We start from the raw sequence: 70,174 nt of genomic DNA on the forward strand, positions 1-70,174 counted from the left end.
TAATTGTTTTCCTTGAATTGATTGTCTTTTCAATTACTTGATCAATAATTTATTTGTTATATTTATTTTAAATCCGGCACTCGGGAGAGGGGATTTTGAATAGGACCAATAGAAATTACACTGCTAATTGTTTATATAACTCGGGAGAGTATATAGCATTAATGGAGCCTTAGGAAGAACATCGTTTTTCACATATCACTAAGACTAAATTTTTAATAGGGATATTGGAATTGAATCTTAGTTGATACACATTTTTTGTTGCTCGGGAGAGGGAAATAATATAATTAAGTATTCTTGGCTATTAATTGAATGGAATTCATGAAGATAAATTAATTAGGATTAGTTGTTGTCAAAACCAAGTGAAATCTGAACCTCTAGACCATTTATTCTCTCATTGATATTTCTCTGAAAATTTTGTGTGTTCTACTAAAAATCCATTGCTTATTTTTATTTTATTGCAAACTTTCTGATCATTGATTTTTTAAATAAAGTTAGGACTATTTTAATTATAAGCACTGAATATTTTCACTTTACTCCTCGTGGAAACGATACTCTACTTATCACTTTATTAAAAATTGACACCGTGCACTTGCGGGCACAAAATATCGCAACAAGTTTTTGGCGCCGTTGCCGGGGAGTAAAATTTTGAATTTATTTTAGTCTTGTTACCAATTAGTCTAGATTTTAATTTAGAGTTTTTTTTATTTTATTTTTAAATTACTAATTGATCTCGTTTTGTTCTTCATTGCAGTTTATGCGATGATCTCAAAGTGCGAATTCTCTACTTTTTGATCCAGAGATCGAACGAACTGCACGTGCTTTGAGAAGAGCTAGAAGAGAAGAACAACAAAATATGGCTGAAGAAAATCAAGCTCCCTTGGTGACAATAAGAGATCACTTCCGGCCGACGATCCAGGCTCACTATTCTGGAATCGCTCGAGGGACAATAAATGCAAACAACTTTGAACTGAAGCCGGCGTTAATCAACATGGTTCAACAGAACCAGTTTAATGGGAGTGCAACTGGTGATCCTCATCTACACCTGCGGACTTTCTTGGAGATAACCGACACGGTAAAAATGAATGGTGTGTCTGAGGATATTATACGTTTATGCTTGTTTCCTTTTTCTCTCAGGGATCAGGCGCGGAGCTGGCTCCAATCACTGCCACTAGGAAGCATCACTACTTGGGAAGAGATGACAGCCAAGTTCCTGGAGAAATATTTTCCACCTGTCAAGTACACCATACTGAAGAAAGAAATCAGCACTTTCAGGCAGATGGATTCTGAACAGCTCTATGAAGCGTGGGAAAGGTACAAAGATTTACTTAAACGTTGTTCTAACCACAATTTTGCAAATTGGGAGTGACCGCTTATTTCGGTATTAAAAATAATTACTGGAAAGCGTATCAGGTCAAGTTATAGTAAGTGGACAAAGAGTCCAAGTATCGATCCCACAGTGACTGTTGTCAATTCTCAAGAATTAATTATTTAGCTTAATCTAGACAAAAATAATAAATAGGAGGCAATATGTTACGCCTTAAACGCATATAAATCTCGAATTATGAGATTAATGTTTTTAATGCATTAACAAGTCTTATTTCTCTATGTTTTGATGATTAACAAAACTAGGTTAAAATGTTACTAATATTTACATTGAGCTTATTACAGAGTTAAAATTTTCAAGATGAATTAATACTAAATTCATACTCAAGATCAGAAACAAAATTCGAAGAAGTTTACTGCTACGGGATCGGAAGCTCCGATTGGAGATCGGAACCTCCGATCATGATCAGAAGCATCTTCGAAAGCTAAGGGTAGATCGGAAGCTTCGATCTTGGTTCGGAAGCTCCGATCTATTTCAGGGATTTTTATATTAGTCAGAATGAGGAACGGAAGCTACGAAGAACAGGTTCGGAAGCTTCGATCTTGGTTCGGAAGGTCCGATCATTTTCTATGTAATATTATATTGTTCGGAAGCAGATCGGAGGCAACGAAGTGAAGCAGATCGGAAGCACCGAACGGGATCGGACGTTCCGATCCTGAACGGTCGCCTGATAATCTTGTCCGGAAGACTTTTGCCCGACACCATATTTATTGCGCCGATCGGAAGCTCCGAAGTGGATCGGACGTTCCGATCCAGTACACCCGCGTGTCTCAGAATTCAAATTTCGGAAGCTCCGATGCAGGGATCGGAAGTTCCGATCGATGCCAAAATCTCAGCTATAAAAGGAGGCATTCCGAGGCCATTCAATCCATCCCAACATCTTCAAGTCTCTCAATCCTCTCAAGCATCATTCAAGCCATTTGTTGAGCAATTTGTAGCCCCTTTTGAGTGTTCAAAATATATTCACATATCGATTTGTATTCGGGGTTGTAATATCGAGGGTTGTTAGTTTGTGAGTTGGTTGCTCGGTTTTGTAAACACTTGTGTGTGAAGCCAAGTGTATTTTACGAGTGTTGAGGCTATCCTTGGAGCCCTTAAGGCCAAGAGTGTTGAGTTGTATCGGCGCGGTGATCGTGTCAAGTTGTAAGGCTATCTTTGGAGCCATCAAGGCCAAGACGTTCGAAGTGCTAGTGGATCCTTGGTTAATCGACTTAACCAAGAAGGGGAGACGTAGACGATTTATCGTCGAACTTCCATAAACATCTCTTATCCCTTTTACTGCTTTATTTACATTACGCATTTATTTACCGCACTTATTATTTGATTGCTTAAGTCTTCCGCTTGCGTACTTTCATAATCGCTTTAAATTGCTAAAGTTGCCAATAGAACCTAAATCCCCCCCCCCCCCCCCCCATTAGGTTCTAACACAATAAATTAAATAAAAATTTAATTATTAAAATAATAAGAAATAAAATAGTTGAAAGATAAATTTAATTAAATTGAGACAACCAAGACACACGAAGATACCGAACAATTTATGCAAACAAGTGGCAAATCTAAGATCCAGATTTAATCTTAAATCACGGCGAATTATCCTATCTTGTTTAACAGTCTATTTCTAGAACATGTTAAACCTATTCAAGTTATGACAGATTAATTTTCATAATTCTAATCAAACATGAATGCATTCAATATTTGTGATAATTCAGTTTTCACCTAAAACCGCATACTGAAACCGAATACTATTTCTAGTCGGTTTAACCATATGTCAATTATTGGAGTGATCAAAATCAATTCCTAACCTTTCGACTCGGAATTAATTAACAAGCAAGTAAATAATTGATCAGGTTATTCACAAGACAGAATTTAAATCCAATAATCAATAAATTGAAGAAAGATCTAAAAATCTCAAATCAAAATCCACATATTCAACATAAAATTATTCGGCTCAATCTCGCCGTCTTGGTTGAAGAAAAACTAATCAATAAACAAAAATATAATTCAAACAAAAGTTTAATAATCAAAAGAACAAGGGAAGAAAAACTCGAATGGAGCGTTCTTCAATCTCCAAGCCTCCTAGCCGCCGTCTATCTGATGCGATTCGAACCTCCCTCATCTGATATTTTATCTCTTATTTATATTTCTTTGAAAGCCCATAAAATAAAGCCCGAAAAGTTAAGAATTTTAATTTCCGAAATTTTATTTTTCTGATTCTGCGTCATGCACGGACCCTGGATAAGGGTCCGTGCCCACCTCCGGGTGCCCTCTGCCTCAAATTATTTTTTTCCTCGCGACATGTCCGGACCCTGTGCCACCTCCGTGCATAGGTCCGTGCATATATGTGTCAGCGCGCAGTTTTCTTGAAAGAACATATCTTTAGTTCTAGCCGTCGGATCGAGCCGAAATTAGGACAGCAGCTTTAAAGTATCTTGAAATTAATTTTGAATGGTGGAGATCGGATTTAGTTCTATCTATTATTAAAAATGAATTTCTGACCATAGTTGCTCCGTAATTCATGCTTGTGGCTCTTCTCTTGCTCCAAAAATCATGATTTCTTAAATATTTCTACAAAAATCAACCAAGAGAGTGAAATGCGCACGCATACAATAAATAATGAATAAAAATTATAAAACAATATGAATGCATGAAAAATCAACATAAAAATAACACAAAATAATGCACACAAAATGCACATCAACTCCCCCATACTTAAATCTTGCTCGCCCTCGAGCAAGACAAACAATGCAACAATAACACAACAAAAATAAAAAAAAATAAAGTAGGAAAAATTCATAAGAATTTGCCTCAGAGAAGTCACATGCCAAATTAAAAACCACAAACGCCCTGAACTCTTCACGATACACCTTCGGTTTAACGTGAACATGTGTGTGTGTAATGTTATTCCAGTTACATGCAACTTAAAAAGAATCCGTTTTAAGACTGCTTAGCGACCTATGACATATCAGTGCAAGTTTCTCAATCAAGTGTCTCTTCCTCCCAACAACCTCTAGCACAAACACACCTCCCTTGAGAATAATTACGCACCATCGGATTTTGAACCCGACATTTTTAAGCCCCAATAATTACCCGCAAACTTAGCTATAACTTTGATAGGATTAGAATTTCAATCCTGTATGAACCCAGATTCCATTTTAAGATAATAATATGTTAAACATGATTAAGGGTTCGTGATTAACCAATTCCGGGGTTTTATCGGACTTCAGAATCAAGAATTGGATTTTCATTTTTCTGAGCCAGTTTGGATGGTCCGAAGAGAACTTCGAACGGCCCGAACTCAGCAACTCGGGGGCTCCGAAGATGGCTTGTTGACTTAGGAGTTAAGGCAAGTTCGGAAGATCCGAACTAAGGATCGGACGACCCGAACTCCCTCATGCCATGCAAGCAGGATTACTCAGCCATAGATTTTGACAAGTGTCGGACGAAGAGAAGTTCGGAGGCTCTGAACCCGACGTGGCATGCATGCATGCATTGAGCTGGAATGGACGATCCGAACCCCAGTTCGGAGGGCCCAAACTCGACCAAAAATTTTCCTATAAATAGGACTCATTCGATTTCAATTTGAATTACAAATTTCCGAGTTTCCTTCTCCAGTTATATAGTGTGAGTTATACACTTGAGAGCCCTATCGGTTATAATCGAGGTTCTGGAATAACCAAGGTGTGGTTATAGTCATCCGGGACCAGCGACTCCAAAGGGCTATCTACGGACGAAGGTATGGTCCGAGAATATATTTATGTTTTGGGAGTACTTATTTTCTTAGTTAAGGCTTATAGAACTTTTGTAGTGATACGGTGAACTTTTGAATATAGGCTTGGAACCTAGGATCTACTATACTTGAACTAGCCTAGAGGTACATACACATTGACTAAGATTGCCAGCAAGTATACATGTTTATATGTTGCATTTATTTGGCATTATTATATGGCATGATATATGATTTACCGTTTTCCATATTCATATGTCATGTGCATATACGCGTTGAGCCTATACCTTGTTATACATGATTATAGAGCCGCTCAGCTCTATACTGGATAGTCTGTCACTGAGAGTACCGCGACGGCGGGGACATGTATGTCTGACTACTCTGGTGTACTAGACAAGTGTGGTTGCACCCAGAGGTTGATCCGTGCGGTGGCAGCACTCATGTGGTGCCGGTACTGAGCATGACTTTTCAGATGACCTTTTACCAGTCATCATGTTGCATGCATTATATACATATGTTTACTCATGTTTATGTACTGGGCGTTAGCGCTCACGTCCTAGTTGTTATCTTGAACACCCTATTTCACGGGGTAGGTCGCAGGAAGAACGGAGCTGGTAGTTCAAGGCAGGACTAGGGAGCAGGAGCCTTGAGGAATTAATTATACAGCAGGATTCGATATAGCTATATAATGTTTACTTTTAAGTTTTTCGATATGGTTGTATCATTACAGTATTAAGCCTGGATTTATTTTACTAAGCTGATATGTAATTTATGGATTATGTTTCCGCACGTTTTACTCTGTTAAGTATTTTGCTGTATTAAGTTTAATGCATGCTATTAGTTGTCAGTTAGTAGGTGATTCCATGCAGGGTCACTACATTTTTGGTATCAGAGCCAGACATATATTTTGGGATTAGTACTTGGGATTTAGTTTAGTCTTGAGTAATTCTTGCGCATTTGGGATTTTAATGTGCAATTCTTTTCAGGATATGGCTGACGAGAGTCACGGTAGTGTTGGCCAGGGAGGTGGTCATTATCGTCATCATCGCCATCGTGATGATCATTATCGTCCTCATGAGGGTAGACGTCGCTACTCTATCAATAAATTCATGCAAGTAGGACCGAAACCCTTGGTGGGAGGCGAGAATCCTGAACAGGCAAGAGGTTGGATGTCTAAACTCGAGAGTGCATTTCGAGCTTTCGATTGTACTGAGGAGCAAAAACTGAAAGTTCTAGAATTCGTTCTAGAGGATCGAGCACGCTTATGGTGGGATGCCAAAGCTACTCAAGCACTACGGAGAAAGGACAGGTGACTTGGGGAGATTTCTATCTGCAGTTTCAGAAACTGTATTTTCCTCCAGCAGTTCGACAGGCACGATCTATGGAGTTGCTGACTCTGAGGCAAGGATCAATGACTATTGATCAATATCATCAACGATTTCTTGATCTGCTACCCTTTAGTCATCATATCAATGACAGTGATGCATCCAAGTATGATATCTTTCTGCAAGGCCTGAATCAAGATATCTACTCACAAGTTGTCGTATGTGATAATCCGACATCTTATAAGACTTTGGTGAACCGTTGCCGTCAAGTGGAGAACAGCAATAGGCGGGCACTGTTGATGATGCCAGAACAGCCTAGTGGATCTCTTGGGCCTAGGGCTCAATCTGTTGTGCAATCTGGACCTATGTCTTCTTCTACTCCTGCTACTTCGTTAGGTTCTCGTGGCTCACGAGGTACATTCCGCTTTGGGAAGAAGAAGAAGAAGAAGGAGGAGGAGTTTTGCAGTCATTGTGTGAAAGAGTGGGTGCCCGATTAGCCAACTTGTGGCTAAGGGCTTTTGTGACTCTATGTGTAAACAATCTTTGTTTAATATAATTTACACTTTTATATTGGCATTTACTTTATCTTTTATCATATTATTATGTTGTGACGTACTATACGATGTTTAGATAAAGACCTTGAATATACTAGAGTGCATGTAAGATGTGATAGTAGAATTGAATGACTATCATGAAACACATCTTATAATCACTGTATATTCTAAACAGTTCCTATTCAATTGAGCCGTTCGCTAATAAGGATAAGGATCGCTTGAGATTGAGACTAGCATTTGCGATGCCTAGTACCACATTTCATTGGTATAGAACATAGAGATGTTCGAAGCATGCAAATGGATATTCATATGATGGATGATCGAACTACCCTATTCGGACTTTCCAAGTGGTTATCATTAATTGAGTGGATTAGTCCGCGGTTTTCGTTGTACACCATTAGTCCTTACTACTTGAAACATCATGGAGACTCTATATGCTAGTACTATACTTTGACTCGTTTACCGACTCTATGAGAGTCATCAGGTGTCGAGATTGGGTACAGTTACGACACATATAGGAGTCAATGCTTTGTTGTCAAGGATTCACCACACGCTTGCGAGTGTGGATATCCTATGTGATCTGAGGAGATATTAGTGTGACAAATCTTTGGCTAGAGTACATGATGTGCTTTAGGTTACTTGGTTTCCTAGTAGCAAATGCGATGTCACTATTTGATCTTCAAGATGTATTGCATAGTTATCGAATCTCAAACGACTCTCGATGTACCAATGGTTGTTGATTCGATCGGGATATATGGATGAAAGGACCGTACTGTACGCTAACCAAAACCTACTGGTTCTTGCAGGCACTATCAGTGATACCTAGGGAATCATGGGGCGATTTTGCTAAGCGCTCTTACCATGATTCGAAGGGCAAGTCGAAAATCGTTGTTCCGAGTCACAAGGAGTTGTGAGCCCACGGCTAGCTGTATCCCTGAACCATTGAGGGTCACACAAGTAATGGATTTCTAATCCCCATTGAGATAGTTGAATTTAAAGAGTTAAATTTGGCGAAAGAGAAGTTGGACTTTTTATAATAAAACAAAGGGAGTAAGGTTTCCTAAAATGACATAGGGATGGGCATTTTTGGAAATCACTGAATTCAGATTCAGAAAAATTATCTTGACTTTAAAAGGTGCAGAAATGGTTTCTGTGCAAATTGGTGAAATCAGTTTATCAATCGGAGTCATGATGAATTTTATATTAATTTTTATAATAACAGGCTTGGCTTGTTGGGCTTAAGTTATGACTAATGGGCCCTAAGGTGTAGTGTCCTATTAGACATATAAGTTAGTCCAGTATAGAATTATATATAGGAGTTGATGGGATTTTTGAAAAATACACACATCTACAGTTTTCGAAAATCCTAGATTAATTCTAAGGAGAATTTTCGAACTCTGTCTCCCTTTTGTGAGAGAATTCAGTCTGTGATTTTTTGAAAATTACATTCTGAATTGACAAATCAAATCTGTAAATCTCTTCGATAAACATCTGATTGATTTCTAGTGCAATCTATCAGAGGGTTTCAGTTTTCTATTCGTGGACCTAATTCAGGAGTTGATCGAGAGAGTCATCGGTTCCTGGGATTTACAACAAGAGCAGATTTAATCTGTTGAAGTCCAAAGTTCAAGCCATAGCTTGAAGAGGTAAAATTATAATTGTTATTATTATTTTACTTGTTTAATTTTAATCGTAAAGATTTGATGCCCATGATCTGGAATCGTTCCAGATCAAAAAAAAAAAATTTAAACTTCCGCTGCTTCGGGTATCAGATCTGACTGATCTGAAAACGTGTTCCAACAGTGGTATCAAAGTCAGGTTGTTCTCAGATCAAACGATTAAAATTTATCGATTGTACAAAATTTTGGCCTCGGTTTTTGGAAAACAAAACAAAATTTTTTAAAATTAAATTTTATGGGCAACACGGGCAGCGATCGTCGCTGCCGAGGGAAGCGATCGCAGCTGCCCAGGCCCCACGTGGGGGCGGAGCTGCCCGGGAACATCCCGGGCATCCCGAAAAATTAAAAATTGATTTTATAAGAATTTTAAATTTTTGAAATTTTATTTTTTGGTCCGATCGAAAATTATTTTGATTAGTCCACGAGGCATCGGGTAAAATTGTTTGAGCCCAAAATTTTTAAATTTGATTTTTGGATAAATTTGAATTTTTGGAAAATTTATAAGTTTTATTAGTTAAATTAGATTTTATAAAATTAATGATTTTGGTACAATTGATAATAAGATATGATCTTATGAAGATATAAGATAAAATTTGATTTTATCTTTTTAATTATGTTGTCATTGCATGTTATCCAATGATTTAATTATTGAATTAATTATTGGATAAAAGGATGATCGATTGTCATGACCAATTTTTTAGGTGTATGTTAGGTTTTTTACATTTGGTTTTTATTATTGTAGTTGGGTTTTATTAATGGGCTTGGTTTATATCCCAAATTGATTTATCATTTGTAATAAAAGTGGGCCTGGTTTATGGCCCGTTTCCACCCTTAAATATGTATCCCCTACTTGTCATCGAAATTTATTGTAAATTTATTAGGCTTAGTGGGAGATAAAGATTTGAAGATAATGGTGGGCCCAGCAGACAATAAAGACCGAAAAAATATAAATTGGAAGCTCAATGTAATAGGATTGCATTGCATACTTGCATATCACCTAGGATTGGACTTAGACTCATGATTGGCAACCACGGGTCGATTAGATCTAGGCATCGATCATCCTTTATATAATATTCGATATTATTGTTGTATGCATGTTAGACTAAATTGCATGAATCCCGCAAGCATACAAATTTTAAATGATGAGACAATTTTCAAAATTAAAATCCCTCATTTTAAATATGATTTAAACTTGATATCAAGATTAACAAAAGGAAATTTAAATATTGTTTAAATGTTCCTACCTTTCATCAACGATCAATGTATGAGATGCTACCCGCGGGCATGGTCCGGCTCATATTATTGGGGGGGGCCGTTCGTCGAAAAGCTGTACATTGGATCGACACACATTGTAAGTTGGGTGGAACTCCCATGGGATTGGCTCATATTATTGGGGATCCACATGGCGACCGTCCATCACAACTTAATATTGATGGGTCATCTTGACATGTCACAATAAACAACGTCATATTATTGGGCCCTTATTGGACATGAGGTAAAAAAACATGGGGGTTGCTTTGGAAGCAATTGGGCTCTACCTTTTGAAAATTATGGTTGGCTGATATTATTCGGGACTATGATTTGTCAATTGGACTCCATGTTCCCACTAAGGAAACCAGTTTCTCGTTTTCACTAGAGGGTAGTGAAATCAGTAAAATAGTGGGAGTGTGATTCATAAAATTAATCTCGCCTTATTTTATGTCTTAGTAAATTAATTAAGCAATCACTGATTATTATCTGTTTCTTTTCAGTATTTCATTATGATGAATTCGCGCAATCCACTATACTCTATTCTCGAACAAAACAAACTGACTGGCGCAAACTATACGGAATGGTTCCGTAAGTTAAAGATTGTTCTAAGTTCGGAAAAGGCTTTCTACGTGTTAGAAAAGTCTCCTCCGAAGGAAGCCCCGGCTGAAGTGAGTCCGGAAGAGTTGGCTAAACTTGATAAATGGAGGGACCATGATATCAAGGCCAAAAGCTACATGCAGGCTTCGATTTTTGATGAACTTCAGAGGCGATTTGAGGATGCAGTGAATGCTGCTGACATTCACAAGGCCCTCAAGGAACTTTTTGGAGCTCAGTCGAGATCCGAGAGGTATGCGACTGTCAAAGAGCTCATGACATGCCGCATGCGAGATGGGACTTCGGTCCGTAAGCATGGGGTACACATGATTGGGCTCATTGAAAAGTTGGTAACACTCGATCTGACATTGGAGCACGAACTGAATGCGGACTTATTACTTCTCTCTCTTCCTTCGTCGTTTGACGGTTTGGTGATGAACTTCAATATGAACAAGATAGAGGCCACCCTTGAAGAGATGGTCAATATGCTTCTCACATATGAGGCCACATTAAAGAAGGATAAATCGGTACTCTTGGTAGGCTCCTCTTCTAACTCTAAGAAGGGACCAATGCAAAGGGTAAGAAACGTTCTGCCCCACCCAAGAAAACTGGACCCAAGAAGAAGAACAAGACAAAGGCTTCAAACGTGAACAAATATGAAGATGTTTGCCATCACTGCAAGAAACCCGGTCATTAAAAACGTAACTGCAAAGAATATCTCGAGCAGTTGCGAACTGCAAAGGGTATGTTTTATATTGAAATAAATGTTTCACTTAATACTACTTTTTGGGTATTGGATACCGGATGTAGATCTCACATTTGCAATGATTTGCAGGTGATGACAAGAAGTCGTAAGCTTAGGATGGGTGAGACCCAGTTGAGGCTCAGAAATGGTTCTAGAGTTGAAGCCAAAGTTGTGGGAGACGTTTATTTAGTTTTGCAGAACAATTTTAAGTTATTTTTTAGAGATGTTTTATTTGTGCCAGATTTGGTTAAAAACATTATTTCTGTTTCTATGCTTGATAGAGATGGTTTTTCTTGCAATTTTGTGAATGAGATTTGCAATATTTACAAGAATGTATGTTTGATTGGATGTGGACAACTTAAAAACAATCTATATAACTTAAAATTAAAATACGTACCAATTAATTATGTTGATAAACCGGCAACAACAATTAAAAGGAAAAACGATAGTCAAAACCCGGCAAATCTTTGGCATGCTAGGTTAGGTCATATTTCCTCAAGGAGGATGAACAAGCTAGTGGGAGAGGGCATGTTTGATATGTCTGATATTAACTCTCTACCAACTTGTGAGTCCTTCCTAAAAGGAAAAATGACTAAATCTCCTTTCAAAGAAAAACCTGAGCGTAGTCAAAATCTGTTGGATTTGATCCATACAGATGTTTGCGGCCCATTTAGTATTGGTACTAAATTTGGTCACACCTAATTCATTACCTTTACTGATGATTATTCTAGGTACGAGTATTTATATTTGATGAAATATAAGTCTGAATCATTTGAAAAGTTCAAAGAATTCAAGGCTGAAGTAGAAAACAAACTAGGTAAGAGTATTAAAGCACTTTGATCGGATCGAGGTGGAGAATACTTAAGTACCGAGTTTTTGGGCTATCTAAAAGAGAATGGGATTCTCTCTCAGTGGACTCCTCCTATGACACCTCAACTAAATGGCGTTTCGGAGCATCGCAATCGAAATTTGTTGGACATGGTTCGATCTATGATGAGCTTCACTGAGCTCCGACCTTCGTTTTGGGGCTATGCACTTGAAACGACGGTATTGTTGTTAAACAATGTCCACACTAAAGCAGTGAACAAAACTCCATATGAATTATGGAATGGCAAAGCTCCTAAGTATTCGTACTTAATAATTTGGGGATGTCCTGCTTACGTGAAGCAGACAGTGGGAGATAAGTTGGATAGTCGATCCACCTTATGTTATTTTGTAAGGTATCCGAATAATTCAATCGGATATTATTTCTATCATCCTACTGAAACAAAAGTGTTTGTTTTGAGGAATGCCACCTTCATGGAGAAGGAGTTCTTACTTGATAAGAGAGGCAAGATGATGGAACTCGAAGAAATACGAGAAGAACCCGAGATACAAAATAACGATCCCAAACCTCTGGAACCAATAAATGACACGCCACATCCTAGAACATCCGAGAGGACTTCTAGACCTCCTATTCGATATGGTCTGCTTCTTGAAGGGGATCAAAGTGAACCCGACATTGGATGTGATCCAAAAAACTTCAAGGAAGAAATTTCTGATGCTGATTCGAACTTATGGCTTGAAGCTATGCAGTCGGAAATAGACTCGATGCATACAAACCAAGTTTGGTCTTTAGTAGATCCTCCCGATGGAATTGTTCCTATAGGATGTAAATGGATCTACAAGAGAAAACTTGGGCCTGATGGTAAGGTACTGACCTACAAGGCACGATTGGTAGCAAAAGGTTATACTCAAAGACAAGGTGTTGACTATGATGAAACTTTTTCACCAGTCGCAATGTTCAAGTCCATAAGAATCCTTATTGCCATAGCAGCTTGGTATGACTATGAGATATGGCAAATGGATGTGAAGACTGCATTCCTTAATGGAAACATTAAGGAAGAAATCGATATGATGCAGCCCGAGGGATTCACATCCATGGGAAGCGAGCATAAGGTATGCAAGCTTCAGAGATCAATTTATGGTCTCAAACAGGCATCAAGAAGTTGGAACCAAAAATTTGATGAAACAATAAAGGACTTTGGTTTCATCAAGAACCCGGAGGAACCGTGCGTATACAAGAAAGTGGTTAAGGATGCTGTGACATTCTTAGTACTTTACGTTGATGACATCCTACTCATTGGGAATAATGTAGGGATGTTGCAGTCAACAAAGATATGGTTGTCAGGTAGATTCTCGATGAAGGACTTGGGTAAGGCGTCCTATATTCTAGGAATACAGATCTATAGAGATAGATCTAAGAGAATGATAGGACTCACTCAAGCAACCTACATCGAAACCATATTGAAAAGGTTTTCTATGGATGAGTCCAAGAGAGGACATCTACCTATGTGCCATGGAGTTTCTCTATCCAAGTCTATGTCTCCCAAGACTGACGAAGAGATAGAGAAAATGACACACATACCATATGCGTCAGCCATAGGGAGTATCATGTATGGGATGATATCTACCAGACCGGATGTGGCCTATGCTCTGAGTGTCACGAGCAGATATCAAGCCAACCCCGGTCAAATGCATTGGAAAGCTGTTAAGGATATTCTTAAGTACTTAAGAAGGACTAAGAATGTATTCATGGTTTATGAGGGAAGAGAATTGAAATTGGAAGGCTATAACGACTCTAGCTTCCAAAGCAACGTGGATGACTCAAAATCAACCTCTGGATTTGTATTCATGCTCAATGGCGGTGCTGTCTCTTGGAAGAGTTCCAAGCAGGACACCACAGCGGATTCCACCACTGAGGCAGAATACATTGCAGCATCAGCTGCTGCTAAAGAGGCCGTTTGGATGAGGAATTTCTTCCAAGAGTTGGGCGTAATTCCTGAAGTTGTTGGTCCAGTACCGGTGTACTGTGACAACACTGGTGTCGTTGCTCAGGCAAAGGAACCAAGGTCTCATCAAAGATCCAAACACATACTGAGGAAATACCACATCATCCGGGATATCGTGGAAAGAGAAGACATCACTATCGAGAGAGTGGCCTCTGCAGACAATATCGCTGATCCACTTACTAAGCCCTTGCCAGGACCATTATTTGACAAACATCGCGAAGCAATGGGACTACGTATTATGACTAGTTGGCTTTAGGGCAAGTGGGAGATTGAAAGAGTGGGTGCCCGGTTAGCCAACTTGTGGCTAAGGGCTTTTGTGACTCTATGTGTAAACAATCTTTGTTTAATATAATTTACACTTTTATATTGGCATTTACTTTATCTTTTATCATATTATTATGTTGTGACGTATTATACGATGTTTAGATAAAAACCTTGAATATACTAGAGTGCATGTAAGATGTGATAGTAGAATTGAATGACTATCATGAAACACATCTTATAATCACGGTATATTCTAAACAGTTCCTAGTCAATTGAGCCGTCCGCTAATAAGGATAAGGATCGCTCGAGATTGAGACTAGAATTTGCGATGCCTAGTACCACGTTTCATTGGTATAGAACATAGAGATGTTCGAAGCATGCAAATGGATATTCATATGATGGATGATCGAACTACCCTATTCGGACTTTCCAAGTGGTTATCATTAATTGAGTGGATTAGTCCGCGGTTTTCGTTGTACACCATTAGTCCTTATTACTTGAAACATCATGGAGACTCTATATGCTAGTACTGTACTTTGACTCGTTTACCGAATCTATGAGGGTCATCAGGCGTCGAGATTGGGTACAGTTACGACACATATAGGATTCAATGCTTTGTTGTCAAGGATTCACCACACGCTTGCGAGTGTGGATATCCTATGCAATCTGAGGAGATATTAGTGTGACAAATCTCTGGCCAGAGTACATGATGTGCTTTAGGTTACTTGGTTTCCTAGTAGCACATGCGATGTCACTATTTGATCTTCAAGATGTATTGCATAGTTATCGAATCTCGAACGACTCTCGATGTACCAATGGTTGTTGATTCGATCGGGATATATGGATGAAAGGTCCGTACTGTACGCTAACCAAAACCTACGTGTTCTTGCAGGCACTATCAGTGATACCTAGGGAATCATGGGGCGATGTTGCTAGGCGCTCTTACCATGATTCGATGGGCAAGTCGGAAATCTTTGTTCCGAGTCACAAGGAGTTGTGAGCCCACGGCTAGCTGTATCCTTGAACCATTGAGGGTCACACAAGTAATGGATTTCTAATCCCCGTTGAGATAGTTAAATTTAAAGAGTTAAATTTGGCGAAAGAGAAGTTGGACTTCTTATAATAAAACAAAGGGAGTAAGGTTTCCTAAAATGACATAGGGATGAGCATTTTTGGAAATCACTGAATTCAGATTCAGAAAAATTATCTTGACTTTAAAAGGTACATAAATGGTTTCTATGCACATTGGTGAAATCAGTTTATCAATCGGAGTCATGATGAATTTTATATTAATTTCTATAATAACAGGCTTGGCTTGTTGGGCTTAAGTTATGACTAATAGGCCCTAAGATGTTAGTGTCCTATTAGACATATAAGTTAGTCCAGTACAGAAATTATATATAGGAGTTGATGGGATTTTCAAAAAATACACACATCTACAGTTTTCAAAAATCCTAAATTAATTCTAAGGAGAATTTTCGAACTCTGTCTCCCTTTTGTGAGAGAATTCAGTCTGTGATTTTTTTAAAATTACATTCTGAATTGACAGATCAAATATGTAAATCTCTTCGATAAACATCTGATTGATTTCTAGTGCAATCAATCAGAGGGTTTCAGTTTTCTATTCGTGGACCTAATTCAGGAGTTGATCGAGCGAGTCATCGGTTCCTGAGATTTACAACAAGAGCAGATTTAATCTGTTGGAGTCCATAGTTCAAGCCATATCTTGAAGAGGTAAAATTATAATTGTTATTATTATTTTACTTGTTTAATTTTAATCGTAAGGATTTGATGCCCATGATCTGGAATCGTTCCAGATCAGAAAAAAAAATTTTTAAACTTCCGCTGCTCCGGGTATCAGATCTGACTGATTTGAAAACGTGTTCTAACAATGTGGTGGGAAGCATCCTACAGCTTCATTTAGGAAAGCTACTGGTGCTTGTTATATTTATGGTGAGCAGGGACATCTGCGAAGAGATTGTCCTCAGCGTATGGGTTCTGCTAGTGGATCGGGATCACAGGTTGGATCTCAGGCTTCTAATTTTCCACGTCAGCAGCCAGCACCACAGAGTTCTTCTGGTTACCGTCCACAAACTCAAGGGCAGGTGTTTGCTCTGTCTCAGGAGCAGGCTACTGAGAGAAGCGATATCATGTTGGTAGGTACCTTTTTGTTATGTGGTATTCCTGCACTTGTTTTAATTGATACTGGAGCATCGCATTCCTTTATTTCTAGCCGTTTTGTTAAGAGACATAGATTACCTTATGTATCATTAGATATGGATTTAGTTGTATCTACTCTGCTGGAGCAGGAGGTAGTGACTAAGCGTCTAGTGATGGGTTGCCTTCTAGAGTTTGAGGGTCACGTGTTGTCTGCTAATCTGATGATTCTAGCGATGGAAGATTTTGATTGTATGTTGGGAATACATATGCTGACTTTGTATCACGCTACTGTGGATTGTTATCAGCGTCTGGTACAGTTTCATCTGGATGAGGGTGATAGCTGGTACTTTTATGGAGAGGGTGCGCGACCTCCGATGCCACTTGTTTCGACTTTGAAGGCATGTCATGTCTTAGAGTCAGGTGGGGAGGGCTACCTTATATATGGAGTTGATATGTCCACGAGTAGTCCGGGTATCGATCAGTTACCGGTTGTCAGCAAGTTTCCTGATGTATTCCCTGATGAGATTCCTGGTTTTCCTCCGGTTCGAGAGGTTGAATTTGGTATTGATCAAGTACCAGGAACGACGCCTATATCCCAAGAACCTTATCGTCTAGCACCGTCAGAGATGAGGGAATTGAAACATCAGTTGCAAGATCTGCTTGATAAGGGATATATTCGTCCGAGTGTTTCTCCATGGGGAGCACCTGTTTTATTTGTCAAGAAGATGGATGGATCGATGCGATTATGTATTAACTACAGGCAGTTGAATCGTGTCACCATCAAGAATAAGTATTCTTTGCCGCGGATTGATGATCTGTTCGATCAATTACAGGGTACTTCTGTCTACTCTAAGATAGATCTGAGATCTGGATACCACCAGATGCGGGTACGAGACTCAGATATTTCTACGACTGCTTTTAATACCAGATACGGGCATTATGAATTTCTGGTTATGCCATTTGGTTTGACGAATGCACCGGCAGTCTTTATGAATCAGATGAATCAGGTATTTCGAGAATATCTGGATAGATTTTTCATCGTCTTCATTGATGATATTCTTGTCTATTCTCATGACAAGGATGAGAGCATGCACAACATCTGAGAATTGTTTTACAAATGTTACGAGATAAGCAGCTGTATGCGAAATTGAGCAAGTATGAATTCTGGCTTGATCGGGTAGTGTTTCTCGGTCATGTGATTTCCAGTGAAGGAATATCTGTTGATCCAAGTAGATAGAGGCAGTGCTGAACTGGTCTCGTCCGAAGACGGTTGCTGAAATTCGAAGTTTCTTGGGTCTAGCGGGTTATTACCGTCGGTTCATCGAGAATTTTGCACAGTTGGCCAGGCCTTTGACATAGCTTACACGAAAAGATGTTGCTTTCATTTGGTCCTCGGATTGTGAGGAGTCATTTCACGAGCTGTGTAGATATCTTACTACTGCACCTGTGTTAGCTCTACCTTCTGGATCGAGAGGTTATGTTGTCTATACTGATGCCTCTGGTCAGGGGTTAGGATGTGTTCTGACACAGCATGGACATGTTATTGCCTATGCTTCTCGACAATTGAAGATGCATGAGAATAATTATCCAGTGCATGATCTCAAGTTAGCCGCCATTGTATTTGCGCTCAAGATTTGGAGACATTATCTTTATGGCGAGAAATTTGAGATATTCACGGATCACAAGAGTCTGAAATATTTATTCACTCAGGCGGAGTTGAATATGCGACAGAGACGCTGGATGGATCTCTTGAAGGATTATGACTGTGAAATCAAATATCATCCAGGTTCCGCTAATCTTACTGCTGATGCCTTGAGTCGGCAGGTGAGACTTTCTGCACTTCAGACTAGTGAAATATCTCATTTGGTTCAAGAGTGCTGTTCATTGAGTTTTACACTCAAGCACAAGAAAGGAAGAAATGGAATTCGTTTGTATACTATATTATCTGAGCCAGCATTGTATTCTCGGATAAAAAATGCTCAGATATCTGATGTTAAGACTCAGCGTTTGGCACGTCTAGCCAGTGGGGGTAATACATCTGGATTCCATTTTCAGACAGATGGTTTATTGTGCTTATCGAATCGAGTGGTTGTACCTGATGTTACGGAGCTCAGGAATGATATTCTATCTCAAGCTCACAGGAGTCGATTGTCTGTTCATTCTGGAAGCATGAAAATGTATAAGGACTTGCGAACCAGATTCTGGTGGAAAGGGATGAAGCGGAGTGTATATCAGTTTGTTTCAAGATGTTTGGTTTGTCAACAGGTCAAGGCTGAACACCAACGACCAGGTGGATTACTGCAGAATCTTGAGATTCCCGAATGGAAGTGGGAGCATGTGACTATGGATTTTGTCACCCACTTACCTATGACTTCACGTCAGTGCGATGCTATCTGGGTCGTTGTTGACCATTTGACGAAATCAGCACACTTTATTCCTTACAACCGGGAGTATTCTTATGATCGCATGGCACACTTATATATCCAGGAGATAGTGCGATTACATGGGATTTCAGTGAGCATAGTTAGTGATAGAGACCCACGATTTACCTCACGTTTTTGGGGTAGTTTTCAGCAGGCGTTGGGTACCACTCTGAGTTTGAGCACTGCATATCATCCGGAGACTGATGGGCAGTCAGAGCGGACGATTCGTACATTGGAAGATATGCTACGTTCTTCTGTCATGGACTTTGGATTATCTTGGCAGGATCAATTACCTTTGATCGAATTTGCCTACAATAACAGTTATCATCGTAGTATTGATATGGAACCTTTCGAGGCATTGTATGGTCGACGGTGTCGTACTCCGTTATTTTGGGATGAAGTCGGGGAACGACAAGTTGAGGGTCCTGAATTGGTGTAGCAGATTGTAGACAAGGTAGATCTGATCAAGCGGAGGATCAAAGCTGCTCAAGATCGGCAAGCCAGTTACGCTAATATTCACCGCAGGCCACTTCAGTTTGAGCCTGGTGAATATGTGTTCCTACGAGTGTCACCTTTTAGGAAGGTGATGAGGTTCGGTGTAAAAGGCAAGTTGTCACCTCGTTTCATTGGGTCTTTCCAGATACTGGAGAAAATTGGAGATGTTGCATATCGTTTGGCGTTACCGCCATCTCTTTCCAGTATACATAATGTTTTTCATGTGTCGTTACTTCGACAGTACATAGCTGATGAATCTCATATTATCCAGCATACTGATATTCAGCTAGAACCAAATCTATCTTTTGTTGAACGACCACTCCGTATCCTAGACAGGAAGGAGAAAATTCTTCAAAACAAGACTATACCACTTGTGATGGTACAGTGGCAGCGCCGAGGCATTGAAGAAGCAACTTGGGAAACCGAGATCTATATACGGGCTGAATATCCTGAGTTTTTTGCTTTGTACTTTTGATTACCATGTAAAAATGTAATTACAGTTGTTGTAATAAAACATGGTTTGATGTTTCATATTGTTATATTGATTTGTCTTTAGATTTTATTTCGCGGACGAAATATCTAAATGTGGGGAGAATGTAGTAACCCAGATTCCATTTTAAGATAATAATATGTTAAACATGATTAAAGATTGGTGATTAACCAATTCCGAGGTTTTATCGGACTTCAGAATCAAGAATTGGATTTTTATTTTTCTGAGCCAGCTCGGATGGTCCGAAGAGAACTTTGGACGGCCCAAACTCAGCAACTTGGGGGCTCCAAAGATGGCTTGTTGACTTTGGAGTTAAGGCAAGTTTGGACGATCCGAACTAAGGATCGGACGGCCCGAACTCCCTCATGCCATGCAAGCAGGATTACTCAGCCATGGATTTTGACAAGTGTCGGACGAAGAGAATTTTGGACGATCCGAACCTGAGTTCGGAGGCTCCGAACCCGACGTGGCTTGTATGCATGCATTGAGCTTGAACGGACGATCCGAACCCCAGTTTGGAGGGCCCGAACTCGACCAGAAATTTTCCTATAAATAGGACTCATTCGATTTCAATTTGAATTACAAATTTCCGAGTTTCCTTCTCCAGTTATATAGTGTGAGTTATATACTTGAGGGCCCTATCGGTTATAATCGAGGTTCTGGAATAACCAAGGTGTGGTTATAGTCATCCGGGACCAGCGACTCCAAAGGGCTATCTACGGACGAAGGTATGGTCCGGAAATCTATTTAAGTTTTGGGAGTACTTATTAGCTTAGTTAAGGCTTATAGAACTTGTGTAGTGATACGGTGAACTTTTGAATATATGCTTGGAACCTAGGATCTACTATACTTGAACTAGCCTAGAGGTACGTACACATTGACTGAGATTACCAGCGAGTATACATGTTTATATGTTGCATTTATTTGGCATTATTATATGGCATGATATATGATTTACCGTTTTCCATATTCATATGTCATGTGCATATACACGTTGAGCCTATACCTTGTTATACCTGATTATAGAGCTGCTCAGCTCTATACTGGATAGTCTGTCACTGAGAGTACCACGACGGCGGGGACATGTATGTCTGACTACTCTGGTGTACTAGACGAGTGTGGTTGTACCCAGAGGTTGATCCGTGCGGTGGCAGCACTCATATGGTGCCGGTACTGAGCATGACTTTTCAGATGACCTTTTACCAGTCATCATGTTGCATGCATTATATACATATGTTTACTCATGTTTATGTACTGGGCGTTAGCGCTCACGTCCTAGTTGTTATCTTGGACACCCTATTCCACGGGGTAGGTCGCAGGAAGAACGAAGCTGGTAGTTCAAGGCAGGACTAGGGAGCAGGAGCCTTGAGGAGTTAATTATACAGCAGGATTCGATATAGCTGTATAATGTTTACTTTTAAGTTTTTCGATATGGTTGTATCACTACAGTATTAAGCCTGGATTTATTTTACTAAGCTGATATGTAATTTATGGATTATGTTTCCGCACGTTTTACTCTGTTAAGTATTTTGCTGTATTAAGTTTAATGCATGCTATTAGTTGCCAGTTAGTAGGTGATTCCATGCAGGGTCACTATAAATCCCCTCGTCTATAGCCCAGATGGAGCTACAATCCCATGAAACCCGCAAACTTAGCTATGGAAAAGTGATTAGGATTTCAGTCACTATCCAAGCCCGGATGGAATTGTTATTAAAAATTCATGCTATTTTTAAGAGAACACCCCCATTTTATCCGCAGACTTAGACATAGAGTAGATAATTAGGATTTCAATTCCTAGTCCACAACCCGGATGGAGGTAATTTTTTCATAAAGTTTGCCAATTTTAATTTTTCAAAAATTTAGGTGCGCTCAAGATCATAAGTGCAATGCTATACAATCATTGAAACTCAAAGAACACTATCAAGATCAACAAACACTTATTGTCGTGCAATGATAAAACAAACACAACATCATAAATTATATCGCTACAATTCACCGGTCTAACATAAGTGCTTAAAAGAATATTCACGGTTCAACCTACGGTTTTTCATGTCAAGTTAAGGGCAAAAACAAAAAATTTTCACAAAAATCATGACTTCATATCATCATTGGCTCTCATTCATTATCCTACTTAATACACAAGCACACAACTACGAAAACGTTACGAATGCAACACAAACACGACAAACAACCACAAAAACGACAAAGATGCAAACAGACATGAAACAAGACAGATGCAACACAACACAAAACATTAAAATAAACTAGATTATCCCCCCATACTTATCCAAAGAATTGCCCTCAATGCTTTAGAAACAATTAACAATATGCAAAAATGAACAAACAGATAATGAAAACAAAAATAACACTCCCCTGGTCATAAAAATCCTCTTCATCTTCCTCGGCAACATCTTTTGGGGTGACAGCAGTAAACTAGGTGTAGCGGGTGCAACCTATTGGACATGTAAAAGATACGGATAAGGCTTAGGAGCAGCAAAAATTAATAGAAATTGCATAAAAATAAATAAACAAAAAAGAGGGAAAGAAAACACTGGGTTGTCTCCCAATCAGCGCTAAAGTTATAGTCTATAGCCCGACTATGCAGTAGCAACCATCAAAGAGCGGCTGCCACCCATAGTAAGAATCATATGATTCTACGTATGGGTCTTGATTGTGTACGCCCTCAAGCTTGACGTGATATTGGCTTTTTGAGTTCGTCGGTCCAACAACACTCGGCATGGACTGATTATTTTGGAAGGAGACTCCGAATCTACGCTGAAGCTCATAGAGAATGTAATACTGTGGAGTTGGCGTCAATGGAAAGAACGGATCTTCTAATGGTGTGCATGAAAAGACCATTGACGAGGACAAATCTTTCGTCTTGTATATTTCTTCCTCCTCCACTGTAACTTTCGGCTCTTTGTCACATTCAAATTTTTCAAACAAAATTTCTTCTTGATCTGGCTCAATTACGGTTGCAGGATCACACTCCCATGCAAATTGATCAACACAAATTGCTTCATTCTCTTGATTGATATCAGGAACTGACTGCATCAGAAGCTTCACTTGTTCATCCAAGAAACTCAAAGAATGAGTTTATGAAAATTTTTGGTTGATCACTGACTATCTATTAACAATGTCCTGCAACTGATTTAGAAATTCTTCAGAATACTCCATTCTCCACGTTATGCTCACGTGGTTGATTTGAAAATTTTGGGTAGTGGGGTGTTGGAGGATATTGGTGACTCCAACCCTGCAGTGAAGAATCTCAATGCCAATGGTAGTCGAAATCTGTCATATCATTTAACAAGTTCATCACACTATCGTAATCTCTTTGAAATAAGTGACTGCCAGTTGACAAAGCTCCACAATCCACCCAACTTCTTGTTGGCTCATCCAAACCACCATAGAAAATCTGAATTAGAGTGTAGTTCAAAAAATCATGGTATCGAAATTTGTTTGCCAAATAATTGAATCTCCTCGAAGCAACATAGAATGGCTCCGAGTATTGCTGTCCAAAACTTGTGAATACCCGTTGATTATCCATCTCCAAGCACCTCACAAGTAAGAAAAATTAAAATTAATAATAAAAAATAAAACAAATGCAAGAAAAAAAATGTATAGTCTCAAACAAATAATATATCCTAATATTAACTGAACAGTCCCCGGCAACGGCGCCAAAAACTTGACCGCTTATTTCGGTATTAAAAATAATTACTGGCAAGCGTACCAGATCAAGTTATAGTAAGTGGACAAAGAGTCCAAGTATCGATCCCACAGGGACTGTTGTCAATTCTCAAGAATTAATTATTTAGCTTAATCTAGACAAAAATAATAATTAGGAGGCAATAAATTAAATAAAAATTTAATTACTAAAAATAATAAAAAATAAAATAGATGAAAGATAAATTTAATTAAATTGAGACAACCAAGACACACGAAGATACCGAACAATTTATGCAAACAAGTGGCAAATCTAAGATCCAGATTTAATCTTAAATCACAGCGAATTATCCTATCTTGTTTAACAGTCTATTTCTAGAACATGTTAAACCTATTCAAGTTATGACGGATTAATTTTCATAATTCTAATCAAACATGAATGCATTCAATATTTTTGATAATTCAGTTTTCACCTAAAACCGCATACTGAAACCGAATACTATTTCTAGTCGGTTTAACCATATGTCAATTATTGGAGAGATCAAAATCAATTCCTAACCTTTCGACTCGGAATTAATTAACAAGCAAGTAAATAATTGATCAGGTTATTCACAAGACTGAATTTAAATCCAATAATCAATAAATTGAAGAAAGATCTAAAAATCTCAAATCAAAATCCACATATTCAACATAAAATTGTTCGGCCCAATCTCGCCGTCTTGGTTGAAGAAAAACTAATCAATAAACAAAAAATATAATTCAAACAAAAGTTTAATAATCAAAAGAACAAGGGAAGAAAAACTCGAATGGAGCGTTCTTCAATATCCAAGCCTCCTAGCCGCCGTCTATCTGATGCGATTCGAACCCCCCTCATCTGATATTTTATCTCTTATTTATATGTCTTTGAAAGCCCATAAAATAAAGCTCGAAAAGTTAAGAATTTTAATTTCCGAAATTTTATTTTTCTGATTCTGCGTCATGCACGGACCCTGGATAAGGGTCCGTGCCCACCTCCGGGTGCCCTCTGCCTCAAATTATTTTTTTCCTCGCGACATGTCCGGACCCCGTGCCACCTCCGTGCATGGGTCCGTGCATATATATGTGCCAGCGCGCAGTTTTCTTGAAAAAATCATATCTTGAGTTCTAGCCGTCGGATCGAGCCGACATTTGGACAACAGCTTTAAAACATCTTGAAATTGATTTTGAACGATGAGATCGGATTTTGTTCTATCTATCATTCAAAATGAAATTTTGACCATAGTTGCTCTGTAATTCATGTTTGTGGCTCTTCTCTTGCTCCAAAAATCATGATTTCTTCAATATTTCTACAAAAATCATCCAAGAGAGTGAAATGCACATGCATACAGTAAATAATGAATAAAAATTATAAAACAATATGAATGCATGCAAAATAAACATAAAAATAACACAAAATAATGCACACAAAATGTACTTATCAGGGAGCAAATCGAGTTGTTCTATAATGGGCTGAATGAGCCCACAAGGATGTCTGTAAACTCTGCTTCTGGAGGTACCATATTTGCTAAAGACCCTGTACATGCCTATGATATGTTGAAACAGATGACGATCAACAGTTTTCAGTGGCCATCTGAGCGTATGGGAGTCAAGAATCCTGTTGGAGTGTATGCAGTGGATCCTCTCACATATATTACTGACCAATTATCTGCACTGACTACACAAGTGGCCGCGTTGAATAAAGTGAATGTTGCAGAATCAGCAGGTGTGCCGGTTGCTATGGACGAATCTCATAATCCTGAACAAGTGCATTACATGAATCAAAGAGGTTATGGAGGCTACAAAGGTAATCCTATTCCAAATACTTATCACCCAGGTTTGAAGAATCATGAAAATTTTTCTTATGCTAACAATAATAATGTGTTGAATACTCCGGGGTTCACTACAAATAAGGGCGAGGGTAAGCCTTATTTGGAGGATGTTGTTAGTACCTTTGTGCAGGAATCTGGTAAAAGGATGGCAAGAACTGAAAATCATCTTGACAGCTTGGAGACTCATGTGGCCAATATGGGCGCTGTGCTACAATCTAGGAAACTAGTATTGGGCAGCTGGCGAATGCTTTGAAAGATAATAACCGCGGTCAGTTCCCAAGTAATACTGAGGTGAATCCCATAGAAAACTGCAAAGCCAAAGAGTTAAGGAATGGAAAAGAAGTTGGAGTCCAAGAACCTGCAGCTGAAGTAGAGAAGGAGAAGATGGTTGATGAGAACACTGTTGAGAAAAAAGAGTGAACTTGAAGAGAAACCGATGTATAAACCACCACTTCCATATCCGCAGAGGTTCAAGAAGAAGGCCTTGGATGAGCAGTTCTCCAAGTTCGTGGAGATTTTCAAGAAAATTCATATCAACATCCCCTTTGCTGATGCTTTGGAGCAAATGCCTAACTATGAAAAGTTCATCAAGGAGGTGATGTCCAAGAAAAAGAGGCTGCTAGAGAACGAGGTGGTGAATCTAACTGAAGAGTGCAGTGCGGTGCTTCAAAAAAAATGCCACAAAAGCTGAAAGATCCAGAGAGTTTTACTATTTCTTGTTCTATTAGTGGTTCTCATTTTACTACTGTACTATGTGATTTAGGGGTCATTATTAATTTAATGTCATTGTCTATTTATAGGGCTTTGGAGTTGGGAGAGATGAAATCGACCATGATCTCATTGCAGTTGGCGGATAGGAGCATTACATATCCACTGGGTATTGTTGAAGATGTTCTAGTCAAAGTGGACAAATTTATATTTTCGGTGGATTTTGTGATCTTGGACATAGAAGCGAATCATGGTGCTCCACTGATTTTTAGAAGACCGTTTTTGGCTACTGCTGATGCCAAAATAGATGTCAATAACGGCGAATTGTCGATGGGTGTGGACGGCGACAGAGTAATTTTTGACATATTTATGAAGACATCTAATCCACCCATCGAGGAATTGTGCTTGATTGAGCCGGTTGTGAAGTTGGAGGGTTGTCATAGAGATGATATTGCGGTTGAATCATCAAAGGAGCAAGCGCCAAATTTAAAAAAGAAGAAAAAGAAACCAAAGATCAAGCGGGTTGTAGAATATATTTGGAGGGTGAAGGAAAAGGGAACGACCTCCAACAAAGTGGAACAGGGCTAGAATGAGCATATAGTCGGGCTATGGACTATAAACTAAGAGCTTCTTGGGAGGCAATCCAAGCTAGTATTTTTATTTGCTTTATTTTATTTTATTTTTTTAGTTGTTTTTTTTCTTATTTATCTTTTGTGCATGATGAGACTAGACATCAATAATAAATTTGAGTTGTGTAGGTAGAAAAGTGAAGCAATGAAGAGTTTCGATGTTACCCCTGCATGAAAAGCTTAGAGTGATTAAGATGGTGCCGAGTACTAAAGCTTGGTACCCAAGGTACGTGTTCTTGTTTTAATTTAATCTTGTACATTGAGGACAATGCACAGTTTAAGTTTGGGGGGAGGGGTGTTTAAAAAATTCTAAAAATTTTGAAAATTTTTCATGAGTTAGTTTGAGTTGAATAAATGATGTGTACTTGTGTTGACATATGATGAAAATTATTTTTTGTGCTGAAAAGTTCATGTTAGCGATATTTAATCGTGAGTTCTCACTTACATGCACAAATGCCATGATTTTCGATACTCATAGTAATTAGAGAAAAAATATGTGGATTTGTGATGTGGATTAGAGGATTTGATTCTTAGCTCTTGTGATTTTTACTTAAAACTGAGGTAGATTTTTAAGAGCACGGAAGTGATTTAGGCATTTTTGAATTCGTTGAGATTTTTTAGTCATTATTCATTTGTTATTCATATAAATCATGAAAAATTCAAAACAAATTGAGTAGCTAAAAAGTACAAAGAAAAGTAATGGCGGAGAAAATAAGGTGAGGGGAGGACTTGAAAAGAAAAAAAAATGGATTGCAATTCTAGTCCAAATACAAGGCATAAAGATGGAGATGTATGGAGTAGAAGAAAGCCAAGACTAATGTCGGGCAATGCAAATAAAAAATTTTAGCTACTCATCATCCTGCACAAATTGAAAATATTCAATTCCATTTTCTTTGAATTCTGAGTCCTTGTTTACATTGATATACATATGGATGCTTATCTCATGCTGATTATACTTGAGCCTAATGTTAATCGAAAAAGTCATGTTGATCTGTGCAATTAGAAGTTGAACTTGGTGGAGAGTGTCTTGAAACTTGAGGGCGGGATTAATGAATCTGTGAAGCTTACGGATTGCATGATTTTATCGAAAGTTGGGTGGGTAGATGAGATTGGAAAATCACACACACACGAGAACTCTTGAGAAAATTAGCCTACATGTGTATTTAATCTTGGAATTTAAAAATTCAAAAGCCGACTATATTGCTCATTATTATTTTTCTCGTGACTAGCAAAAGTCTAAGTTTGGGGGAATTTGATAAGTGCAATTTATGCACTTAATTTATATATGAATTGGCTTGACTTTTGTGATGTATCGAGTAGATATTATGTGTATTAGTTGTTGTTTTTGTGAGTTGCAAGGATTGACGCAAAAGTAGCAAGAAGAAGCGGAAGGATGCATTATGGAGTATCAATTTCAGAAATTTACTGGGCATTATTTAAGCATCAAAATCCAATCTTCACTGTTCATATATAAATTTCAGGATGTTTTGAAGCTGCTGTCAAAATTTCAGCTCAATCCGACAGTTAGATTGTGAGATATGATTTTTTGAAAATCATCGCGCGATGCAGAATTTCAAACCCGAGAGACATGCGCGGGCGCGGACGCGCCATCTGAGCAATTTTGAGCGTACAGGAGACAAAATTACATGCGCGGACGCCCCTCTCTTCAGGCATGGGCGCGCCATCGCGAAAGTCAGTTTTTTTGGTTTTTCGGGAAGGAAACCTTTGGACTTTCGTGAGCTTTTATTTATTGGATTTGAAGCATATATAAAAGGGATTCTTTTGCACATAATTGAGGGAGAAGCCGCCGCATAGAGAGAAACACATCAAGGATCGATCAAGAGAAGATTTTGGAGACTTTGGAAGATAAAATTCTGCACAAGTTGGAAGAACATCAAAGAACAAAGACGAAGATAGATCGTCCGGACACGAAAGATCAAATATTTGGATTTGTTTTCTTTATCTTGAATTTATATTATTGATTTGATGTCTAGTTTCATGAACATAATTTGTTTTTGCAATATTTTGATTATGAACTAAATTTTTAGAGTCTAGAGGGACGATGGAACCTGGTGTAGACTCTTCTACGAATTTTTTATATATTTGGATTGAATTCTAGTAGATTAATTGTTTTTCTAGAATTGATTGTCTTTTCAATTACTTGACAAAAATTGATTTGTTATATTTATTTGAAATCCGGCACTCGGGAGAGGGAATTTTGAATAGGACCAATAGAAATTACACTGTTAATTATTTATATAACTCGGGAGAGTATATAGCATTAATGGAGTCTTATGAAGAACATCGTTTTTCACATATCACTAAGACTAAATTTTTAATAGGGATATTGGAATTGAATCTTAATTAATACACATTATTTGTTGCTTGGAAGAGAGAAATAATATAATTAAGTGTTCTTGGCTATTAATTGAATGGAATTCATGAAGATAAATTAATTAGGAGTAGTTGTTGTCGAAACCAGGTGAAATCTGAACCTCTAGACCATTTATTCTCTCATTGATATTTCTCTGAAAATTGTGTGCGTTCTACTAAAAATCCATTGCTTATTTTTATTTTATTGCAAACTTTCTGATCATTGATTTTCTAAATAAAATTAGGACTATTTTAATTACAAGCACTGAATATTTTCACTTTACTTCTCGTGGGAACGATACTCTACTTATCACTTTATTAAAACTTGATACTGTGCACTTGCGGGCACAAAATATCGCAACAATGGGGTTGTAAAATATTATTTGATTTTAGCCCAGTTTTTCTGTCGGTGATTTTGTATTTATTGTTTAAGTTTCCGCTAGATTTAATTATTTTCATTATAAGATTTAATAGCATACTTAAGAATCTGTTGGTAGTTGATTCCGGTCTGGGTCCCTACAGTTTGTCTGTTGTTTTTTGTGATATGCAGGAGATCGACAAAATATGATGAGAGCATGAAAATATGGATTAAAGTGTGAGGAGTGGAGTTTAGTTGCAAAAATTTGGGATTTTGAAGGAGGTGGAATAGCGCTACAGTGCTAGAAATAAGAAGGAAGAAGCGCATCAACGCCTCAAAGAAGAGCTAAAACGCTTGGGAATTCGTTGTTCAAGCGCTGATACGCTAAATAGAAGAGCTGCGGCGCCTGAAGACACGAAGCATGTGCGCCTCAACGCCATTAAACAAGTGCTCCAGAGCCGATGTAAAGAAGTAGGTGGTGCCCCAGCGTCCGAAATGGGACGCTCCAGCGCTTCACCTGCGGCAAAAAGTGTTGCAAAATTTTGGATTTTTAAAACTCTCGGTTTTTTCGGGATTTATTCGACGGGCTTCAAGGACATATAAAAGAGGAAAGATTGGATTTAGAGAGGAGACTTTAGGCGGCATAACAGACGCACGCAAGAGAGATCACGAGAGAAGAGGGTTGCACGTTGAAAGAAAAATTCGTGCGAGGATCAAAGACGAAGACGAAAACGGCGGAATCTGGGGACAGAGACGCTACTTTGGATTCGTTCTTCCTTATATATTTTTCTTAAATTCTGAATATTGATGTCTAAACTCATAAACATGATTTGTTTTTGTTTAGTTTGCATCGTGAACTAAGTTTTTGATTCTATAGGTTGATGTAGCTTAGTTAAGACAACTTATACAACTCTTTGTTTTATTTGATTGAATTCTTCAAGTTTGATTGTGTTTTCTAGATTTGATTGTCTTTCAAGTACTTGATCACTAATTGAATTGTTATATTTATTTGAAATCTGGCACTCGGGAGAGGAATTTTGAATATGACCATTGGAAAATATATTGTTGAATGTTTATATAGTTCGAGAGGCGTATAACATTAGCAAAGCTTGAATAAGAACATCGTTTTTCACATATCAATAAGTTTATATTTTTAATTGGGATATTGGAATCAAAACTTAATTGATACATTATATTTGTTGTTTGGAAAAGGGGAATAAAATAAATAAGTGTTTTTGTCTATTAAACGAGTAGAATTCATGAACATAAATTAATTAGAAGTAGTTGTTGTCGAAACTAAGTGAAATCATAATCTCTAGATATTTTCTCTCATTGATATTTTCTCAAGTGTGTTAATTGCTCATTTGTTTTATTGGTTAATTTATTTAAGTTTAAAAAGATCTCATATTTAATTTTCTAAATAAAGTTTAGCCTATTTTAATTACAAGCATTAATATAAATGTCAACATATACTTTTCGTGAGAACAATATTCCACTCATTCTATATTAAAATTTGACATCGTGCACTTGCGAGCAAGAAAATACGCAACACTGCCTTTGTTTGTTTGTTTTTTTAATTTGGATATTCCATCTATAATTGCTATGATTTCAATTAGATGGATTGCTTCGTGTTTTATTTCGTGAAAATTTGTGATTATCAGGCGATAGTGCAATTTTATTTTTTGGATCAAAGATGTTTAGACTGATGCCAAGTGTGTGGACAGTGACTTTTAGCTGTTTAAATTGGCACTTATTTTGGATCTATATTGACCTCTATGTTGTCAGACTCTGCATATTTTTAGGTTTTTCTTTGACCTGTTTTCTCCTTCAAATATAGAGGCACTTGTCAATCTAATGTCCAATTTTGTTTGCCATGAATGTCTAAAGTTTATTGGTTAAGGTATTTATTTAAACGCGAATATTCTTGTTCTTTTTGTGTGAATATTGTGAAGAACTTTAGATGCAAAAGAGTTGAGTGAGCTGTTCTATTTGATTGTTTAGAGATTTTAAATGGGCTTGCATTGATAGATAATCTGGAACTCTGGAAATACCTTAATACGAGTATGTGAGGGACGTTTGCGAATTCGATTTATGTGACAGGAAATAACGTGATGCTTCTGATTTAGATGATGTCGAATTCTGTTTGTGAATACTTGATTTCTTGTGATAATAAATTGTTTCGTTTGGGATTATTTACAGATGGTTATAAAATAATTTACTTCATACTGAAATCTAAATATAGATTGTGCAGTAGTCAAACGATGAATATGATTGTCGATACTAGATGTCATTCAATTTTTGATGGTTTATAAATTGAAGCATTTAATATCCTAGGCTTGTAGATTGATAATTGTTATTCAATGATTTAAAAAACAAAAAATTTGATGAATTTTAAATTTTGTTGTTAACATATATGAATTGAGGGATTCTTGTTAAATCACCAGATGTATGATGGTTTACTGTAACTCTACAATTGCAGGTAACTTAAAATTTATTTGTGTACTATGTGTTCTTTTTGTGAGATCATTGGTATGAAAGATCGGTTAACAATGAGTTATTGAGTCTTTGACGTGTGACTGAGGAAGAATGGGGGCAGTTTGTTGTGTTGCAGCTAAGAGTAGAACTATAACAAATGGACCTTCTAGTGAAACTAAACAGAGGCATGCTCGCTATTCACCATCTTGGAGTTTTCGACGTGATAATCGTGGATGGGTGGCTGGGGAAGAGATGCCCGAAAATTGTTTACGTGGGAGTGGTGATGGAAACAGTCGAGTGGATGTCAAATCTGGTACATCTATAGAAACTGCATTGGCCTCTGACGAGAGCAGTCCGTTGGCTAGTTCTCGATCACCTTCTTGGCAAAATCCCGCAGCTTCCGCAGGAAATACTGGGGTTCTAAGGCCTCCATCTTTTGGTAAGCAATACTATGGGTTTCTTATGTTTCGATTTTCTGCATTATATTCGGCCATGTAGTTTTGTTGTAAATTACCTCATACTGCAAGATTAAAATACTAATCTCTCAGGCGTGCAAATAATAACAATTTAGGAACGGACAATAAAATTTCCTGATTTCGTTGGTGTTGGATTGTGTGTTTCTATAGCCACGCTGGAAATTAAAGTTTCTACTATCTAACACAGACTGATCATTAAGGGCCTTTAGGATGTGTGTGAGGGAGAGATATATATATATTTTGGGATGACATGGACTTTTTTTCATAGGATTTGAGGGTTAATGAGATCCTAGCACATTGGTAATACCCAAATCATGTATCCAATGGCTTGTATCGTAATTAATTATATATTGTTGACGTGGCAAATCATGGGACATTAGATCTATCATTGGGGTAATACTCATGTGCTAGGTTGAACTCAACCGGATTTGAGATTACAATGTTTGACATGTTCTGACTTGCTGTTTATTATTCAATTGACAAATCAAACCCTTTCTGAACGTATTTTTATTGTCAAGGAATTTAAGTTTCTTAGATGACACTCTTTTATAGAAATACAAGTACATGATGAAGATATTTTTCTTTACAGTGCCTTCTTTTACTCGCTTTAGTTAAAAATCCTCCATCATAATTCTCTGTTTCTCTCAAATTTTGTGAGTTTTGACGATTATGTTATAAATTTTAGTTCGATTATTATCTGTTTTTTCTATTAAACATTACCTCTCCATTTTGGTAGCATGAGAGTATAAAAATATCGGGTGTTCAGTTTCATGTTGATCTTCTCCAATTCATAATTTTGTATAAGATGGGATTTCCATTTGCTTTATTTTGTATTTTGATAATTTTTCATGGTCTTTGCAGATCAAGCTATCTCACGCGGTCTAGTGGAGGTATGTGGGGAGTATTGATGAAGTTGGTTATTTTTATTTCTAATAATTAATCCTCGGGCATTAAATTCTTTTTTTGAAGCTTGACTTTTCCAGTGACCTGTTCAGGTGAAGGAGCCAACAGAATCCCCATCTATTTCATGTCCATCACCTATAAAATTATCTCCAAATTCGACTCCTTCCAGATGGCATCAATGTTCTCCTGGATGTATGCTATTACTACAAGTATCTGATAGCCCGATCCCAGAATACAAATCATCAACATTCTCAATTTCAGAAGAGGCATCTTCTTTTATTCCCCCTACTTGGGGTAATGATTCAAATCGGGGTTCTTATGGCGGGTCATCTGAGAGTTGGTCAATCCCTGGTTTTTCTGAGCTCATGACTAATCGTAAAGAAAAGTGGTCTTTTGATAGTGAAACGTCAGGAATCAGTCGAGACAAAAATACCCGTTCTGTTGGGCATTCAGGTTCACCTTCTTTGGACCTCCAAACTTGTGTTGTTTGTTTGAAACTTTTAACCGAGAGATCTTCATTTCATGAGTGGAGTAGCCATCTATCCTCCAACGAACTAGCTGTTGTTTCCGTATTAACTTGTGGACATGTTTATCATTCTGAATGCCTGGAGAATATGACTCCTGAAATCAAAAAATATGACCCAGATTGCCCTGTATGTATTTTCGGGGAGAAATGCATCATGAAGATGTCTAAAAAGGCATTGAAAGCTGAACTAGATACCAAGTCTAGAAAGCGTTTTAAAAAACGTTTTATTGATAGTGAACTCGGCCGTAATTTTGTATTTGATCGCCACAAAAATAGAGAAGTTGAAGGAAGGGGTCCCAAGATGAGCTCAAGTTTGAGCATGAAGATATCACAAGGAAAGACTTTTCTGAGGCGACCTTTCTCATTCAACTTCGAGGTCGGTCGCTTCATGTCCGAAAATCAATCCACTCGAAAAAAGGGCTTTTTATGGGGGAGATCGATGTCTGAAAATCAATCTACTATCTCTCCAAGGAACTAAACATTAAGATTCTAGTATACGTGTATCACTTACTACTAGAGGCGGACAAAGTTGGGCAATCGCCCCTCTACCCCAAAAATTTTACAATCTTATTTGTAGTTGTTTAAATTGGTAGTTTGCCCCTGAAAATCCGCTGCATCGACCTTCGTCCTCCCCTCTGGCCTTCAACAACAGGAATCTTTGGTCTGCCTCTGATCACTGCTACTTTTGATATCTTGTTTGTCATGAAGATTTATATCCGAGTCTGAGTTGCTGTACATGTTTTGTAGCCTCGAACCATCGGTTTGATTTCCCTCCATTGTATCAGTATTGGGTCATGAACATGGAGAAGAAACCAGGTAGGCGTTTTCACTTCATATGAGAATACTGTCATAGGATAGCTACTGCAGAAATATATTGTAAAGAATGGGGATACTTCGTGAAGTTTCAATTCATTATATGATAAGATAGGAAGAGGCCGAATATTAGTTTTAGAGTGAATAATTTGTTCTATTGTAATACGAACTTCTTGTTATGCTGGAAATGCATGGTTACCATATAGATTGAGTTGCATTTTGTTGTCTATAGGTTTATTCAAACCCTGGGCTAATAAAGTTCCCAAAAATATGTTTTCACATTGAATATGTGATTAAAACATTATCTACGGTGGTTAATTCCTAGCACCAACTTTGTATGAACGATGTCTTTTCGTGTGTTGCAGTGACACAAAACTCTTTCATAGTCTGGATTCGAAACCAAGTGATATAGAAAAAACCATCCACTCATACATGTATAATTGCGTGTTAGGGCGAGAGTGTGTAAAAGAGATGCACTAAACTGAAAGAAAGCTACACAATGTAATGGCGCACTTGCACGAAGTATCATTAGATGATGAGCATCGAAAAGCATAAACAGACGATGAAAGCAAGCCAAAATGGAAGAAAACAACTTGTGATTTGTCACAAAGTATCTGATTGCGTCATGCCTTCTTTTTTTCTTTGGAATCTTTTGCTTTCTTTTTTAACCAACCATGATTCGAGCATTTTTTTTTAGTTAAATGAATGGATTTTGAAGATTGGATTCCCTTTAAATAACTTGTATAATTAAGGTTTAGTGTACCCAAATTTTATTTATTTATTTTTTAAAAAAAAAAAAAAGAACCCCGAGATTGAAGTTGAAATTTTAATGAATTTAGATAACGGATTAAAAATCAGAATTTGCCAAATTAAAATGGATTTGAAAGATGGATTCTATATATTTCTATGAAACAGAGATTTTAAAATGATAACAAAACACGCTTAAAAAAATGATGACATAACAGTGGAGTTGATTGTTGGCTCGTGGGATTCGATTTGATGACAGAGTTATTTTTAAACTCCAATTATTTTAAAATTTGAAATGAAATGATTTTTTTTTGTTTTATTAGAGTACATATACAATCTGAATTTACAAATATATAAGGTAACCATCAATATTACCGACGAACATAAACATGAAATCAAAACTTGTTTATTTCGAACATAAAAATTAAAAAAAATTCTAAAACTACCTAAATAAATCAAGAAAATAACTTGTAATCCCAATTGGGTTGAGTATCTAGCCTTAGCAATTAAGCTAAAGCCTCATGGGCTATACATAAAGATGTTGATGTCATCACTCGCATCAAATTCTGAATTTGATTTATCAAAACACAATCTTGTCTTTGAAATATATTTTGTTATATTATGTACGTGACGGACAAGTAATTTAAAATATTTGTATTTTATGATTTAAAAAAATTTAAAATATGTGTTTATGTAAGATTTTTATAAAATATTTTTAAAATGTATTTTTGAAAAAAAAATTTCCAAGTGAAAAAATTCCAAATATAATTTCTAAAGAACAAATGTGATGTGTTTTTTTTTTTTGTTGGAATTTTTAAAGTTGAAAACACGATGGAAAAAACATACAATTTTTTCAACTATAAAAGCTTTTCTATAAAATAATTGTCCAAATGCATTTTTATTCTTATAAAATTTTGTAGAAATAATTTATAGAACACATTTATAAAAAAAAAATAAAAATAAATAAACCTACTCGTCTAAACGCACACTTATGTGATATGTCTCGTGAACCACTTCAATATATATATATATATATATATATATATATATATATATATTTGGCAGTCATTGTTTCATATTCCATTTCATTTATTCATGTAGATTTTTTTTTAAAACAATTCTCATAAAAAATGATAAAAATTTATTAGGTCCGCTCGATTAAATAATTAACACATTTAGGGCCCATTTGGATTTGATAGATATTTTTTTAAAAAAAGTATTTTTTTAAGTTACAATTTTTAACTTTTAAAAAAAATTTAATTTTGATTTTAAAAAGTTATTTTTTAAGCATTTAAATGATTATCCAAACACCTTGTTAACCAAAAAAAACATTTTCTTTTTATTTTTAAAAAATGTTTTTTTAATCTAGCTTTTGCTTTTTTAATCTAGCTTTTGACGCTAAACGAAACATTAATTGAATCAAAAGCTAAACGAAACCTTAATTGAATTTATTACATTACACGTATTCCAACAAACAAGAGTACACTTACCTTCTTCCCCAACTCTCCCCACCCCCAAACAGAATCTTACGTCACACACACACTCAGCGTGTTTGTGCGTCTGCGCCACTATACATAAACCACTCAATGCACGCTCAGCTTCTTCAAATGCTCTCGCACTCTAATTTCCTCTCTCCCGCAAACTCCGATACCTTTCCCCTTGGCTCATTTCCGCGATTTCTGGTGTCTAGCCTTGTTTCTCCCCCGAATTTTGGCTCGATTGGCTTCAATTCAAATCGAATGTCGTCCTTTCATGAAGTTTCCGTCGATTCCTCTGTTCGTAGGATCCATATCTATGGCGTTCAGAGTGCTGCTGCTGTTGAATTCGACATTTTTGACCTGGATCGCTTCGCTGACGTCGGCAATCAGCTTGCAGACGCGGCAGGGGATGTTATCCGCAAGTATTTTCGGAAGAGCTTCGACATTGTCGACAAAGAGGATTTGAGTGAGTTTTTTTTTTTTTTTCGATCCATCGAAGTTCATGTGAGTCTGTGTTATCTAAGTGATTGATGGCCTGTAATTAGGTCCAGTGACGATTGCTGATCAAGCTGCAGAGGAATCTATGGTTCAAATTATTCAAGAGAATTTTCCTTCTCATGCAATGTGAGTTTCTGGGTTGGCTGTTTGGCATGGATGAGATGACATTTGTTAGATTGTGGGTAATCATCATTCTGTGTAAACATTGGGTTTCGACCTCCAAGTTAGTTAAACTGTCAACAATAACTTCGTATTAACTTGGCGCTTTTTTTTTCCTCTATTCATTGCATTTCCTTTGATTTCCTCGCATCATGCGTCTAATTGGACCTCTGACTTCAATCATGATCCGAGAATGTTAAATTTTAATAGCCTGAATATTGGATTGCACAATAGCTTGCTGAAATCTGAATAGCTGAATCTTTAGGAAATCCTGGAGTCGTACCAATTTGTTCCATGTTCTTAAGTATTCCCTTCCTTTTTTAATCACATTACAAGATTCCAAAATTCCTTACATTTAAGTTCAACTAAATCTAAGATTCTTAATCCCCGTGTATATATAGTGCTGCTATATTGGACCTTGAAATTTTAGCGAGCTTGTGAAATATCAAGGGAATGGAATTATGCACAAAAAATATATGTTCAAATTTCACTTCCTTTTTTTCACAATACTGGTCGATCCGCGCTTAGCCTTTTCCGTATTCATTAACTTTAAATTGGCTACTTCTTAGACAAAGAAAGGATAAATGGTTCTGATTTTCAGATATGGAGAGGAGAAGGGATGGAGGTGCAAAGAAGAGGTTGCGGACTATGTTTGGGTTTTGGATCCGATAGATGGAACAAAAAGTTTTATAACTGGTATCAATTTCAATGATCCTATTCAATCTTGGATTGAAGAAGTTTGGCTCATCGGCTGATTAATTTTTCTCATAAATTATTTTATAGGTAAACCCTTATTTGGAACTTTAATTGCTCTACTCCATAAAGGTAGACCGGTAAGGATCCCCAGATAGTTGTTTCATTCAGGAAGGCTTTTCGTGGTCGTTCCAATTAGAAGTTTCTCCGGTGGTTGTTGCTTTGTGTTTTGAAATATTTATTTTTCCTGATCAGATCCTCGGCATTATTGACCAACCTGTTCTGAGAGAGAGATGGATTGGCTTAAGTGGAAGGAAATCTACTTTGAATGGGCAAGAAATCTCCACTCGCAACTGTTCACAGCTCTCTAAGGCCTACTTGTATGTCCATCTTTTTTCTAACTGTTCTTTATTTTCTAAAGTATTTATATTTCATGAGAGCTTAAGTTAAAACATATAATACATTGGTATTTGTGATTCTCAGCAACCTGTTTATTCTTCCCGTAACATTTCTTACTCCTTATCAGGTACACTACTAGCCCACATCTATTTAGTGGAGATGCTGAAGTGGCCTTTACTCGAGTAAGGAGTAAGGTCTGTCCATTTAGCTGGCTATAGTTTGGACATATTTAGCCCTTTTGACTTGGAATATGGCAAAAAAGCATACCATGCATTGTTCTATTATTCAGAGTTGTCATGGATAGTTTGTTGATTCGTCCAAAAGCGCACATCCACACATCCAGTGGTCTATTTTTCCATTTCCATTAGTTTTAGTTTCTCGCTTTCCTCTCAGATTTCTGGGATTTTCAAAATTTCTTGATAATGAAGTTGCATTCTTTGAAGACCCTTTATCAGATTTTATTTGTCAATTCACTGAAGAAGTGAAAAACTTTAAGTTGATCTGAATTTTACTCCATCGATCCTTTTGATACTCACAGCTCTATCATATTCCTATGATAGCATGTTGATTTTAGTTGATATTATCTGTTTTCCGGAGATCAGATTGCATGTTTGAATACTTTTGTTACTTTACATGGATGAAGTTGTACTTTTCATTCTGTTATTAAGTTTGCGTGTTTGTGATTTACAGGTGAAAGTGCCTCTATACGGCTGTGATTGTTATGCCTATGCCTTGTTAGCCTCAGGTTACGTAGATTTAGTGATAGAGTCAGGCCTCAAGGTATGCTTTATAATATAATCTACACGCTACCATATTTTCGTAGATATATTCAATTACGCCTTCAATTCAGTCCTTTTGGAATTCACCAACATGATTTAAATTGTGGAAAAATGGGATCGATAAATCCCCTGTTTGAAATTCAATTTTGGAGTTTTAGATAGCAAGATTTCGAAATCTCCCAAAACTTGGATTCACGTACTCTGTTTCATGTTTCAAACTTTTGTTTTAGGCAATTTTCATCATATTGTAGACATTTAACAAACACATTAGCTCTCTAAAAATCGGAAAAAGATTATCTTTCGAGTTAATAATACACGGTTAACAGGATCAAATGTGTTTGTTACTAGATTAATCATGACATCAACGTTAGTATAAGAGTGAATTGCACGGATAAAGAGGCAACCTCTTATAGCTAGATATGAAAAATAATGCAATTTTGCCTGAGTTATGAATGTGGTTCTTCATCCCTTCTCTCCAGCCATCAATTGGAAATGCTAAATTTTATGGTTTCTTAGCATTGCCTTGTGCATAGACTTGCGATGAAAGCTTGCCAGTAGAATTTATAATTTGTAACATGGACATACTTCTTGAAATTGAGCTTTTCTTCCAGCCATACGATTTTCTTCCCCTGATACCTGTGATTGAGGGTGCTGGTGGAGTTATAACTGATTGGAAAGGCAGTCAACTTCACTGGGAAGCTTCTTCAAACGCACCCGCCACGAGTATGTAGTTATGTGGATTCCACTGATTTCGTTTCATAACCTTATTTTACAACTATTTGGTCATAACGGAGCTGAGGTGCATCTCTACAATATAAATCTAGAGACATTTATAAATTATCATGAAATAGTGCTCAGTTGTGCACTATAAGATCTGGAGGCGTAACTATCACATTTTCACATGTACGGTGTACCTACCATCCATTTTTTTTGGCAGGTTTTAATGTAGTGGCAGCCGGGGACAAAAATGTTCATCAAGAATCTCTGGACGTGCTACAGTGGCACTAACGGGGGCATTGCCTCTGCTAAGATATTACTTAATTTCCGGTTAATTCTTGTTTTGGACGAGAAACTCAGCAACCTTGGTCGCTGAAATGTGGAAAATATTACCGTGGTTGAACACCTAGGACCAACCGGTGGTCCAGTGGTTAAACATTAAAGCATGCAATTTCCTTGAACTTAATGACTCCGAATAAATTAAAATAGAGAAAACACCATGGATGATGCCAAGCTTGAAGATCAACTTGCAGTCGTTAATCATTATGAATCTGGTGCACAACTGATTGATGAAAAGATATTGGTTTTGGTTTATACTACTTGAGAGACGATTTTGCATACCATACGTCAAGATTTATGTGATATTCATATATCTAACAATGTGTTCTATGAAGAATCTCTCTCATAACATTTAAATGATTAAATTATGCTAATCTTCTCAACTTTTTGGTGATTTGTGATGGTTTTCTCTCGCTTTTGTAACAACCAAGGTTGGTTGTATGGTTTTATGTTTGGTGAAGTAGCCTTTGTCTACTTACCATCGAGCATATTCAATATCCTTAGGTTTTCTTGGTAATGGCATGTTGAACGGTCGATTTTTCACTGAGAGTCTGAGAATAAGTTGAGTCCCTCTTTCTAAAAGAATTCAGACAGTGTTTTAACATTATGATAATATTTGTTGAAGTGCCTAATTAGTCAATAATCAGCTATTTTGTTCTCTATTAGAAACATATGTTTCTTCGAATGTCAGTATTGTCATCGATAGTTTTCATCTCCATATCCACTCAAGCAGTATTAGTAAAGGATTTACGTCATTGGTTTGAACTTTGAAGATGAGAATTCCATCGCTAGATACTAATTTCCTTTGTCAATGCTAACAACATTTATTATAAACGATTTTCTCTGGTCAAGTTAAGTTTGTGATTATTGTGACCCATGAAACGACTATGAGTCTATTTGGTATCAAAAGCCAAACAAAAAAAGTGTTTCTAATTTATAATGTGTTTGGTGGGCTTTTTTGTGCTTAAAAAACACTTATTTAAGCTAAATTTAAAGCTTTTACAAAACCTTAAGATTAGAGTTTAAAAAAATACTTATTTTTTTTTAAAAAAAAATAATCTGTGTATACCAAACGAGCTCTATAGCTCTATTCGATGGCCAGTTCATTGTCACTTGTTTTTCCAAGTGGAGATCACAACGTAATGAGTTCTTAACAGTTATTCAAACTCAGCACAATAATTGTAATTATAGACGTAAAGAGTTGTGTTAGTTGTGATCTCTCCCATGCGTAGACGTTTTCTCTGAGACTTCTTAGAAGAGTTTTACACTTGCGATATTTAACAAGACAAGATAACGAAAAACCCAACGATTTTGATTTGTTAGGTAAAATATTAGTTACGATTAGCATCTTTACCATATCCACAAACTTTGTTTGCTGTGTAATTATAAAATATTAGTAACTCGTTGATTCTCTAACCATTAAGGTTTATCAGCACACAAAAGTTCTCAAGATGAAATCATCCCACGTTACCTTCCAAAAGTATTTTGGTTGCTTAAATCAATTTCACTGTAAATATGAAAGAATGAAGATGCTATCCAGGAACACTAAATGGGCAGTACAATTCAGGAAACCATTCGTTTTAGAGAGCACAGCCAGAGCGAAAGATAGATAACCTTCAAAGCAACGCGGTATAGACCACAGCCAGAGCGATGATACCACTTAATTAGAGTCTCCCTCAATGGAAAATCTTGGCCGTGGCTCCTACTCTTTACCAAAATCAGTGTTATAGTGTGAACTTGATTCGAGCTTCTTAGCTTCATTCAGTTTCCTCACCGCCTGAAACATAGAAGCATATAAATAAACAGTGTACAAACAAACACAGAACTTGTGAATGTAAAATAGCGACCAACGCAACCTACTACAGGGACTCTCATCTTTTGGAACCCAAACTTTAGGGGATGAAATACAAGAGAAGCTATAGTTGAGAAAAAGTTGAAACAAGTAAGAACTGTAAACTAATAATAAAATGGGAGGATGAGATATTTTAGGAAAAACCAAAAAGGCATCACCAAAAGCTTAAATAGGTAATAGATATGACGAGTTCCACTTGCATGAGATATTTTTAGTAAATTAAAAGGCTATATAATAGCATCGAATTTATTTTCATATTTCAAATTCACGTGTTTTTACCTTCATGAAATCTTCGTGGATGACATAATCGCGCTCTGCACGAATTGCTGACATCCCAGCTTCAGTGCAAATGTTACGAAGATCAGCTCCATTGAAACCCTGGACCAACAGGTCAATAGTATAGCGTATGTTAAAAATATTCAGAGAAAAAAAAGGATTATATCAGCACATCGTTAGGTTACCTCAGCAAGTTTCACAACAGCCTCATAATCTATTTCTCCATGTTTTGCTATCCCAGCAGCATGGATCTTAAGAATTTCCATTCTCGACTGCTCATTGGGCAATGGTATTTCAATTTTCCTATCCAATCGACCAGGACGAAGAAGTGCAGGGTCCAGCACATCAGGTCTGTTTGTCGCCATTATCATTTTAACCTGAACATATTATTCAAGATTGTCAACACTTCCCCTTTGGTTTTCTCGAGTAGCAATGAAATGAAACCAAATAAACTTGTTTCTAGGGTCAAATATCAAGCTAAACCTTTCCAAGCTGATCGAACCCATCAAGCTGGTTCAGCAATTCCATAAGCGTCCTTTGAATCTCACGGTCAGCGCTTGTCCCTTCACTGAATCGACGGCCACCAATGGCATCAATCTCATCCATAAAAATGATGCAAGGCTACATATGAAGGAATTGATCAACTTTTATGTGGATCAAAATTGGTCAATCAAACTCCTAAATAAAAGCCAAAAGTTGGAACTGTATCAAATCTTCACCTGATGTTCACGGGCATAACCAAACATTTCCCTAATCAATCTCGCGCTCTCACCAATATACTTGTCAATTATTGCACTTGATACAACCTGAATAAGTAAAACTTTAAGATTCCAAATTTCCAAGATAACAAAAGGTTGATGATCAAGCAAAGTATGAGAGAACACTATGTTCTCACCTTTAAGAAATTGGCATCTATGTTGCTAGCAATTGCTCTGGCCAACAATGTCTTTCCAGTTCCAGGAGGTCCATACAGAAGTACACCCTAAAAATATCCATGTGATCGACGAACTCAAAAACCAAATAAACATGAAACTCATCCACAGCGTGACAACAAATAGTTACCTTGGGAGGTTTAATGCCAACCCTTATGAATAGTTCAGGGTTCATTAAAGGTAATTCTATAGATTCTCTAAGTTCCCGAATTTGATCTGAAAGACCACCCACAGCAGAATAACTCACATTTCCAGGATCTTCATGAAGCATATTATATACAACTGGATCAACCTAAGTCACACAAAGTTGAGTTGACTAATCAACCTGAAACATAGCCAGCAGCCAGCCAAAACCAAGCACTTGCATATAGCACATCCATATTACCTCACGAGGAAGCGCTCGCATGATTGTGAGTGTGGTCATATCAAGAACCACCCTTGTGCCTGCTGTAAGTTTCTCTTTATCAACCTTATTGCGGCAGCCCACCACATACCTTGGTCCGCTGCTGGCTTTCACTATCACTGAATGGATAACAAACAATGTCCATGTCTGTGAGCAGTCCAAATAAGAAAATAACGAAATAAGAAAAATCCTGATAAATGAAAAGAATCGGTTAGAGTCAGGAGCAAACTGTGAAATAAGAACCATTTGTAATTGTTAACAAATAATTCAGTAGTCGCGGTACCCACAAATGGGTGAGGTGAAAAACATCATGAAGATGGAACTGCATTATGCTATCACAATAAAATTCAAAAGCAACAACCATTTCCAAAAATTAGAATAAAAGAAAGAGACCCCATACAGCGTTCATTGTCCAAAGGCCTCAGAACTTCGCCTATGATCTGCCCGACACTCTGTAGTGACTTCAAATCATCTTCTGTTTTTGCATATTCCTTCTTCGTAGATCTCAAATTCTCCCGTACTACAGTAATGACAACGGTCATTTAGTCACTGTTTTTTGTAAACAATCCCCAATTCAAAAACAAACTTTATAAGATAAGGCAAAAACTTGCAAATAAGCTAGTCATCTGATCTATCATAAGTAATGAAGTACTCCTCTCATTAATTGAGAGCTATGAAATCCCAACTGTATGAAGCAGACGCACCGAAAATATACAAAAGGGGTCAACACCTCTACCACCCAAAGCCAAACCCACCCGTCCCATCAATAACTAAAATCACAAAAAGAACTAAGAGAAACTTTTGATGCTGTGAATATGACATTTTAATCTCGTAATTACAAAGCTTACTCCTGGAAAGCCAAGGAAGTCGTTGGCCACACTAGCAAAAAACTCTAAATGCATAAAGAGATTACACAAATGAACTACGATTACAGACCCAATTATACCTAAGTTTCATAACTAATGAGTGAGAAACCTCAATCTGGCTCAGCAGCATCATATAACCAGATTACATAACCAGTATAAAACGTAAAATCTTAAACCTCAAACCAGAAAATTCAAGATAAGAAAAAAAAAACCCTAAAACGTACTTAATGTCGCACGCTTCATGTTATCGAAAATAAACCCTAACACCACAACATTAGATTGCACCAAAATTCTCTTAACTAAAAAATACATATTAAACAAACACCCCTAAAAATTTCAGAATAGCAAAAGACTAGATAAATCAATCAAAATCAGCTGTAACCAAATGAAATGATGTTAAATTACTAAAAAAACGTAGCCAATTAGGTTTTTAAGAGAGCGAAACCGGATCGAACGCGGCCTTCGAGTTCTTTATGATGAAGAAGCTTTTTCCGGTAATCTGCAATCGCCGATTTACGGCGTCCTCCGTCGTCGCTCTCGCTTGCCATTTGCGCTCTCCTCTTTCTTCCTTTTTGGGTAAACAAACTTCGTCTCTTGAGGTGAGCAGATGATTCAGTTTGGTCTGCAAGTAAAGGTGCTGTTTTGTGGTGTCGAGTTATTGTTAGTTGGGCCTAAATTAGACGAAGCCCATGCTTGAGAAGGCCCAATTGAAAATTGAACTTGACCATCTAAAGTTAAGATCACTATCCTTTCTGGGCCTTAGATCGACCAAGATGACCCAAATACCGACTACACATGCACAAAATAACAAAAGCATTGATCAAAACTAGAAATGAACATTAATGTAATGTCACGAATATTTGAGAGGAAATGTGCTATGTAAATCGATTTTATTTTGCGTTCGGATAATCTAAGTAGTTAAAATTCGGTCTTAGCATAGTTAGTTTTACGTTTTTTTTTCGTTTTTAAACATATTTAACGACAGATATGTTGACATGACATCGGATATTGTTGATGTGACACATTACATTGTTTATATATATGAGATCATATAAGCATTTTAATTAATAGTTTGAGAAAAGTTTATGTGGATAAAAAGTGATCATCCATATATGTTTTACGAGAGAAATCTATGTTTGATGGATTCATTGTTTGAATAAATAGTAATTTTAACTTGAAAGATGGAATACACCTCCAACCTTCCAATATTTGTTGCCAAAAATAGTCTCCCAAAATACCAAAAGTTCAAACTAAGCCTTCTCCCTCCACCCCACAATCATCCGACAACATTGGATATCACAAAATGAGTTCAAATTGAACATTAATTTCCTAAAAAAAAAGAACATTTTTAAAAAAACAATTGAACCTTTAAAAAATAATTAAAAAAAAGATTCGGAATCAACACAATGCCTATATCTTTCTCCCACATTTTCCCATAGTCATCCTTCAGAAAACTTCATCCTCCCAGGAGGGAAGCTGCAGATATGGAAAACACATATCCACGGCGGCGTATCGCCGATCTCCGCCACCCGCCACTGTCTTCCGCCGTGGCGATCCTCCTGGTCCTTTCAGCCTTCGTCGTCTCAACCCACGCCGCAAGAATCAACGCCCCTGCCAAATCAAACTCGTTCACCCCGCCGGACAATTACCTCCTAGACTGCGGCAGCTCCGCCGCCACGACCCTTCCCGGGAAACGTGTTTTCCTCGGCGATCAAGAAACCAGCAACTACTTATCATACAACGGCCTCGATGTCCAAGTCTCCGCCCCCGCCACGGATTTCCCCGGCGCACCGTCGCCGATTTACCTCTCCGCCAAAGTCTTCGAGACCGAAGCCACCTACACTTTCCACGCCTCACGACCCGGGTGGCATTGGGTCCGGCTCCACTTCGCCCCCGTCCCGAACAACGAAAAGGACCTGCAAAACGCAAAATTCCAGGTGAAAACCAGCAACAACCTCGTACTGATCCACGAATTCAAGCTCCCCGAGAACCAAACGTGGGAATTCAGAGAATTCCTCATCAATGTAACCACGGAGCGCTTCTCTCTTACCTTCGCACCAACTCAAGGCAGCTTGGCTTACATCAACGCGATAGAGTTCGTTTCAGCGCCGGATATTTTGCTCGGCGACGTGGCCACCGCCGTATCTCCCAAGGGAGATTACTCCGGCCTGATGAAAAACGCGTATCAAACGGTGTATCGGCTCAACGTCGGTGGCCCGGTGATCACGGCTCAAAACGACACGCTAGGAAGAGCGTGGGACTCCGATGAGCCGTACCTGGAGCCCAAAGTCGCCGGGAGCGACGTATCCGTGGACCCCACCGTGATAACGTATCCCGACGGCGAGTCGCCGCTGATTGCCCCGCCGGTGGTTTACGCCACCGCTACTCAGATGGCCGACGCCAATGTTCAGGTGACTGAAGCTGCTGACTTTGTTGAGAGAACAAATTTTGCTTTTTTATAACCACGTTTCAAAAAATAAATAAACTGAATATTCTTTTAACTTTATTTAATAAAATTTCATCATCAAATAAATTTTAGAAGCTAGTACAAAACATTACATTAGTTTTCTTGCATCAATGTTACTGGGCTGACAAAATTTTCATTTTCCAGGTTCCTAATTTCAACATCACATGGAAAATGAGCATTGATACTTCATTCCAATATCTCGTTCGATTACACTTTGCAGACATAGTGAGCAAATCTCCGAACGACCTCTACTTCAACGTGTATATCAACGGTAAGCCGAGCATCACCGGGCTCGATTTATCCACCGAAGCAGGCGGATTATCAGCCGCCTATTATGCCGATTTCGTCCTGAACTCATCCATGGTCACTGGTTTCGACCCATTGACGGTTCAAGTCGGGCCGATGGGGGAAAACGCGGGTACCAAAAACGCGCTTCTCAACGGCCTAGAGGTCTTGAAGATGAACAATTCTGTTGGGAGTCTTGACGGAGAATTTGGTGTCAATGGGGAGAGGGCAGATGGCAATAGCCAAGTTAAAGGCACAGTGGCAGCCGTTGGATTTGCTATGATGTTTGGTGCGTTCGTTGGATTGGGCGCGATGGCTGTGAAATGGCAAAAAAGACCTCAAGATTGGCAGAAGAGGAACAGTTTCTCCTCTTGGTTATTACCAGTTCATGCAGGGGATACAAGCTTTATGTCCAATAGTAAGACTTCTTTAGGATCTCGAAAAAGCCAGTTCTTTTCATCCACTACTGGTTTAGGCAGGTACTTCTCATTCTTTGAGTTGCAAGAAGCCACCAAGAATTGGGATCCCAGCGCAATCATAGGCGTAGGAGGATTCGGGAACGTTTATATTGGAGTGATCGACGATGGCACGAAAGTAGCCGTGAAACGAGGCAACCCGCAGTCGGAGCAAGGGCTCAACGAGTTCCAGACTGAGATTCAGATGCTTTCGAAGCTAAGGCATCGTCATCTGGTCTCGTTGATTGGTTACTGTGACGAAAACTCGGAGATGATCCTGGTGTACGAGTTCATGTCTAATGGACCGTTCAGAGACCACCTGTATGGTAAGAACCTGCCCCCTCTGTCATGGAAACAGAGGCTTGAAATCTGTATTGGGGCAGCTAGGGGACTACATTACCTTCACACCGGCGCCGCGCAAGGGATCATTCACCGCGACGTGAAAACTACCAATATTTTGATAGACGACAACTTCATCGCCAAGATGGCGGATTTCGGGCTGTCTAAGGACGTGAACACCGAGCAAACGCACGTGAGCACGGCGGTGAAGGGAAGTTTCGGGTACTTGGACCCCGAGTACTTCCGGAAGCAGCAGCTTACTGATAAATCAGATGTGTACTCGTTCGGTGTCGTCCTGTTGGAGGTGTTGTGCACACGTCCCGCCATCGACCCCGCCTTGCCCCGAGAGCAAGTGAACTTGGCCGAGTGGGCGATGCAGTGGAAGAGAAAAGGGCTATTAGAGAAGATAATCGATCCAACGTTGGTCGGTCATATCAATCCTGAGTCGATGAATAAACTTGCCGAGGCAGCAGAGAAATGCTTGGCGGAATACGGGGTCGACAGGCCGACTATGGGGGATGTGCTGTGGAATCTGGAGCACGCTTTGCAGCTGCAAGAAAACTGGTCACAGGGTAACAATGGCGAAGAAAACAAGGCGTTTTCGAGCCCGGCTTCTCCTCCTATCGTTATGCCTACTCCTCCTCCTGTTTCTGCCTCAGATAATAAGCCGGAAGCTGGAAAAAGCTCTGCTCAAGTTCAAGTCATCGAGGAACATTCTGGAACTGCAATGTTTGCCCAATTTGCTGCACTCAATGGCCGTTAAATCACTTGTTTCAGCCGATGGATTACAAGAAATTAAAATGGTTTGATGCAAAAATTGTTTAGAATCAATAATCTTGCATCATGAATGTGTGTTCCACAAGCACACTTCTTTGTTTTGGTGTGTGTATCACCACTTTATGTAATATGTAAAAAAAAATTATATTATTGTATAATAATTGATTGAATGAATGACTATATAAAAGAATGAAAAATCAAACGATTATTAACACAAATTTAAATTTTCATAATTGTTGATTTACTTTAGAAATCTTTGCAATTATTAAAAATCCAAGTGGAATCATCATTCAAGATTTTTTTTTTTATTTACACAATTTTTGATCTAATTTTCTGAGTTTGAATACGTTGTTGGATGCTGCTTCACAAAAAATAAATTAATATAATATATAAAACGTATTTTTTTTTATATATAATTCTAATAATTTAAAATAGGGGGAAACATAACATAATAAGAGGGGAAAAAAAGGGCAGGTTGAAATTAGTAATCCCGTTGCATTCATAATATCCAATCATGCATGGGCCGTACAATATTTACGTTTTGTCCCAAATTGACCTCCTATCTTCTTTCAATTTCCAAATTTACCCTTACGGGAAATCAACCTCGAAACCAATAAATCAATCTTGACCGTTCAATTAAATCTAATGCGCGAAGCATTAAAACATTTCTCCGATATATTATTAAAATTAAAGGAAAATTATAATTAAAAGCGGCGTTCTATCTTTCTCCCTCGGCAATATTCTTTACATGTACACACTCTCTCCTCCGCCACTTCTCCGCCGCATCGGACATGGCTAAACCCAAATCGGCGCGCCGTACTCTCGATTCCATCACCGTCAAGCACATCGGGAAAACTATTCGCCGTTAGTTTTTCTAATACTCCTCAATTTCTTATCTGAATTTGGTCGTTGCTGAGCTGCTATCTGTCTGTTTCGTTCAATTTCAAATTAGAGCTCTTATCTAATCGATCAGCTCAATTTTTTTCCGCGAATTTCAAGTTGTTAGTTCTTGTTTTTCTACCTAAATTTGTGATGCCGAATTTGGTGTTACTGACCTGTACGGTTGTTTGTTTGTTTGCCCAGCTGGCGACTGTGTTTTAATGAGGCCTTCGGACTCGTCAAAGCCGTCGTACGTCGCACGTGTGGAGAGGATCGAGGCGGACAGCCGCGGCGCGAACGTGAGGATCTATGTGAGGTGGTATTACCGGCCGGAGGAGTCTATCGGAGGCCGGCGGCAATTTCACAGCTTAAAAGAGGTGTTTTTGTCCGATCATTTTGATTATCAGAGCGTCGATACTGTTGAGGGGAAGTGCACGGTGCACAGCTTCAAGAGCTACACTAAGCTTGATGCAGTTGGGAATGATGACTTCTTCTGCCGTTTCGAGTATAATTCTTCTACCGGTGCCTTCAATCCCGACAGAGTTGCAGTGTACGTTTATTCTTAGAATACATCCTGTTTTGCCTTAGTTGAACTGTTGAATTTTATGTAAATTTTGATTTTAAAGGATATGTGAATCAATTCAATAGTACTAGTTTCTTATAACTGACATTGGAACAATTAAGTAACTGTTTTTAAAATTTATGTCATCACCTAATCAACACTAGGTGAAGTTTTAGATACTTTGCATTATACCTGCTTTAATTGATTTTTTTTTTTTTTTTTTTTTTTGTTGAGAATCTATAATTCTTCTGTCTTGATTCTAAATCCATGCTTTAGTCACCACCTTATTTTAAAGGTTCTTATTGGGTCTGAAGTGTCATTGTTTTGGCTGCATTTAACTATTATCTGTTGTGAAAACTCTTGACTGAGCAGAAACAGGAGTGATAACTGGGAACAGAGAAAATTTTATAGTTGACAGTTGACTTGTTGATTTTAATCGGGAATTGAGTAACTGTGTATACTCCACTCGAGGAATTAGGATGCTTCAGCTCGTCCAATCTTTAGCTTTGTCTAAAAGTATGGCTTTGTGTTGCTAAGTTCAATTGTACTGTGAGTAGAAACGTTGATTTCGGGGAATACTGGGTTACTAACTTTTTAGTAGAAAGACGTTGATTAGGTATTTGAATGCTATTAAACTTTAACCATAGCTGAAATGACAAGATGCTTGTTGGCATGTATGAAGCTTAACTGTTACTTTTATCTGTGGTTAGCCAATTCTTTTTTGTTTCGCACGTGGCAACTAAATGTTGGAAATTTAGTTTGTGTCTTACATTGGTGGACTGCAATATTTGTTTTCCTCTGTGCACTAAATAATGTAGCATTTTAGGTTTCCAGTATGTTAGCTTAAGTTATTGATCCATGGCTCAGGTTTTTGCATTATTTAATTTGATTTTCCATTGTCATTAAATGGTTGCAGCTACTGTAAATGTGAGATGCCTTACAATCCTGACGATCTTATGGTTCAGTGCGAAGAGTGCAGTGATTGGTGAGTTCAAACCCCCCCGAATCAATTTTTGATCTTATTTGAAATGCACTTATATTATAATTTGCTGATCTCCTTCATGCAATGGAGATAGTCGTAATACAACAATACTCTGTGGATCTTCCTTAAGTTTTTAGAGTCACATCTTACTCATAGCTTCTGTTCTATTGTGTTGAGCTAAAAACTATATTGTATGCAATTTATGTAAAACTGGTATATTGTTCTGCTGTGCTGGTTCCTCTCCTTCTGTATTCGTGTTTAAATGTTTCCAAAGCGAGAACACATGCTAGTGTGTGTCTTATATACACAGACAATACATGTAGAAAGCGGAAATTATATGGAACCTAAATGCTTCCAAAATGAGAGATGTGAGATTGTACTGGTAGAAACTTGCATGTACGATGGGCTTCAGTAATGTTTTTCCACGGTCTTAGTTTAGGCAAGAAAATTTTAAGTTGACTGAGTAAGGCTGTCTTACACCTGTTTAGATGAAGCTCTCTGTTGTGTAAGGTCGGTTACTTTATTTCCATTTATTCAGGTTTTGTCTCTTTTTTTATTTCACTCTCTGAATGACTCTCTTGGGCATTAAAATTTTGGCTGGCATCACACTTTTTGATTGTCCATTCTTGTTGTGCCGTTGCTTTTCATATGATCGTCGAATGTCACTCTAGTTGTTCATTTCGAAGTTGTTTCCTCACTTTATTCTCGGCTTTTTAATAAATTGTGGTTGAGTGACCATTGTTCTGGTTTGTTCCTAATAAGCATGTCTTTCCTAATTCACAAACACATTTGTTGTGTCACATCCATTTCATAATGTAAGAAAAATAAAATGAAAGGATACATATGCTCGACTGTTTTAAATATACAGCCTACTCAAATTATCCTAGGCAGCTCCATAAGGAATCCAATTGAGTCCAACAGTTTTTAACATGAGTAAAATATAATTAGAGCTATGTTATGGTGAGGATGTATCTTGAAAGCACATAACAAATTGTATTGATGTGTCCACTAGTTAACTTGAAAGCACGTAACAAATTGTATTGATGTTTCCACTAGTTAATACATTCTAGAATGCTGCCTGTGCATCCTCATCCACAAGGAAGATCCATCCCTCATAATGGGTAGAAATAGGACGCTCCCCAATTTAAGTAGCAACTATAATTTTTGTTGCTTACTGCTAGATATTGTGATTCCTGTTTATGACTTCTGAACTTGGGTATAGGATTGCACTGGGACGAAAAGTTTGTTTAAAAAATTTACGGACCATATGTAGGATCATAGAGGTGGATAATTATTGAGGCCATGTGATGCTCCTTGGCAATTCTTGGGATCATATTAGGTAATCGATTAAACATAGTGTCTTTTCTAAGCATTACTGTTTTGCCCCACGAGAAGATGCGAATATTTCTCTGTGGTCTCAGACTGGAGGTGTTAAATTAGGAATTGGCTGAAATGGAAATGCATAAAATTTTTACCTTTAAGAGCATGCTACAACCTGGGTTAGTTAGAGCTATCTTAGTTGCCAACTGGAATAGAGAACATAAATTATTACCATATTTGTGTGAGGAAAGAATTTGGTCTTGGATATTTAATGCCATGAACTATTATAACAATAAAAACCAATGCCGTGGGGGCCAAAATTTGTTCGAATTTAGTGTATAAGTTGAGAGGATATATCATTTCACTGTAAAAATCTTTGCAGTGTGAATATCGATGCTGACTTTCTGTTGATCTTCTAATCATACACTGAACATTGTGAGTAGAGTGGATTCTTGAACCAAAAACATTGTCATAATTGTTCGTCCGTGGATCAGAAGCGTCCTCTTTCTACTCTGAACATTGTGCGTAGTGGATTCTTGAACCAAAAACAATACATGGAAGTGAAATAAGCATTATTGGTCCTGTTCAGGTTCCATCCAATTTGTATAGACATGACTCCTGAGGAAGCCAAAAGAGTGGACCACTTTTTCTGTCATAATTGTTCGTCCGAGGATCAGAAGAAGTTACACAACTCTCATGTTTCCACCAGACATGCTGACGCAAAGGTAATTCAGTCACTGCTGCTATCTTTGATCCCTTGTAATTCTTGCTTTCAAAAATCCGGTCAAATAACAGTATTCATGACTTTGATCTCCGCAATTACAAATAGTTAAACTTTAGGGTACAGCCCAGAGTGAACAAGATGAGGATTATCTTGTGTAGCATTATAGATGACACTATCTCGTCTTGCCAGTAGAATACATTTTGTGATGATTTCAATTCAAAATGAATTCCATCTTAATTGCAAGATCATTTAGATTCTGTAGGCGTGAAATAGTGAAACATTTTAATCTTTGAAGTTGATAATATTTATATTAATAATTGGATTTAGGTTTTCGGCATTTTCAAATATATGTCAAATTTGGTTTTTTCAGGTGGATACAAAACGGCGCCGGAGGTGAGAATATATGAATTTGTATGTTCCCATAGGATGTAAACAAACACCAAGTCAGCAATGTCAATGTGTCTATCTTGTTAGAGAGACGGTTAAACCTTGTTCCCATTTGCGGATGTATTTGATTGTGTGTAATTATGTTATGTAGATACGATCCCCACCCCAACCCCCTTTTTTGGTCTTATTATCTCTCTTTTTAATCCAACTTTCAACTCCAATGAAGTCATAGATGAAGGGGTTTGTGTTGTGTAGTGCTTGGTGATTTGTTTCTATGTATTAGTTATTTATAAAGGAAACGAGCAGCGCGTGTATATTTATGCATATTTAGGGTTCTTTTTCATGGTTATCTTTCAAGTTTCGGAATTAAGGGTTTGCAAGTATGGAATTTTATATCAGGTATCAATCTCTCGTTCCCTTCGTTTTATTTTCTTGTTTATATTTCTGTAAAGCAAATTTACAGAATGTCGATATATGAACTAACACAGAAACATATGAGCGTAATTCGGATGTGGACCAACGTATTTTGATCAAGTGACCGGGCTATCTCAAGTGTCAAAATTAACATTTTTAAAATAATTAGATTAGATATTTAGATGGTTCACATGCGACAGCTTCCGACAAGGCAAGCACCGTTCATGAAATGAGTTAAAGCAGTGAAAATGCAAGTGAAAAAGATAGCTCTTACCCTACTTTAGTACCAAAACCAGTGGGGAGAGCGAAAAAACAGTCGTGAAATCACAGAAACTGTTGCCAACGGTGATTATGGGAAATATGCAATGACATTTGCAGTAAAAGTTCTAAATTTTGTGGAACAAAAGAAACAACGCTTATGCTTCACTGAGACAAAACATAAATTACACACACAGCTAAATTTGCCATCCTCATTTCGGTTAGATTTTAATATTCATACGTAATAAACAATTGTAATTCCTAATCTTCATATAAAACCTTTTCTTGAAGTTTATATTCCACTTTCTCCAATGCAGGTAGGAGATTTACTGCTGCATAATTTTTTTAAATATTAGCATACATTGACGCGATTGGGCCATTTTCTTTGGGTGGTATAAAATAGTACAAAAGAAAAAGAAAAAGAATCGATAACTTCCTTTCAACTTGTCTTAGCTCTCTTCCATACAATCACCGTGCCGCCAAAATCAGAAGAAGCTAATAAATTATCCCCATGATTCCAAGCAACGCCTATAGCTGGGTAACCATGACCCTGAAATTTTGAATGGATCATCAAATATATATACATGCGTGTTGGTTTAAAAACAGTGAAATCTAGAATATGGTTTTAAAAAAAACCTGTAATTTGTTAACACATGCGTGCCTCGGTCGGGTTAAGTCGTAGAAGTAGACATTAGCATCCTCACTTCCAGCAACTGCAATGGTGTACAGATCAATCTCAGGATCAGAAAGTTTAAGATCATTCAACTATAACATTTTCTTAAGAATAATGATTTGGTACTGATCTTCACTTATATTAAGGCAGTGTTTGAAAATGCTTTAAAAAAAGTGATTCTTAGCTTTTCTTTACAAAATTTTGAAAATTTTTATAAATAAAAGCTAAGAATCACTTTCTTAAAAACATTTCCAAATACTACCTATATGTCAATACGTTACATTTGGCAAACAAGTCCGTTAAGCCACTAGAAATACTTTCCGTCGGTATACAAGATAATGTTACACCAACTGTAAGCATGTATGCATTTGTACCTATGTATTCTCCTTTTTCGAGGGAGAGCAAAGGGCAGAAAGAGGCGCGAATACTATGCAAACGAGCCGACAATTTCAGCGCACAGCGGAGGGTTAAATATCCCTGTATCTCCAAAGAAACACTGCAGAAACAAAATATTGTTCAAGCAAAAACGAGATTCTATAATTACATTGTGGATTCTGGAAAAATATATTTGACCTGAAGAAAGATAAGCTTCCATCTCGAGAAAAAGTCAGTAATACTGGACCATTTGCGAGCAAAGAAAACGTTCGGTACTGAACGGTAGTGACCGGAGACTTTTGCTTGCCACTGCTTCGATACCGGTGAGACCGAGATAGAACACCAGTATGCGAATTCATTGTAACTGTGTAAACACATCCCTGTAAAGTCAGTTGAAGAGGGGCGTGTCTTAGGAAAGAAGATTAAAAAGGGTTATTTGCAGAATAAAATCACCCTAGCTGAAGATGGTGTACCAGAGCATCACCACAGAAGATAAGTTGACCCGTGTGGTCATGATCCATAGCGGTAACCTCACTGTCAAAATTTGATTTATTGATCATTCTGCCAGTGCTAAAGTTGAACACCTAGAATGCCAGAATGTGGTAATACAAGAACAGAATTATCCGGTGGAAAAAAAATGCAACAAAAAGAGCTCATTTACTCCCCAACATTGTGAGGCCTAAACTTTGTCCAAACTTTTGCAACCATGGATGTGAAATTTTAAAACACCCAAGAAAAACATATTTAGTGAAACTGACACAAAGCATTACCGTGATCTCTTTATTTGAGTTGCCAACAGAGAGGAAATTATTGTTCACCTGCACAAATTAAATAGTAATAATTGTTGGATATTCCGAATCTGCTAGCAGCGAAACATTAGAATAGATTATGTTATCATGTACTTACAGGATGAAAGCGAATACAAAGCTGTGAAGAAATTCCATAAATCACCCTCAAGCAAAGCCCTTTTGACGCATCCCATACTCGTACTGTCTTATCAATTGAGGAAGAAGCAATATACTGATTGTTTGCTGAGAAATCAAAATCTGAACAAGGAATACACTTTAGATCCAAATAATGCGAGAACACTTGGCAAACTTAAAGAACAAATGTTTATAGGATATCATACGTAAATAACTTAACTCAGCTGGCAAGAATCTGCGGCCAACCATAGTTGCACCATGATAAAAGTATCAAAACAATTTACCTAGCCCCAGCCAACTCAAACCACAAATTCTCATTTAATTTATAGGTGAATAAAATAAACCAGCCACATTTCTCTACAATAGTTGACGCAAGGTAAAAGGACCAATATCCCTGTATCCTAGCACAATAAATTTGATTGCACACTATGATTTTCAGATTTTCTTTCTTTCCTCTATCTTAAAGTTTTACATTGTAAAATCTAATGTACGTGATTTTTATAGAAGCTCCGGACGTATTTATGGAAAATACAGAAGTGAAAACAGCACAGAAGTATAGCAAGATCATATAGGCAGTACCAGTTAATCCAACCTGTGACATCTTTTGTATGCCCTGTTAACTGCTTCAGAACTGATGGTGGTGTCGAAACAGTGCATACAGTCAAGCTTCCATCTGATGCTCCATAAGCAAGCAGATCAGAACTCATGTGCCCGAACTTTATGACCGTAACTGTGAAATTTAAACTATGTTCTTAAAGACATTTCAGCAATGAAAATAAGCATTAGAAAAAAGAATTTTTGCTCTCTTAGGATTATTACCCATGGCCTTGCATTGGTCAAATATGCAGTGCATCCCTACAAATGAATATGCAGGTTCGCCCTTTTTCTTTGGGCGCTCAATATCACTTGCATTAGAACTAAAACTTGTGCTGTGACTCAACGCTCGACTAGAACTTCGAAGATCCTGGAATAACACTGTTAATGGATAAGATAGAACCACATAAAAAGAGGCTATTGATAAGCAAATAATTTAACTTCTCCTTCATTTATTCTAATACTTGGCTCCAGGCCTGATTATTAGCGTTTTAAGCATGGTGGCTAACGAACTTCTGATGATCCATCACTGATTCTAAAAAAAAATTTGGTGCAAAAGATACACAAAGGAAAGACTGAAATGGTTTAATAGATGAATGTCCCATACCTTGCTAATACTCCAGCTGCTCACATCAAACACATGGGAGAGAGAAGGGGGAGATGATATCCATCGTCCGCTGATGCATCAACCAGTAAATTAACCTGATGTGAGAGTCGTATGGAAGAAAAACTTAAACAATAACCATACATAAAGAATGAAGCATGCTCATAAACTTATTAACAACATTTAGCTAGAAGTTTAAACACAAAAATATTAACATTGTGTGGCATTTACAATGGCGAGCAAACACAAGTTAAAAACTCATTTGGTGAAAACTTAGTGTGAACCTAAATCAAGTCAGATTTTACGTACCTATCTCCTGGAGTGCTCGGGTGGCTTGGTGTCTGCACGCTGTCCCAATTTCTTGGCCTATTAATAAAATTACGATAGGCTACATAACCTTTTCCATTACATCTCCAGTCCTACAACAACCAACTACAGCATTTACTCATGACGTATACTCGCAAAATTAAATTTTTATATGTACAAAGCAATAAACGAAAACTTGTAAATAAAAACATGAATATTCAATCATTCTAATTTTCCTTACAATGAAATAAGTTTAAAAAATCGATTCGCTGAATGAGCAATACTTGAGTTATAACATGGTTATTAGAATTCTAGATTACAATATTGCCTTGATCCCATAAAAGAGTTACGAGGATAACTAAGTTCTGAAATTGAGGAGCGATTTAACAAGGCCTGTTTAGAATATCAAGCTGGATAGACAGCAAGTAGGAAGCTGAAGCATCGGTAATACCCTCGAATTATTAGCCCCCTGGAGGATCAGCTCCAGCATATACTTAATTCAACTATGAATCTTAACTAACTAGTCGGTGTGCATGTTTTCAAAATGTAGTTTTTACCTTCTTCGCTAGTTATCTTCCACTCTCAAAAAGGATAAGACACAACTACGTCCACATTTAAACTCCAATCTAATTGAAACAATATGCTAAATATTGCAATTTATGCTGTAATTTGCGAAAAATGAAACGCATTTTGGTTAACACAGCTCCAACGACAATCTCTCACGAGATCCAATCAAAACATCTAATTCCAAACGTCATTTGTTTGCATTTATACGTATTTGGAACAGACAAACACAAAAATCTAGATTAGGAGCATACCTTGCGGCCAAAAACGCCGGATTTAGCCTTTTGATGAAGTAGTAACCGGCGAATTCCGATGTAATTGGGATCAGAGTCGGGAGGAGATGGTTGAAGCAAACAACTGAACAATTCTGGATCCAAACTCGTCTTTTCTTTACTCTCGGAGATCTGATCGTTAACTTCCGGCGAGTTTCTGTTGACCGCTGGATCGGCCATTGCAATCAAACTTGGGTTCTCAAATACTATTCTTCATCAATCAGTTAATGGAGATTATGATCATGAATTGTAAGCTTGATTGATAACGGAGGAAATTCAATTGCAGAATCAGGGAAGGGAAGAAAATTGGCAGACTTGAGAGTTGTTTTTCAGTTGCGGGCTTTCATCTTTGACGAAGGTTGCACCGCGCGCTTTAAAATTCGTACCGAGATAGTGCACTTATACGCCACCGACCATCTCAATTCTCATACGAGGAAGCTCCAATGGCACGGAGGATTGTGTCGATACTATCCCGGTTTAGCTCAACCGCCCTATTATTTAATAGGAGATTCATGATTTATCATGTCAACATTATTATAATATTAATTATACATATGTAGGATTTTATTAATCACGCTACCCCATTGAGATAGTGCTCAATTGGGTATCCAACGACTCAGATTTTATGCAGACGAACATAAACATCTCGCTTGCATAAAAAACGGACCGTTGGATCTGACATGTGGATAGCATCAACATTATCGACACCGAGATAGAGGGACGGAGTCCGAAAATTCAATTAAACCAAGTTAAAATTATTATTTTTTATTGGCTACATTATTCATTTTAAAAAATTATTATTATTATTATAAATTTAGATATTATCATACTAGATAACGAGCAAAATTGAGGAAAGACGGATGCAATCAATGGTTTTCTTCGAGTTCATCTCTCTCTAAATGCCCTCATATTATCCCTCTTAACCATTGCGTCACGTGAAATACGTGTATATTCGTAAAAAAAGTAAAAAATTAAAAAATGAAGATTTTTTTAAAAGAATTATAAAATAAAAGTTATTAATTTTTAAAATAAATATAATTATTAAAAATAATAAGAATTAAAATTGAAATAAAAATATAATTACTAAAAATAATAAGAATTAAATAAAAATTTAATTACTAAAAATAATAAGAATTAAAATAACTAAAATATAAATATAATTAAATTGAGACAACCAAAACACACGCAGGTACCGAACAAATCATTTAATATGTAGCCGATTCAGGACTCAGATTTAATCTTAAATTATGGGAATTCTCCTAACTTGTTCAAAGGTCTATTTCTAGAACAATCAAACCTACTCAAATATTGACGGATTAATTTTCGTAATTCTAATCAAATTTGAGTGCATTAAATATTTGTGAAAAATCAATTTTCACCTAAAACCGCACACTGAAACCGAATTCTATTTCTAGTCGGTTTTACCATGTGTTGATTATTAAAGTGATTAAAATCAATCCCTCCTCTGTCGACTTGGAACCGATTAACATGCAAGCAAACAGTTGATCAGACTATCCACAAGACAAATATAAATTTAACAATTAATAAAATAAAATCAAGTCTGAAAAATCTCAAAAAAACATCCAAGCTTTCTATATAAATTTGTTCGGCCCAATCACGCCGTCTTAGTTGAAGAAAATCTACTCAATAATTGGAAACAATAATTCAAAAATAAAAGAAGAAGAAAAGAAAAGAAAAATCTTCTCTCCAAGCCTTGTAGCATGTAGCCGCCTCTCTGTTGCAATCTCTGCGTGCGATTCGAACCCCCTCATCTGATATTTAATCTTCTTTTTATATGGCTTTGAAAGCTCATGAAATAAAGCCTGCAAAATAAGAGTTTTAATTGTCGAAAATTCTGATTTTCGGATCTCCGCGATGCCTCGCTCGAGCGAGAAACTTTTTGTCCCAATTCTTAAAATTCTGCGACATACACGGACCCCGTGTCAGGTCCATGCCTGGGTCCGTGTATACCCTATTTACAGCGCGCAGGTTTCTTGAAAAAATCATATCTTGAGTTTTTTTAGCCATCGGATCAAACTGAAATTTGGACAGCAGCTTCAAAACATATTGAATTTCATTTTGAACGATGAAGATCGGATTTGGTTCTTTTTATCATTAAAAATGAATTTTTGACCATTGTTGCTCCGTAATTCATTCTTTCAAAAATCCATTTTCCTACAAAATTAATCCGGAGAATGAAATGCACACATATGAAATAAATCACAATAAAAACACATACAAACACAATGATAATACGAATACATGCAAAATAGACATAAATATAACAAAAAATAATGCACACAAAATGCATTTATCAACACCCTCATACTTAACTCTTGCTCGTCCTCGAGCAAGACACACAACAAACAATATGCAAACAAAAACAAAAGTAAGGATGAATCATGAATAAAACAGCCTCAAATAAGTTACCAACAACTAAAAATCACAACTGCTTCTGAGTTTCCAAAATACACCGCCAGTTTAGCGTGAACATGTGTGTGTGTGTCATGTTATTCCAGTTACATACAACTTCAAAAGAATCTGTCCTATGATTGCTTAGCGACCTATGACAAATTAGTGCAAGTGTCACAATCAAGTATTTCTTTATCACAACAATTTCTAACAAAAACACAACTTTTTGAGATAAATTACGCACCTCCGGTTTTTGCACCCGGTTTTTCTTAAGCCCCCATAATTACCCGCAAACTTAGTTATAACTTTGATAGGATTAAAATTTCAATTCCATCGTCTATAGCCCGGATGGAGCTACAATCCCATTAAACCCGCAACTTAGCCATGGAAAAATTATTAGAATTTCAATCACTTTCCAAGCCCGGATGGAATTGTTATTTTATTTTAAAAGTTTAAAAATTTTAACCTCATGTAATTCGCATACTTAGTAAAGAACAAGTGATTAGGATTTCAATCTCTTACTCGTAATCCGCATACATCAAACCGAAATAACAAGAATCTAAGTTCTAGATCCCATACTTTATCATCAGATTCATATGCACTTTTTGCTGCTGATCAAGCTTAATCGCGTCTTATAATCAATCTTCTCCTAGTCTGTACTTGGTTAATGCATCATAATATATCATGTAACATAAACAAATATTCCAAGTACGAACAAAGTCATGTTCAATTTTATTTTATCAAAACTATAGTTCAATTCTTCAATTTAATTCACGGATTCTCTTTTCTGATACAGAGGTTAAAACATCATATAACTTTCAGCTATCAATATATATCTTGCACCAATAACAGAGTAACTAAAACAATAAATCTGTTACCTGCAATTCTCATTCTCAGGTGCAATGACATTCTGATCCTCTGTATACTTCTGGGGCTGTTCCTCATTCTCATTTCCTCTGAATCTGCTTTGCTTAGAACATAGTCTAGCACATCTGCCTGAAAATTCTCTGCACTGAATGCTATGAGGTCTCCCTCCTCAATTAGTGCAATAACCGCTAGCATACTCTGCATTTGACCCAAACTAATCTGTCTCGGCCCGCTGGAGCAAAAGGAACTACTCCCATATCTCTTGCCTCATATCTGCTCTATGATGGGAATTGTAGCTGAGGTTGTGATTATCTCACATACTGTGGCATGTCTATAATTTTCTTCTGACCAGTTCAGCTCTCTTGGATCTATAGCTTTCGCACAATTTTTCGGTCTCCAACATTTACTCAGGCATAAATCTCCGGATTCAAACCATTACTAAACAGCTCAACTTGAGCTTCTTTATAATCAACAACTCACGGAACAATTTTTCGCAACCTTAAGAATCTAATAACGTATTCCTCGATATTCAAATGGCTCTGCTTCTGATTGGTATATTCTGCTTTCTTGGCATACTCTTCTTTCTCATCTTTTCTATCTGCTGCGGAAAGGAATCGCTAATAAACCATGTTCAATCAGAGGTTCTTACTTCATCTGAGAAATACGGTTCTGTTCAGTCTGGGGTGCTTACTTCACCCAAAGAACACTATTCGAACACTGTTCTATTCAATCTGGGGTGCTTACGTCACCCGAGGAATCTTATAACCAAGATCAATAAGAAACTTCAAAATTCATAAATCAATAAGACAGGCATTTCTTTGGAAAGTAGATCATACTCGTATGAAATTCATCAAATCAAGTAAAACATTAATCATGCAATACTATCAAATCATACGACTCGATCTACCCCCTCAACTTATATCTCAGTCCAAGAAACTTACGCTCTGATACCACCTGTTGTGGGGCCTCGGGTTGCTAATCTCATTCGTAGGGCAATTAGTAAGTAAACATGATTAATTAACCAAGGATCAGAAGTAACCAAAACAAATTTTTTTAAAACATGGGGTGCGCTCGAGCGGTCAAAAAGTGCCGCTCGAGCGCACTCCATTTTTTGCCCAGGGCAGCGCCCGAGCTGTAGAAAATAGCAGCTCGAGCGCAGCCCCGAACTCAAGTACAGCTCGGGCGCTGCCCTGGGCAGAAAATGCCCTGTTTCCTGCCTTGCATTTTCTGGCCCTTCGGTCCCTTCTAATTCATGATATTCAAGTCCAAAACATGCACATATACATAGAACAAGATCTAATCAAGTCTACAAGCATAAATTACATTTATTGACTAGCTTAAAATATACGAAAGAGCTAAGCTAAACCAGTCGTTCACCATATACATCAACCATAGAAGAATTCCTAACTTCTAACATGATTGACAAGATCTAAAGTTCATCACTTCTGCTACAAAACCGAGTCCACGCTTTTATCTCGATCATCTTCTCTCAAGGTTGTCTTTAACCCATTCCAACCCTTCTTATTGTCATGCGCACATACAAACAAGACAATAGCCGAAAACATCCGGTGAGAATATAATTTCCAGTATAAAAGACATATACACGCAAGATAAACATATATCATCTTCAAGATATAATAAATAAATTGCATAACTTGTAAACAAACATCGTTCATTGAGATTTAAAGCCGCTCCAGGCCTCACAACCTTGGTTTTTAGATTTAAAGCATCTCCAGGCCTCAAGACGCGTACCTAATCTTGGATAGAGGTTTAAAGCCGCTCAAGGCCTCAAGATTCACATCTGAACCTTGGATGGATCCATCTTCGGTAATTCATCCGATATGACATCAAAGATAATCAATATAATCAAAGATCCACTACCTGTGATGGATCAACAATTCTAGTTCTAAAAAAAGAACATATAAACAACAAGTATGTGATTTTCTTCGGGAATACTCAAGAAATTATCGATCTCGAGTATCATATCCCTTTTCAATCAATGTCGTCTTATACCTGTCATTCTTGGTTCTTGAGATGCTCCAAATCTGAACACTACAATCAAGAAATTCAATCAAAATCTGCTCGAGCTCATCATTCGATCTTCACTTAAAATGGCTTCAAACCTTGAGCTATTCGATCTCAATTCAAAGCGGAATTCTCAAGTCTTCAAACTTCAATATAAATCTGAAAATAAAGTGATCACAAGCCCTAAACATCAGCAAGGAACTCATATATATCTCAGTTTAATCAAATATAATTCAATACTAGCCAATTCTTGACTTGACGGCATAACGGTACAAAATCGATAACCGAAACTCAAATCTCACAACTCTATCATTCAAAACAACTTCATAACATCATATACCAGCAATATATCATCAAATCATAACCATATTATATGTCATGAATTCAACCCATGCTGAAAATTTCATATCAACTTACTCTATAGTTTAAGACTCCATCAGTTCTTGAACCGTCGCCGCTACCGGCTACAAGTCGGAAACCAACATCTAAATCAATATATTAATCAAATCTAATGCTTAAAATCTTCATATCAGCAGCATATAAACAAATTCAGCAGCTCATCATTCATTTCAACTCATCAAGTTACAACAACTACAAATCTTGTTCGATTAACCGGAACTCAAACCGGCGTCGTAACAATTCGAATTCGATAAATCTAACATCATTGACATCATCATGTCTATCTAATTCAACTAAAATCATTGTTATTCCAACATCATAATCTCGAATTCAGCAGCATCATATGTCCAGAATTTCATAAAACGCAAACCGACGGCGTAACGAAGTGAAATCGAAAATTCCAAACACATAAACATCACCTTAACAATGATATAAAATCAATAGTAACACCAATACATCAGCCCCTACACGTGATCAACAGCCCCATAAATTCAGATTTCTGAAAAATATTCAAAAATTCATAAACATGTCCAAACGACGATCTTTTCTCAATCCGTCTTAGATATGTTATCGTCGTCTATACTAGAACATATTTATACAATCAAAACTTAATTCTGAAAACATCTTAGAATTTCAAACATCGTAGAACTTTATAATACTTACGTCAAAACGTAGCACTCGAAGCCGTGATCGCAAATATACGATCAGTTTTGAATTCTACCGACCGAATCAAAAGAACAGAGCTTTTGAAATGATGAATTCAGCTTTTTCCCTTTATTTCCTTCATTACTCTTGTTCTTCTGCTGAAAGGGAATGACATACATATCATTCTTATATTAGAATGCCAGGTGTGATTTTTCACTTGCAAGAGAATTGCACTTTGGTCCCTGAATTTTGGCATATTTGCAATTTAGTCATAGGCCCTCTTTTTAATTCAATTTCAATCCTAAATAATTTAAGAATATTATAATTTAATTCTAAACTCCAACATTCTCAAATTAAATATTCTTGGATTAAAATTAAAAAGATAAATTGCGTTTTAGCCCTTGAAACTTTGATATTTGCAAATCAGTCCTTGCTCGAGTTTCACCTTCTCATTAAATCCTCTTTAATTCCCGAAACTCGGAATTTTAATCTTAAATCCCATAAATATTCAATTCAAATATTTGATCTTTTAATTTAAAAATTCCCGGAATTTAAATTTCAAAATCCGTAAATTCTCAAATTAAATATTTTCAACTTTGAAATTAAATTTCTAATTTCCATAAATTTTCCAATTAATATTTTTCCAAATTTGGAATTTAAATCTCAAATTTGGTAATTAATAACTTAATATTTTTAGGGTCTTATATTTTGGTTCTAGATGATCATGAACTCGACAAATATTCAGTTGGGTTATAAGCAGATGAAGGTTCAATCTATAAGAGAAAAGAATAAAAATTAAGTGGTAAGGATGATCACTCAGTTGCAAAGGCAAGTTCTATTAGCATTCCTCCTACCGCTCAGAAAGACATAAATGATCAAGAAGAAGAGGAGATGTCATCTGATCTAGAATATTATATGGTTGAACACATCAATACAAGTCTACTCTCTATTTTTGCTACATTTAACCAACTACAATTGGGATCTCTGTTGAATAATGAACATCTTGCTACTCTTCAAGACAAGCTAGCAACTAACCATGCTAATTTATCAAGCAAATGCAGTCTCTCAACAGTTCTCTCGAAACTTTAAGAAAACAATCTGCCGCTCAACAAGAAATATCTCACAATACTCTTGTCAACATGATTGGGATTGTTGGAAAAAAAGTGGATCGACATCAGTCTAAATCCACTGAAACTTTCTCCAAACAACTTGAAAGAGTGGAATCCAAGGTGGAAAAATATCAAGAAGTTATAACTGCCAAAATGTACTCTCTCAGTCAACATTTAGCATCTCTGAATTGCTCTAGAGAGCACGGTAGTTCAAGAACTAATTTGTCAAGAATTCATCTGGTCAGAGGTCATTCGGGCCATTCTATTCGAAGATAAAAGCTGAAGACTCTTTCTTATCTTATCTACACATTGTATCAACCTTCTTATTTTGTCTACACATATATCAGATTATCTTTTTATCAAAAATTTAATTCAGTCGTCTTAAGCTTTCAATAAGTGAACAACAATTAAGCTCAGTCGTTCATCTTACTAAGACACCTAATGTGTTTGTCAAAAATGGGGAAAATGACCAAGTTGGATTAAATCAAGAAGAAATCGGTTTTGAATCAGTTCAGGATAACAGAAAGACATCTTGTTTATTTAATTACTTAGTTTTTTAAAACATAAAAAAGGTGAAATTGTTGGGGGTATCAAGTATCTAAGTTTTGGTGTTTTCCAAACTGCTTGAGCATAAATGAATTGACTTTATCCATATAAATAACTGAAGATGTAGTGACCCAACCCGGATCCACTACTAATCAGAGGTTAAAGCTTAAATAAGCATGCAATAAATAATAATCAGAGATAAATTGTAAAAACTTAAATAATGCTACACCGGCAGAATACAACTAGATAAAACCAATATACAACCCAATTGAATAATACAACAACCAAGCTACTACTCCTGCAGCTCTTGCTTGGACACCAACTCAATCCCAAGTCCTTGTAAAACACCTGTAACTTCCCCATCAAATGGGGTATCCAGAAAACACTGGACGTGAGCGCTAAAGCTTAATACGCTAGTACGGGTAAACATACAAACATGATGCATGAAAAATATAATGTCTGGGTATTCATATCTGGGATATACAAATCCAAACTGCACAGATTAGCGCCTAGGATATGAGCTGTAAACTCGGGGAATCAAACCACTGTCTTTTGTGTGATTGGGCCCTCTTAAAATGATGTATTCTTCAATACTTGACAATGAAAGAGTTTTTTACAAACTTGATTTGGTGTGAAGGATTTAACTTTGAAAGCTCATCTCTCTTCTTGTTCCTCACACCTTACTTTCTTGGGTTTACTCTCATTCTAGCTTTTTTTTTATTGTATAATTTGCCAATTCTTTTGATCTACATCAAAAAGCTCTTGTTTGATATTCAAGATGTTGTATTTATAGTCTCCAAGAGTGATATAGACTTTAGATACAAGAATATGATTGTTGGTAAATGTTTTGTACTGTTTCTGACAACACAACGATCATATTTGCGTTTTTGGACAGTTGCTGGCCAGTTGAGAAGAATTCAATAGGTGAGAACAAGACATGTGAGTACTCGACTGGTTGAGAACAAAATGGGTGAGTGAGAAAACCTGTCACATGAGCAAAATGGGTGAGTGAATGTTGTTTGTTCTGGTTCTTATAATTCTTGATTTGTTGATTTTTGGGCAAAGTGATGAACACGAAAGTTTTAGCTCTTTTTATTTGCTTTCCAACGCATCAAAATCACTCAATTTGGATTTCATACAAAAGAGTTATGCTCGAAATACTAGACCTACTAAAAAACGGTCGAGTGATCAAAACGGTTGCATAAGCCTCACCGGGCGAGTAGATATTGTCCGGTCGAGTGCTTATAGATCTTGATAGTTGATTTTGGGTAAAGTAATGGACACGAAAGTTTTAGCCCGTTATCGTCGCTTTCCAACTCATCAACAATCACTCAATTTGGATTTTATATGAGAAATTTATGCTTGAAATACCAGGCATGAACAAAACATTTGAGAACCTCATCGGGCGAGTAGATTTTTTTCGGTCAAGTGATAATATCTTTTGATTAATTTATTTCTAGAAAAGTGATAAACATGAGATTGTATCCCTTTGTCTTAGCTTTTCATGGAATCAAGAATCACTCAATTTCGAGTTGTATGAGAGATATATGCTCAAAATACTAGAATGTATACAATCTTGAACTCTGTCAGCAACCTGTGCAAAACCAGCAAATTCAACATAATTTATCAACTTGTTAGGCTTCGATTCAGAATTTTACTTGTGAAGATGATTTTTAGATCATGTTCTTACCTTTGAAACTCATACTGAATCATTCTATTTGAATAATTGAGTCGAGAGATATGACCATTAAACCAGAGCTGGTCTATCAAGTTTTTTTCTGCTATAAGTTCATCCATATCAATTTTGAGGCGATGGTTTGGTCAAGCAAACATTCGAATTAGTCCAAATGATTTGAGATATGAATAATTCAACGATTTTGAGAGTCACTCATTTGGATCATCGAGCTACAATATATTATCAAAATACTTCAGCTCTCCAGAAATTCACCTTAGTTGAATTCGATTTTATCATCTCAAAAATTTCAAAATGTGATCTTTCAACTGCACAACAAGTTTTGTTATCATCAAAATCAAGATTACTTGCATTTCTAGACCCAACAATCTTCCCTTTTTTATGACCAAAAAACTTGGATAAAAATATAAAATTGAAACTCAAGTAATGTAAAAAATCATATTTTATCTAACATATTTCTCATACTTTTTCTGTGAAAATAAAAAAGGTTTTAAATAAAAAAAATCTAAGAACACATTTTAGCTCATCTCAAAGTTTGAATAAAAGAATTTTGTAAAGATAAAGGGGTGAAAAACAAATAAAATAACTTCATGTAAATATGTATTCACAAAATGAATTTTCATCATCGCTTGATTATTAAAAAAAAAAAATTTCAGACAACAATGTCGAAATAAAAATAAGGAAAAACTGCAATTTTGGTATTGTATATTTGTCACTTTGCAATTTCGATCTTCTATGTTTTCATATTTCAGTTTTAGTTCTGCATGTTCAGATTTTTGGAAATTTTAGTATTTTTTATTCGAAAATGCTTACGTGGCACTATAAACGCTAGCTCCAAATCAGCACTGCATTGTTCACACATTAGCGTCACATCTGAATAAGAACTAAAATTGCCAAAAAAAAAAAACAAAGATAGTGGACTAAAACTGAAATCTGAAAATATAGAGGATCGAAATCGTAAAGTGGCAAACATACATGACCAAAAAAGAAATTTTTCCTAAAAATAAGCCAGGGTAAGTTTTGAAAATATCACGTGCTCTAATTTTTAGTCATTCACAAAGATGAGATAATTAAAAAATGAACTCGGCCAAATCATCTTTCATATTTCTCTACTTTTGCCACCATATATACTCAACAAGTAAGTAGATCTAGAAGTTATAAAATATCATTGTGATCCCAAAAAAATTAAGTTTATGATGTATCCCTTCATCGAATGATTCTAAAAAGATTTAAACTTGTAGAGGGTATTCACATAGAAAAATAATGATCTGACAATGATATTACTTCTCTCATTTTTCACAAATTCAAGTGATTACTTATGTAAGTAGAGAAAATAAAGTTTGAACTCAAATCATTTTTCAAATAAACGGATTTGATATTTGAAAATATAAAAGCACAAGTATGTAACACCTTGCTTGTTATCACCGAAACCAAGGTTTCCAACCACCCCCATCCTTTTTTTTCCCTCATTTTTGAAATTATATTTATCA

General features: G+C 37.0%; 6 protein-coding genes across 7 annotated transcripts; 4 read left to right on the forward strand and 2 right to left on the reverse strand.

The window, feature by feature from the left end:
• The first annotated feature begins 31,233 nt into the window (after positions 1 to 31,233).
• On the forward strand, positions 31,234 to 34,884 carry LOC140865249 (uncharacterized). 2 transcript variants are annotated; one of them, XM_073269817.1, is made up of 4 exons: positions 31,234 to 31,642; positions 31,977 to 32,411; positions 33,310 to 33,338; positions 33,444 to 34,884. In XM_073269817.1, exons 2-4 carry the CDS (start codon positions 32,084 to 32,086, stop codon positions 34,353 to 34,355), a joined length of 1,269 nt encoding a protein of 422 aa, XP_073125918.1. In that variant the 5' UTR covers positions 31,234 to 31,642; positions 31,977 to 32,083; the 3' UTR covers positions 34,356 to 34,884. The 2 variants fall into 2 exon arrangements, with proteins under 2 accessions (XP_073125918.1, XP_073125917.1); XM_073269816.1 differs by having other exon boundaries at positions 31,240 to 31,397.
• Positions 34,885 to 36,918: 2,034 nt separating this feature from the next.
• LOC140864489 (bifunctional phosphatase IMPL2, chloroplastic) lies at positions 36,919 to 40,896 on the forward strand. Its single transcript, XM_073268712.1, has 9 exons — positions 36,919 to 37,381; positions 37,461 to 37,539; positions 38,174 to 38,268; positions 38,356 to 38,405; positions 38,521 to 38,645; positions 38,792 to 38,858; positions 39,355 to 39,444; positions 40,055 to 40,166; positions 40,381 to 40,896. The coding sequence occupies exons 1-9, from the start codon at positions 37,024 to 37,026 to the stop codon at positions 40,449 to 40,451; spliced, it is 1,047 nt and encodes a 348-aa protein (XP_073124813.1). The 5' UTR covers positions 36,919 to 37,023; the 3' UTR covers positions 40,452 to 40,896.
• A 1,007-nt stretch (positions 40,897 to 41,903) lies between these two features.
• LOC140864428 (26S proteasome regulatory subunit S10B homolog B-like) lies at positions 41,904 to 45,436 on the reverse strand. Its single transcript, XM_073268606.1, has 10 exons — positions 45,274 to 45,436; positions 44,363 to 44,482; positions 43,945 to 44,081; positions 43,690 to 43,851; positions 43,523 to 43,609; positions 43,347 to 43,433; positions 43,111 to 43,248; positions 42,813 to 43,004; positions 42,631 to 42,729; positions 41,904 to 42,276 (listed from the first exon to the last, which is right to left on the reverse strand). The coding sequence occupies exons 1-10, from the start codon at positions 45,374 to 45,376 to the stop codon at positions 42,202 to 42,204; spliced, it is 1,200 nt and encodes a 399-aa protein (XP_073124707.1). The 5' UTR covers positions 45,377 to 45,436; the 3' UTR covers positions 41,904 to 42,201.
• A 760-nt stretch (positions 45,437 to 46,196) lies between these two features.
• LOC140860097 (probable receptor-like protein kinase At2g21480) lies at positions 46,197 to 49,377 on the forward strand. Its single transcript, XM_073262876.1, has 2 exons — positions 46,197 to 47,239; positions 47,440 to 49,377. Exons 1-2 carry the CDS (start codon positions 46,313 to 46,315, stop codon positions 49,135 to 49,137), a joined length of 2,625 nt encoding a protein of 874 aa, XP_073118977.1. The 5' UTR covers positions 46,197 to 46,312; the 3' UTR covers positions 49,138 to 49,377.
• A 482-nt stretch (positions 49,378 to 49,859) lies between these two features.
• LOC140864628 (chromatin remodeling protein SHL) lies at positions 49,860 to 54,374 on the forward strand. Its single transcript, XM_073268912.1, has 5 exons — positions 49,860 to 50,015; positions 50,235 to 50,580; positions 51,509 to 51,577; positions 53,484 to 53,619; positions 53,989 to 54,374. The coding sequence occupies exons 1-5, from the start codon at positions 49,943 to 49,945 to the stop codon at positions 54,013 to 54,015; spliced, it is 651 nt and encodes a 216-aa protein (XP_073125013.1). The 5' UTR covers positions 49,860 to 49,942; the 3' UTR covers positions 54,016 to 54,374.
• Positions 54,375 to 54,858: 484 nt separating this feature from the next.
• LOC140865132 (uncharacterized) lies at positions 54,859 to 59,426 on the reverse strand. The gene is made up of 12 exons (XM_073269654.1): positions 58,971 to 59,426; positions 58,156 to 58,265; positions 57,850 to 57,919; positions 57,468 to 57,612; positions 57,241 to 57,378; positions 56,632 to 56,771; positions 56,496 to 56,543; positions 56,199 to 56,309; positions 55,924 to 56,105; positions 55,725 to 55,846; positions 55,314 to 55,390; positions 54,859 to 55,227 (listed from the first exon to the last, which is right to left on the reverse strand). Exons 1-12 carry the CDS (start codon positions 59,166 to 59,168, stop codon positions 55,117 to 55,119), a joined length of 1,452 nt encoding a protein of 483 aa, XP_073125755.1. The 5' UTR covers positions 59,169 to 59,426; the 3' UTR covers positions 54,859 to 55,116.
• Between the last annotated feature and the right edge of the window lie 10,748 nt (positions 59,427 to 70,174).

The sequence above is a fragment of the Henckelia pumila genome, chromosome 4, assembly GCF_033568475.1.
Source record: "Henckelia pumila isolate YLH828 chromosome 4, ASM3356847v2, whole genome shotgun sequence".
Classification (NCBI taxonomy): domain Eukaryota; kingdom Viridiplantae; phylum Streptophyta; class Magnoliopsida; order Lamiales; family Gesneriaceae; genus Henckelia; species Henckelia pumila.

Coding starts and splice junctions, on each gene's coding strand:
- LOC140865249 (XM_073269817.1), top strand. CDS start 32,084: ATGGGGGCAGTTTGTTGTGTTGCAGCTAAGAGTAGAACTATAACAAAT. Junction 32,412..33,309: donor TCTAAGGCCTCCATCTTTTG/GTAAGCAATACT, acceptor TGGTCTTTGCAG/ATCAAGCTATCTCACGCGGT. Junction 33,339..33,443: donor TCTCACGCGGTCTAGTGGAG/GTATGTGGGGAG, acceptor TGACCTGTTCAG/GTGAAGGAGCCAACAGAATC.
- LOC140860097 (XM_073262876.1), top strand. CDS start 46,313: ATGGAAAACACATATCCACGGCGGCGTATCGCCGATCTCCGCCACCCG. Junction 47,240..47,439: donor TGGCCGACGCCAATGTTCAG/GTGACTGAAGCT, acceptor TTCATTTTCCAG/GTTCCTAATTTCAACATCAC.
- LOC140864628 (XM_073268912.1), top strand. CDS start 49,943: ATGGCTAAACCCAAATCGGCGCGCCGTACTCTCGATTCCATCACCGTC. Junction 50,016..50,234: donor CATCGGGAAAACTATTCGCC/GTTAGTTTTTCT, acceptor TTGTTTGCCCAG/CTGGCGACTGTGTTTTAATG. Junction 51,578..53,483: donor TGCGAAGAGTGCAGTGATTG/GTGAGTTCAAAC, acceptor GGTCCTGTTCAG/GTTCCATCCAATTTGTATAG.
- LOC140865132 (XM_073269654.1), bottom strand. CDS start 59,168: ATGGCCGATCCAGCGGTCAACAGAAACTCGCCGGAAGTTAACGATCAG. Junction 56,772..57,240: donor GCATACAAAAGATGTCACAG/GTTGGATTAACT, acceptor TTCCTTGTTCAG/ATTTTGATTTCTCAGCAAAC. Junction 56,106..56,198: donor TCTTCTGTGGTGATGCTCTG/GTACACCATCTT, acceptor CTGACTTTACAG/GGATGTGTTTACACAGTTAC.
- LOC140864489 (XM_073268712.1), top strand. CDS start 37,024: ATGCACGCTCAGCTTCTTCAAATGCTCTCGCACTCTAATTTCCTCTCT. Junction 39,445..40,054: donor TGATAGAGTCAGGCCTCAAG/GTATGCTTTATA, acceptor CTTTTCTTCCAG/CCATACGATTTTCTTCCCCT. Junction 40,167..40,380: donor TTCAAACGCACCCGCCACGA/GTATGTAGTTAT, acceptor TTTTTTTGGCAG/GTTTTAATGTAGTGGCAGCC.
- LOC140864428 (XM_073268606.1), bottom strand. CDS start 45,376: ATGGCAAGCGAGAGCGACGACGGAGGACGCCGTAAATCGGCGATTGCA. Junction 43,249..43,346: donor GTTATGCCCGTGAACATCAG/GTGAAGATTTGA, acceptor CTTCATATGTAG/CCTTGCATCATTTTTATGGA. Junction 42,277..42,630: donor TCCACGAAGATTTCATGAAG/GTAAAAACACGT, acceptor TCTATGTTTCAG/GCGGTGAGGAAACTGAATGA.